Source organism: Arachis ipaensis, chromosome B10 (genome assembly GCF_059453495.1).
Source record: "Arachis ipaensis isolate K30076 ecotype BB chromosome B10, ASM5945349v1, whole genome shotgun sequence".
NCBI lineage: Eukaryota > Viridiplantae > Streptophyta > Magnoliopsida > Fabales > Fabaceae > Arachis > Arachis ipaensis.
Window position 1 is genome coordinate 81,964,908 of NC_142435.1, and position 72,089 is coordinate 82,036,996.

At 39.3% G+C, this 72,089-nt stretch overlaps 1 protein-coding gene and 3 non-coding genes across 4 annotated transcripts; 2 read left to right on the top strand and 2 right to left on the bottom strand.

The window, feature by feature from the left end:
* Positions 1 to 14,085: 14,085 nt before the first annotated feature.
* Positions 14,086 to 14,955, bottom strand: LOC148580612 (uncharacterized). The gene has a single exon (XM_088492267.1). The coding sequence runs from the start codon at positions 14,953 to 14,955 to the stop codon at positions 14,086 to 14,088; it is 870 nt and encodes a 289-aa protein (XP_088348393.1).
* An 890-nt stretch (positions 14,956 to 15,845) lies between these two features.
* Positions 15,846 to 15,953, top strand: LOC148580613 (small nucleolar RNA R71). The gene has a single exon (XR_015899533.1). It is a non-coding gene; the product is annotated as a small nucleolar RNA R71 (small nucleolar RNA).
* Positions 15,954 to 36,797: 20,844 nt separating this feature from the next.
* LOC148580614 (small nucleolar RNA R71) lies at positions 36,798 to 36,904 on the top strand. The gene has a single exon (XR_015899672.1). It is a non-coding gene; the product is annotated as a small nucleolar RNA R71 (small nucleolar RNA).
* An 11,640-nt stretch (positions 36,905 to 48,544) lies between these two features.
* Positions 48,545 to 48,652, bottom strand: LOC148580615 (small nucleolar RNA R71). The gene has a single exon (XR_015895828.1). It is a non-coding gene; the product is annotated as a small nucleolar RNA R71 (small nucleolar RNA).
* Between the last annotated feature and the right edge of the window lie 23,437 nt (positions 48,653 to 72,089).

Below are 72,089 nucleotides of genomic sequence, written 5' to 3' on the forward strand. Positions count from 1 at the left end.
GAAATAAAGGCCTTGGCTAAGGGTAAGTATTGGAAGTTCCATCATTATAGTTTCCTTCAATTATGATAAGAATTGATTGTTGCTTCACTTAGTTATCCCCCTAACAATGGAGGAAAGTCAAATGAGAGTAACTAACTTGAGTCACAAGTCCTAGTCTCACCTTAGGGAAGTCTAGCTTTAGTGCACTCCAAGTCAATTAGCAATCCTCAATTCATAATCTATAATTGACATCCACTACTCAAGTGTCTCCAATAACTTAACCCCTAAGCCAAGTAAGGGAAATCTACTCCATAGCTAGGGTTGTCTTTATCACAAACAATTGGTAGGCAATCATAGAAGACATGATGTAATTGAGAGAAGAAGATTGAATTAAAGTTATCTAATCCACACAATCATCAACAATTAAGCAATTGAATGAAATTCCACAATTCATTAATCCAAATTCAAAGCAACAAAGTCAAACAAATCTAGATCTAAGAAATTGAGTCAAAAGAGTATCAATTAAGAGTAGAAGAAGAGTGGATCTACAACTTGTATTAGAACAAAAGTGAATTAGCAATGGATCTCACCAAAGAATCACAAGAGAATTGCAATGGAGGAAGTGAAATCCTAGAGAGAAGTTGGAGTTTCTCTCTCTAAAAATAAAATGTAACTAACTCCCTAAAATATCTAGAATTATGACTAATTGTTCTAACACTCCTAATCCTTGGTCTTCTTAAGCCTTTCCCTCCAAAATTCTGCTCCAAAACAGGGCCTGGGACTCTCTGAAATCGCTGGGCATGTTTCCCTTTAAAAAATCACGTGCGCACATCGGCGCATACGCGCACCTGGGGTCCTCTGTGATCTGCACACAGGCGCATAGTGCGCGCGCGTCCAATGACTTGTAGCCCAGCCACATAAGCGCGCCAGCTTCTCGTCTCGGCTCCACTCAGCCGGCTCTGGGGGTACACATCCGTGCGTAGGCGCACGGTGTGCGTGTGTGCACATGCCCAAGTTCCAAAATTTGCTTTATTCCATGCTCCTTCAATTCATGCATGCTTCCTTCACTCCTCTTAGCCATTTTTGCCTTGTAACTTCTGAAACCACTTAACAAACGGATCAAGGCATCGAATGGTAATAGAGGAGGATTACAATATATCAATTTTCATCCATGAGGCAAAGTTGGTAAAGGAACACAAAATCATGCAGTTTTATATGAATAAGTGTAGAAGATCATTCATAAAACCCTTAAATTCTATACATGATAAACCCTAAAAACGGGGTTTATCGCACGCGTGGGCCTAACTTCTGAGAATCCACGCGCACGCGTACAGCACGCGCACGCGACGATTGGCCAACGTTGGAGGGAACGTTGCCAGTCCAACGCTGAGGCCAACGCTCTTCTACATGTTTTTAAAACTGGAAATGGGATTTTTGCATCCTCGTGCACGCGTGCAGCACGCGCATGCGTGGATGTGCATTTTGACCCCAAGGGCGCAAACGCGCCAGGCACGCGTACGCGTGGGTAGAAGAACGTTGGCACACCAACTTTGAGTCAAATGCCAATGACATCAAATTTATCTGGTTTTTAAGAAAGCCTTTGAGTCAACGTTGGCCATCAAATGTTGACTCCAATTTGAAGCACCTGAACTTGCAATTCAAGCAGATCTCTTCTCAATTGCAAGGGAAAACAATTGGAGCCATTTCAAACCAATTCGATCAAGGCCAAAAGCCCAATTAAGAGATTGAAGATTAATGGAAGAAAGTGTATAAATAGCTTAGGATTTAAGTTAGAGAGAAACTTTGACATCACTTTTTACTTTTTGGATAGTTTTAATTTTCTGCAATTCTACAATGTATCTTTCAATTCCAATTTCCATTTTGAGAGCTATAAACAACTAAACCCCTTTCATTGGGTTAGGGAGCTCTGTGTAATTCAATGGATCAATATTAATTTTCATTCATCTTCCTTTTTCTTTTCTCTTTATTTTGCTAGAAAGCTTTCGTTCTTCATCTAATGGGATAGTTGTCTTGGGAAAGAAGCTATTCATAATTGGGTCTCCTCTGAACCTTAGAAGAAGAATGAGGAGATCATACTAGAAATGCTTTCTCACATTCGATTAGGTTGGGGTTTGGATGGATATAGTGACATGTAATCCTACCAACACTTTGATCTATGAATTTTTGTGGTATAATCAGTGACCGAACTTCATCTCTTCCCATGAGCACTTAAATCAAGGAATCGGGCAATTGTTCATGCTTAGAGATATTAGATTGCCAAGGAATTGGGATCTAATCACCTAAGATTGCCAAGGAGATCAATGAATGCATTAATTGAGGAAGAGATGAAAATGAACTTGATCCGGAGAATTATCACATCTCCTAACCCCAATGAGCTTCCCCATCTCTGATCTACCCATTCTTTTATATTCTGCTTCTTTAATTTCATGCTAAATCCCCATTCCCTTTTAGTTTCTTGTAATTTAAGCTTCTGCACTTTAATTCCTTACAATTTAATTTCTGTCATTTAATTCCTTGCAATTTAAGTTTCCCACCAATTTTACTTTCAGCCCCAGCACACACCAAGTGGGCCTAAGACTTGAGCTTTACATGTGCCTAGGCTGTTTTTAGAGTTAAACGCCAGGTTGTAACCTGTTTCTGGCATTTAACTCCAACTTGTAACCTGTTTCTGGCGTTTAACGCCAGAATGCAACATGGAACTGGCGTTGAACGCTAGTTTACGTCGTCTATCCTTGAGCAAAGTATGAACTATTATATATTGCTGGAAAGCCCTGGATGTCTACTTTCCAACGCAATTGAGAGCGCGCCAATTGGAATTCTGTAGCTCCGAAAAATCCATTCCGAGTGCAGGGAGGTCAGAATCCAACAGCATCAGCAGTCCTTTTTCAGCCTGAATCAGATTTTTGCTCAGCTCCCTCAATTTCAGCCAGAAATTACCTGAAATCACAGAAAAACACACAAACTCATAGTAAAGTCCAGAAATGTATTTTTTATTTAAAAACTAATAAAAATATAATAAAAAGTGACTAAAACATATTAAAAACTACCTAAAAACAATGCCAAAAAGCGTATAAATTATCCTCTCATCACACGTCTTGATCTAAGTCTTTGATATCTTCCTCATCACTCAAGTCATAAGTCGGAGGTTGCGAAAAATCTTCCTCTGCATCATCTTCGTATTCACTTGGGAAAGATTCTTCCATCTCAAAGAGTTCACTTGCGGATGCAAGTTCATTACTAGGAGAACTTGACTCGTGATCTTCATTATCAAGGAAACTTACTTGTTGAGTTATTTTGTCCAGTTCTTCATAAGATTCCTACTTTGGAGGTTGTGCACTATCCTCTTTAGCATCAATTGCAAAATTCTTGATGGAATTCTCCTCAATTCTGTCTTCCCATGGAGGTTCAGCATCCCCTAAATCTTCAACCAATTCTTCTTCTTCTATAATTTTAGCGTCCTCCACTTGTTCTAGTACAAAGTCATACTCCGTACTATCCAGTGGGGTTTCTAGTATCTCCTTCATGCTGCGTTCTTCATTAGTTTATCCACATGTAGCCATGGGGGTTCCTTGAGTGTCCGAACATCGGAAAGGTAGTCTATTGATCGCTTCATTCAATTGGTGAAGTGTGCATGAAATTTTTCAAATGTTTCCTTGAGTTGCTCCCTTGATTCTTGGAATGATGGATATGGACATGATGCATAGAAAAGTGGTGGTTCTTGGGAGTAATTGGGTTGGAATTAGGGTGGATACGGGTTAGGGTTATATGGAGGTGAATGGTGGTAGTTGGCTTGTGAGTGTGGTGGTTCAAAGCTGCGTTGAAGAGGTGGTTCATAGGCGTATGATGGGGCTTGTCGGTAATTACAAGGGGGTCCACTATATCTATTGTTCTGACATGCATTATTGAATGGTCGTCGTCCATGATAGTTTAGAAGGTGTTGTTGCCTAAAGGGTTGATCAGATCCTCGTGGCTCCGTCCATCTCTGATTGTTTTGACCTTGATGCATGTTCCGGTTATAGCTTCCATTCCTTTCAACATTATTAGAACCAAACTCAAAGCAATAGGGGTGAGAGTTCATAGTAAATAATAAAAATTAAAATGAAAATGAAAAGAAATAAACAAGCAAGAGAAAATATTTACAATAACTAATAATAAGGCACACAGTTGCAACTCCCCGGCAACGGCGCCATTTTGATGAATTGAAGATTGATGGTTTAGAATTTACAATAAACTCTCGTTGCAAGTATAGTTTCTAAACCAAGCAATCATCCTTTCATACAAAAGTTTGGTTGTCACAAGTAACAAAACCCAATAAAATTGATAACCGAAGTATTGAAACCTCGGGTCGTCTCTCAAGGAATTGCAAGGCGGTGTGATTTACTATTGGTTATGGAAAATTGTATTTTTGGGTTTTTGAAATAAGGAACAGGTAATTTAAATAACGAGAAAAATAAATTAATAATTATAAATATCTCTTGGCAAGGTATAAGAAATTAAGGTCCTATCCTGACTATCCTTATTAGGTGTGATGAGAATTGGATTTTGCTCCCACTTTTATTAACCTTTACTAACAAAGGAAAGTCAAGTGGACTAATTAATTTGCTCCTCAGGTCCCAGTCAACTCATATGGAAAGACTAGAGTTATTGGAGTACAAATTAATCAGCAAAGAATTCCAATTTCAATCAACAGCTGAGTTTGATAATTCAAGTGTTACTAATTACTCAACCAAAATAAGAGGGAAAATAAATCTAAATTGAAAGCAATTATAAAATGGAATAAAACAATTATTAATATGAAATACCTCAAAATATATTAATTAAGAAAATCATAACATGAATGGTTCATAAGTCAAATTGGAACATTAACAAGTAAAAGTATTAGAATAAATAAAAATAAAGGAGAAACATTAATTAAAGGAAAATATTAAACCTGATATTGAAGTGATAAAAATAAAAAGGAATCCTAATCTTAAAACCTAAGAGAGAGGAGAGAACCTCTCTCACTAAAAACTACATCTAATCCTAAAATTATGAATTATGAATGTTGTATTGCATCTCTCTTTTGATTCCTCCATTCTCTGGCTTATATTCTGTGTTTCTGGCTTGGATTCGGGCCGAAAAAGGGTCCAGAAATTGCTGGGGGAGTTTTCTGCAGATTCTTGTACGTGGCTTCTGTCACGCATCCGCGTGGGTCACGCGTTCGCGTCATCTGGGAGTTTTCCTTGTCACGCATATGCGTTAGTCACGCGTCCGCGTCATTTGCGTTCTGCTCAAGGCACGCGTCCGCGTCATCCATGCGTTCGCGTCGCTGCTATTTCGCGCTAGGCACGCGTTCTTGTCGTCCATGCGTTCACGTTGCTACCTTTTCTTCAAAACTCCATTTTTGTGTTTTCCTTCCATTTTGTGTGTTTTCTTTTTGTCCTTTAAGCTATTCCTGCCCTATGAGATTTGAAAATACTTAACCCACACATCACGGCATTGAATGATAATAAAGGATAATTACATTTAGTAATTTTAAAGCATAGGAAACATGTTTTTCACTTATATCATAAATTAGGGAAGGGAAAGTAAAACCATGCAATATACATGAATAAGTGGGTGATGAATTGATAAAACACTCAATTTGGGTATAAAATATATCATAAAATATGGGTTTATCATGATTCCTTTCCTTCTTGAGCCTCCACATATGCTTTGTCTTCAAAGGTTCTGTGCCATCCCTAGCGAGGTCCACCAATTCTTCAAGGACTTCTCCTTGTTGATCTTTATGATTCCATATGAATGGCTCAACTCTTGGATTCCCACTAAAGTACCCCAAGACATTATGGACTCCTCTCAACTTTTTCTTGCACCACGCTTAGATTTCAAGTCCCGGTTTAGTTTCCTTGATGAACTTGAAATCTCTATTCCAACTGATGTCTAAGGTTTCATCATCCAATACTCCTAAAAGGACATGAATTTGATATCCGTTTCCAAGATAACATATTGATGTGGGCCGATGAAGCTCATAGGTGCAATTGTCACCTACTTAATTTGCACTTGGGGTGAATTTGTTCTCCTAGACTCTTACAAGAAAACCTTTATTGCTTGGTTGTCTATCGCCTCCTTACCAACCATTTTTAGCTCTTCCTACCCAACCTCCTCTAGGTCTTTCTCATCTCCTATGTAAAAAATTAGAGGTTGTAAAAAGTCCACCTCAACATTTTGTAGCTTTTCTTCATCAACCTCCTCTAGGTCTTCCTCGTCACTTAGGTCAAAATAAGAGGTTGTGAAAAGTCTACCTTAGTATCCGCTTCAAATCTAATGGAGAAAAATTCAACTTCCGGCTTAATTACTTTATCTTCTTCCAAGAAAGCATTCTTTAATTGAAGGGAGAAAGGTTGCAACTCCTCATTAGAGTCTTCTTGCAATAGTGGAGGTAGTGGGAAGTCCACATTATAGTCACAATCCTTCCCCCACACTTAGGCCTTTATTCATACTCATCTCATGAGGGGTCTCATGGTGAATCTCAACTACAACTTCATCAATCAAATCACACCGTAAGATAGAGCGATCCTCCAGCGGATGAGTCATAGTCTCATCCAAATTCAAGCTTACCGTTCTACCATCAATCTCAAAAGAGTATGTGCCCAAAAATGCATCAAGCTTAAACCTAGAAGTCTTCAAGAAAAGCCTCCCTAATAGAATGGATGATGGCTTCCCGAAGTCATTAGGAGGCATCTCAAGGATGTAAAAATCAATCGGGAAGGCTAATCCTTTGATGCTAACTAAGACATCCTCAGTAATACCGGCCACAAAAATAATGCTCTTGTCGGCTAAAACAAAACGAGCTGCCGACCTTTTCAATGGTGGAAGGTCCAATTCATTGTAAGCAGAAAAAGGCATAATGATCACACAGGCACCAAGATCACACATACAATCCACAAATTCAACATCATCTATAGTGCAAGAAACTAAGCAAGGACCGGGATCAACACATTACTCTGGTATAGTACCCATCAAAGTAGAAATTGAGCTACCCAAAGAAATACTTTCTAATTCATTAATCTTTTCCTTGTTCATGCACAAATCTTTTAGAAATTTATCATACTTAGGTACTTGGCGAATAGCATAAAAAAGGAGAATAATTACCTCAACGTTTTTGAAGATATCCACCATCTTGGGATCTAGCTGCACTTGCTTTTTGGTCCTCTTTGCCACAGCTGGGAAGGGAATTGGCATGGCTTCCTTTAAAGCATCTTCCTCCTTGGGACCACTTTCTCTTGCTTGAGCAACTTCCTCTTGAATAACTTCTTTAACTTCTTCCTTATTATCCACATCCTCCACCTCAACAATGTCTTCATCGAGAATAGCCTCATTTGCCTTTGATTCCTTGGAACTCCTCTCTTGTAGTATAGTGTCGGACCTTAAAGAGACAGCATTGATGCTACCTTTTGGGTTGGGCAATGATTGATAGGGAAGTTCACTTGAGCTTGAAGGTTGGAAGGTGCTTTGGTTACTGGTAGTTGGTAGAGCCATACGGGATATGACTTCGGTCAAAGTGGCCAAGTACAAATATTGTTTCCTTTGAAAATCCCTTTGCTCTTGGATAATAGAATGCAATTCCCTTTTCTCTTGAAGAATAATGCGGAGAGTATCATCCATTAGAGCTTGATTGGAGGAAGAAGAAGGGTAGGTGATTTGAGGAACTTATGGTTGGGTAATTTGTGGCACCTGGGCTTGTCTTTGATGTGGGGGTTGGTATCTTTAGCCTTGGTTTTGTGTTTGAAATTATTGGTTTTGTTAGTTGTGGTATGGTTAAAAGTTGTTGTTCCCTCTTTGATTTGCACCATCTCTCTATCCTTGGTTTGAGTTCTCTTGCCAACCCTGGTTTTGTCACCCTTAGTTATAATTACCCGCTTGTTGATAAGGGCCTTGATTGGAACAGTTGAAGTAAGCATTGGTGGCCGCCAAGGTATTATCCCCTTGGAGTTGTGGACATTCATCGGTATAATGGGAGTTGCAAGCACAAATTTCACATACTCTTTGTGAAGCTACCATTTGGTATTGTTGTTGTGGAGGCGGTTATTATTGATTAAGATGGATTTGCTTGAGAATGGTGGTCATCTTCCCTAAGGTCTTGGTGAAGGCAGACTCATTAGAGGAAACTTCATTGATGGCCCTTGGATGGTTGTTTCTTTGCCTTGTATGTTGGGATAGATTCGGCTAGATCGGTAATAAGTTGCCAAGCTTCCTTCGTCGTTTTGTACTTCGTTAAAGAGCCATTACTCGAAGCATCCAAAAGGATCTTATCTTGAGGCTTCATGCCTTGGCAAAAGTAACTAATCAACACTAAATTGTCAATCATGTGATGAGGTCATGAATCAAGGAGCTTTCTAAAACGCTCCTAATACTCATAAAGAGTTTTCAAATCACCTTGAATGATGCATGAGATCTCTTTTCTCAACCTATCGGTCACCTCCTGAGGGAAGAATTTGTCTAGGAATTCCCTTCGAAGCAAATCCCAATTGGTGACAACATCATCGGGTAGGGTATAGAACCACTCCTTTGCTCTTCCTTTAAGAGAGAATGGGAAGGCAAACACCCAAATAGCAACTTCATCGGAGCTGATGACCAGAATTCACTCCCCATATAAAAATGATGAATTCGTTCTTTTGGCAAGCGCACCAAATTTATTGTCAAGTAATAACCCACAGTAGAGTGGGATCATATCCACAGAGATTGGTAGATTTGAGCAATTTTAATCAATGGGTGAATTAGTCAAGCTAAGAAATATAAAGCGTGATTGCAGAATTGTAAATGAACAGGAATGTAAATAACTCAAAAGTAAAGAGAAGCAGTAAAGTGCAGAAAAGAAAATGACAATAATGTAAAGTGCAGAAACATAAATGACTTAATTGTAAATGGGAATGGGGATTGACAGAATGTAAAGAAAGCTATAAAGAATGTGGAAGATAAGAATAGGGAGAATTTATTGAGATCAGGAGATGTTGCTCTCTTTGGATTAAATCCAGTTCATCTCATCTTCAATCATGAAACTCATTGACCTCTTGGCAATCATGATTGATTGAGCCCCAATCCCTTGGTGACTCAATCTCTCAAATCTTGATAATCAGCCAATTCCTTGGTCTAATTGCTCATGAAGAGAGATATACTTGGTCCTTGATTATACCACACATCCTTGTAGATCCAGAATAGAGGGTGGATTATATGTCACCATATACAATCACCAAAACCCAGATCTACTCAAATGTGAAAAGGGATTTCAAGCATGGTTCCATGTTTCTTTTTCCAAGGTTCCCATGAAACCCATTTTTCATCCAAACTCTTTCCTAAGATGATTGAATACTAGCATTAAAATGAAATTCCTTCTAGCAAATCAAAGAGAAGATGAAGAGAAGAAGAAATTCACTATCATTAATCCATCAAGTACAACATAGCTCCCTTTCTCAATGAGAGGGAAATTAGATACTCATAGCTTAGTGAAAAGTACAAAAGATGGAAGAGATGATGTGGAAAGTAAATCTAACTATACTTCCAAAAAACTACTACCAAATGAGAATTATAAATGAAGGTGTTAACTTTAGGCAACTTTGGCAATTAACTTGAAAAGCTGTTGTCTCCACATCCTATTTTTACTACGGAGAAACAAATGAAAGGCTTTATTGAAGACATAGTTCAGATGCAACAGATGGTTTCTAATTTCAGCTCCGTCACAATGAAAACACTTGTTGGAAATTAGGAAGCAGAACAGTATTTGTTTGTGTCTCATGAGAATTCATTTAGAAACTACCAGGTACTTGAGGTTTTGGTATCTAGAAATCTAGAAGTCAGTCACAAATTTGTGTCTTATATATCAATCCTTCCCCAATAGTCACACCACTTGTTAAGGGTAAAACGAGAAACAATACTTCAGAGGTAATGACTATGACTGGGGCAACATCACCTTCCTTTAATTTCTCAAACCAGAGAAAAGAAAATCATGAAAGCTTCTTTCATTAGATAAAATAGCATTAAAGAGAGACATACACACCACGTGGAACACGGCAGAAATCAGGAAAGCAATTAATACAGCAGCATCTTGTATGAAATTGTGAAGATCAAACACAGAATAATAACTGAATGCTAGGGCACAACCAGTCTATAAGATACACAGAATACAATTTGAAAAAAGGATTCACAATGAAAAATTGACTTGCCTGAGCTATAGGATTGTTACATAGTAATAAGAGTTCAGAAATGGTGGTTCTAGTAGCTAGGGCACAACCAACTCACCATGAATGACGGCGGTGACAAGGAATTTCGGCAGCGGCGGCGGCAGAGGATCGGCTCCTCCTTTATTACGTCACTTTTTCACACACGTCCCTTCCTTCCTCTCTGCGGCAGTATCAACAGCGACTTCCTATCCTTATTTGGTTCCTTCCAGCGACAACGACAGCTTCCAACAAGGGCAGCGGCAGAAAGGCACGGCGACGGCAGCAACGAAGACAAGCTCATTCTCTTCCTCGCGTCACGCGTTCTGTGCGTCTCTCTCTCTCACCCTCGTTTTCCCCTCAAAGTCAGCGGCGATGGTGGCTGTGGTCACCACCGGCAGCGCCTCTCTCCCTTCCCCTCTCCTCTCCTTCCCATTCTTTGATCCCCCTCCCTCTTCAAGCTCCCCCTCTTCTCTCGTCCCCCCCCTCTGTTTCCCCTTCTGTATGTGACCGTGTATGTTTACATTATGTTAAATTAGGGTTTTATTTGGGAATTTAGTGTTAAATAAAATATATACCAGTAATATAATAATTTTGGGATAGAATAATAACTTAGAATTTAAATATAATACTGTAAAAATTATTTTTGGAATATAAAATTTTATTCATTAATATATCAATGAGTTCAAATAATTATTTTTAATTTTAAATTATAAAATGAACATATTAATCATATTTTGTGAAATACTGTTTAAACTAAAAAATATCAATTATTCAAATTAAATGATATAATTTTTTATTATCTTTTTATTATCAAACCTTTAATTTTAATTTATATAAAATAACTAATTATAATAAAAATTATACATAAATATTAATTAATTTAAACATGAAGTATTTATAAAAATCAATTTAATCATTCTTAATAAATTAATTTTCTAAGAACTCAAATTAATAAAATAAATAATAATTTATTCATAATAGAAATTACTTAAATTAAATTATATATAGTTCTTCCAATACTGAATTTTTAATTTCAAATTATGTGAAATAACCAATTATAAAATTACACAGGAAATATTAGTTAACTTAACTCTAAATATTAATAAAAATAATTTAATTACTCTTAATTGATTAATTTTTATAAATAAAGAGTTAGGACTCGATGGTACGGTGAGGGCTGCGTAAAGTTATGCGATGATGGCTAACGTACGATGATGAATGGCAGGTTATGGTGGTGGGTTAGGACTCACTAGTTGAGGGAGAGAAGATGATGAATAGTGGGTTATGGTCGTGGGTTAGGGGTCACTAAAGGGAGGGAAAAGGAATGAGCAGGAAGTTTGCGCTAGCGTTCTGATTGTTTTTTTGGTTTTTTTTTAAGTGTAAAAAAAATATTATATATTAAATTTTAGAGCGAAAATTGAATGGAACAAAAACTAATATTTATTTTAAATTTATTTTTCCATAAATAATATTTATTAAATTATTTAAACAACATTAGAAAATTATTTCTTAATAAAACAATTGATGTAATGGTTATAAAATTGTTCTTCAAAATAGTCAAAGAGAACGGTTTTATTTTGTTGCTATAACATAGTGAAAAATTGAACTTCAACAACAACATTGTAAAAACTGTTGTCTAAGAACATCTAATAGAACAGTTTTAAAGTGTTACAATATTGGCAACGGTTTTTATGCGTATCCTTTGTACAAATATTTAAACAACAATAAACAACCGTTGCCTAAAAACTTTCATTGTAACAGTTACAAAATCATTCTTTAAAATAGTCAAAGAGAACGATTTTATTTTGTTGCTATAACGTAGTAAAAAATTGAACTTTATTAGCAACAGTTTAGAAAACCGTTCTCTAAAACCATCTAAGAAAACGGTTTTAAGGCGTTACAAATTTTGGCGTTGCTAAAGCCCATATTTGTGGTAGTGGCCACAACACTTCTTGCCCTTCCTCTTGTGAGATACACCTTCTCAAGATTCCATCAACACCCTTTCTAAACAAATAGGGCTCATCCCAGATGTAGTGTTTAGCATCATTTAGTAGCTTCCTCCTCATGTACTTGTTGATGTTGGTGGGTAACTCCCCAATAGCCTTGAAGTTGGCTATATCAGCAAACCAAGGGCTTTCTTGAATCATCATCAACTACTCATCAGGAAAGCTTTCATTCACTTCAAATTGCTGTGCCTCATCCTCTCCATGTGGGATTCTCGATAGGTGGTTAGCCACCTTGTTCTCTGCTCCACTTCTATCTTTTATCTCTATGTTGAACTCTTGAAGTAGCAAAACCCATCTTATCAACCTAGGCTTGGATTCTTGCTTGGTCAACAAATATTTGAGGACTGCATGATCAGCGAAAACAGTAACTTTAGAGCCAATACGATATGATATAAATTTATCAAATGCAAAGACTATGGCAAGAAGTTCCTTCTCTGTAGTGGTGTAATTCCTTTGATTCTCATTGAGGATTTTTCTAGCATAGTAAATAACATACACTAACTTATCTCTCCTCTGTCCTAAAACAGCACTAACAGCAAAGTCTGATGCATCACACATCAACTCAAAAGGTAAATCCCAGCATGGTGGTACTATGATAGGTGCAGAGGAAAGTCTGTTTTTAAGCTCATCAAAGGCTAGCATGCATTCTCTATCAAAGACAAAAAGTACATTAGAGTCAAGCAAGTTACTTAAAGGTTTGGCAATCTTTGAAAAATCTCTAATGGACTATCTATAAAAGCCAGCATGTCCTAGAAAACTTCTAATTGCTTTGACATTGCAAGGTGGGGGTAACTTTTGAATCACCTCCACCTTAGCCTTGTCCACCTCTATGCCTCTTTTTGAGATCTTATGGCCAAGAGCCACCCCTCTGTGACCATAAAGTGGCACTTCTTCCAATTCAAAACGAGGTTAGTTTCTTGGCATCTCTTTAGCACCAAGACCAAGTGGTGTAAGCATTTAGAATATGAATCAACAAATATAGAAAAGTCATCCATAAACACATCAATGAATCTTTTAATCATGTCTCAAAATATGGAGAGCATGCACCTTTGGAATGTTGCAGGTGTATTGCACAATCCAAAGGGCATTCTCCTATAAGCAAAGACACCATAGGGACAAGTAAATGAGGTTTTCTACTGGTCTTTGGGGTCTACAACTATTTGGTTGTAACCGGAATAACCGTCCAAGAAGCAATAATATTCGTGTCCTGTAAGTCTTTCAAGCATCTGGTCCATGAAAGGTAAGGGGAAGTGGTCCTTCCTGGTAGCTTCATTAAGCTTCCTATAATTAATGAATATGCGCCAGCCAGTCACTGTTCTTGTTGGTATCAGCTCATTTTTCTCATTTGGTACAATAGTGATCCCTCCTTTCTTAGGGACTATTTGAACAGGGCTTACCCAGGGGCTGTCTGAGATGGGGTAAATCACCCCTGCTTGCCATAACTTTAGCACCTCTTTTTGCACTACTTCATTCATTGTTGGGTTTAGCCTTCTCTGTTGCTATCTTGAGGGCTTTGCACCTTCTTCAAGTAAGATTTTGTGCATGCACATTGAAGGAGTGATCCCCTTTAAGTCTGCAACTGTCCACCCTATAGCATCCTTGTGTTGTTTCAGCACTTGGATTAGCTCCTCTTCTTGTTGTTCTTCAAGCTTGAATTGATGATCACTGGGTATGTGTTGTTATCACCCAAGTAAATATATTTCAAGCTTGGAGGCAGGGCTTTTAGTTCCAATTTTGGTGCCTCCACTTCCATGTTACTTGTCTTGTTCAGCATGATTGGTTCTTCCATAGTCTCTGGTGGTAGTTCACCACATGGAACTTGTTGGTCTCGCCCTGTGATTACTTCACATTGTTCTTCCTCTAGGACTCCTTGAACAAGATCTTTAATTGTGTCCACCATCATGCATTCTCCAATGGATTCCTTGGGGGTAACTCATGGCCTTGAAGACATTGAAGACCATCTTCTCCTCATGCAATCTCAAGACTAGCTCCCCTTTTTGAACATCAATAATAGCTCTAGCAATGGCTAGGAATGACCTTCCTAGGATGATTGATGTGTTGGCTTCTTCCTCCATGTCAAGCACAACAAATTCAGCTGGGAAGATAAACTCTCCCACTTTCACCAGCAAATCTTCCACTACCCAATTAGAAAACTTAAATATTCTGTCAGCCAACTGGAGTGCCATTCTTGTTGGTTTGGCTTCCTCAATCCTCATCCTTTTCATCATTGCCAAGGACATGAGGTTGATGCTAGCCCCCAGATCGCACAATGCTTTGTCAATGTTGATATCACCTATGATGCAGGGAATTTGGAAGCTCCCAGGGTCTTTCATCTTTTGAGGAAGCCTCTTTTGTATGATGACACTACACTCCTCAGTTAGCACTATGGTTTCCTTTTCACCCCAGTTATTATTTTTTGTCATGAGCTCCTTTAAAAATTTGGCATAGAGTTTCATTTGCTCTAATGCCTCAACAAAAGGTATGTTGATCTGGAGCTTCTTGAAGATTTCTAGGAATCTAGACAACTGGCTGTCTTTCCCATCCTTCCTCAGCGTTTGTGGATAAGGTGCTTGTGGCACATAGGGGTTTAGGACTTGCTTTGGTGAGCATGGTGTAGGGGTCTCTTCTTCTTTCTTAGTTTCAGGTTCCTTTGCAGCTTCTTCCTCTTGGTTGCTTTGGCTTGGGGGTTTTTCTTCTATAACCCTTCCACTTCTTAGTGTGATGGCCTTATATTCCCCTCTTGGGTTGGCCATGGTATCACTGGAAAATATAAGTGTAGACATTGGTATTTGTTTAGACAAGTTCCCCACTTGTGCTTCCAATTTCGAAATTGTTGCCCCTTGATTTCTTATGTTGGATCTAAACTCCTCTTGGTTTGCATCTATCTTTTTTTAGCTTGTATTTATCTCTCTAGGACAGTGGAAATGGTCCCTGTCAGTTGGGCTGACAATTGTGCTATGGCAGCCTTCAATTTTGAAAAATTGCTACTAGTTTTACATGGTTGCATGGTTGAGGATGATGTATCTTGGTGGTGGCTATTGTGTGGTTGTTGGTTGTGTGAGTTGTGTGAGTTGTGGTATGGTGCATTGTGTGAGTTGTGGTAGGGTCTGTTGTTACTTGATTGGTGGTTGGGGTTGTGGTTGTTGTATTGGTTAGAATGGTATAGTTTATGGTCTTGGTTGTGGTTTTGTTGGTTTCCCCACCCAAAATTTGGGTGGTTCTTCCAACCTGGGTTGTATGTCTTAGAGTTTGGATCATATGGTGGTCTAGATGGATTGTTCACATAGTTAGCTTTCTCTCATTCACATTCAACTTCTGGTGCATCTCCTTCTTATGGAGGGGCTTGGGCTTGAATAGCTGAGACTTGATTCTTCTCCACCTTCTTAGTTAAGGCTGCTACTTGTGCAGTGATCACTTTATTTTGGGCTAACAAAGCATCCATAGAGTTGAGCTCCATTACTCCTCTCTTTTGAGTTCTATCTGAAGCATAGAAGTACTCATTCTCAGCCACAGTCTCTATGACATCTATGGTTTCTTCAATGGTCTTCTTCTTGTTGAATGAGCCCCCTGAAGAATGATCTACTACCTGCTTTGACTCATATAGCAGTCCCTCATAAAAGATGTATAATTACACCCACTCATTAAACATATCTAATGGGCATTTCCTTGTCAAGTCTTTGAACCTCTCCCAAGCCTCATACAGGGTTTCACCATCTTGCTGTCTAAAGGTTTGCACCTAAACTCTTAGTCTATTGACTCTTTGTGGAAGGTAGAATCTTGCTAGAAACTTGTTCACAACACCATCCCAAGTGGTCAAGCTTTCCTTGAGGAATACTTCCAACCACTTTACTGCCTTATCTCTGAGCGAAAAAGGGAACAAGAGTAGCTTGTAGGTGTCATGGTGTACACCATTTGACTTTACAGTGTCACAAATCCTCAAGAATGTAGTGAGATGTTTGTTTGGGTCCTCTTGGGCACCCCCTCCATATGAACAATTATTCTGGACAAGTGTGATGAGTTGAGGTTTCAACTCAAAGTTGGTAGCATAAATTGTTGGCTTCAGGATGCTACTACCATAGTTTCCTGGATTTGGGTTGATGTAGGAGCCTAAGACTCTCCTCTCTTGCCCAACATGATTGCCAACATCCTCTCCAACATGGTTATGCACCTCTTCCTCCATAGTAGTTCTCAGAACTTCCTCCACCACTTCCTCTCCAACTATGCCTTTGCTTCTTGCTTCCCTCCTTAATCTAAGGAAGGTCCTCTTAGGTTCACTATCGAAGGTGGATGAAGTTTCTCCCCTTCTACCTGTCATACATTCAACAAACAGCAAGCAGAGGACAAGTGAAGGAGTCACTCTTATTAAGATTAGTGGTTAGCTTGGTTGATGCAATTGATCAAACAGTTAATAGAGCAGTAAGAAGAATGGAAATATGAACAATGACTAACAAAAATGACCAAAATAAAACTAAAATAAAATAGAAAATAGGAAAATTATTGAACTGAAAAAGAAATAACAAGGTAATTTAATGCACGGAAACTTGTCTCTCAACAAATTTCCTTCGGCAAGTATACCGAATTGTCGTCAAGTAAAAACTCACAGTAGAGTGAGGTCGAATCCCACAGGGATTGATTGGTCAAGCAACTTTAATTGGAAGAATGTTCTAGTTGAGCTAAGCAGAAAGTGAGTTGAGAATTGCAGGAAATTAAATGGCGGGAAAGTAAATAGCAGAAAATAAATGATGGAAGGTAAATTGCAGAATCTTAAATGGGGAAGGGGAGTTTAGCATGAAAGTAAATAGCAGAAAGTAAAGAGAATGGGTAAGATCAGAAATGGGAAGTTCATTGGGCTTAGGAGATGTTGCATTCTCCGGATCAAGCTAATTTTCATCTCTTCCTCAATCAATGCATTCATTGATCTCCTTGGCAATCTTAAGTGATTGAATTCCAATTCCTTGGTAATTCAATCTCTCAAATCAGATCAATAGCCAATTCCTTGGTCTAATTACTCATGAGAAGAGATGAAGTGTGGTCACTGATTATACCACATGTATTTCCAAATCAAAGTATTGGGAGAATTATATGTCACCATATCCGCCCAAATCCCAATTTGGTCCAACATGAGAAAGCAATTCTAGCATGATCTCTTCATTCCTCTTCCAAGGTTTAGAAGAGATCCAAGTATGAATAGCTTCTTTTCCAAGATAACTACTCAATTGGATGAAGATTGAAAGCTTTCTAGTAAAATCAAGAGAAAAGAGAGAAGAAGGATAATAAAAACTATTATTGATCCATCAAATTATAATAGAGCTCCCTAACCCAATGAAAGGGGTTTAGTTGTTCATAGCTCTGGGAATGAAAAGCATAGATGGAGAGTACATTCTGAGAATTAAACTAAAAGTTGCAGAGAAAGTAAAATACAGAGAGTAATTCTAATATTGCCAAAAGCTCCTTCTAGTTCGAAGCTCTCCCTATTTATACTATTCTTCTGATCTTCTAGTTGGCTATTCAAGTCTTGGATATGGGCCTTTGGATCTTGAGTTGAAGCAGTTATCTTCTTCAGTGGGCTTAACTTTACTTGCAGAAAGAAAGTGTGAAGTAGGCAGGGATTCTAGCTTAGGACGTTAGTGGCATTAACGTTAAGTGAAAGTGTGGGTTTGAGAACGTTAGTGACAATCACCTTTTTCACTAACGCTCCTAACCCAAGCATGCTCCACGTTAACTTCAACGTTAGTGGCATCAGCGTGACCACTAACGTTGCCTCTTGGTCCTTCGCACAGGTTATTGGGACTTACTTTTTCCAATAACGTTGAGAATCCTCCTTTCTCCCTACGTTAGAGTTCACGTTAGTGTGGCTAACGTGACCTTTAACGTAGGCTTGCCACATCTTCGAGAACGTTAGTGACACTTACCTTTGTCACTAACGTTCCAAAATGCCCCTACATCCCACGTTAGAGTTCACGTTAACTAGGTTAACATGGCTTCTAACGTGGTATTGCTAGCCATCTCAAACGTTAGTGACAAAGGTGAGTGTCACTAACGTTGGCTCATCATCCCTTTTACTCACGTTAGCTTCCACGTTAATGTAGTTAACGTGGGAGTTAATGTGGCTCATAGTGGCTCATCCCAACGTTAGTGACACTCAACGTTAGTGACAAAGGTGAGTATCACTAACGTTGGCGATTCTTTGCTCCCTCCCCGTTAGAGTCCACGTTAACTGAGTTAACGTGGGAACTAACGTGGCTCAAAGTGGCTTAGCTCAACGTTAGTGGCAAAGGTGAGTGTCACTAACATTGGCTTCATTTTCTTCTTCTATGTTAACTACCACGTTAATGTAGTTAACGTGGCAATTAACGTGGGCTATGATGGCTTCGAGGACCTTATTGGTGAATACTTTTCTCATTAACGTTGCAAGCTAGCTCCCCTTCCACGTTAGAGGTCACGTTAGTTAGACTAACGTGGCTGCTAACGTGGTTCTTCCTTGCTTCCTTTGTCCTGAAATCAAGCAATAAAGTGCATCAAAGTTCTAGTCCAAGTTATGAGACATGCATCATCCAATTTGTCATTCAATTCATGCATAATTCTCAAGAATTCATATAAAAATCACAATGTTAGCTTGAATCAAGATGTAAGTGAAATTCTACCCAAAACTTACTTATTTCCTAAGAAAGTGCATGAAACTACCCTAAAACCATAAAGAAAAGGTCAGTGAAACTGGCCAAAATGCCCTGGCATCACAACACCAAACTTAAAGCTTGCTTGTCCCTAAGCAAGTACTGGAACATGAGAATGATGAATGAAATGACAAGAGGAATGAATCATTATTGTGGAAGTCATGTTCTTGGTTTTATGGGGTTTCATGCATAGCAACTTAGGTTCATTCCTTTACTGGCTTTCAGACCTTTATCATGCCTTGGAATACTCACTTGATTGCACCCTTTGAGACTTTTATTTATTGATCCCTTTGTCTTTCCAAGGTTTATTTCTTCCTTAGGCTAAGTGTTCTGTGAGGGGGCAACTCTTTAAGATAAGCTTTCAGCCAACACTCTCGAACCAGTTGGTTCAAGGTGCTAGGTGTTGAAACACCCCTAAGGACTTACTCCCTCAAGTCTCTCTCCCCCATACATGCACACCACAGGTACATGGTTTGTTATTTTCTTTCCTTGGGGTCTTGGTGTCCAGCACCTCTTTGAGTTACTAAATGTTCTGTAGCAAGGTTGCTCTTGATAGTGGATTTTCAATTGATAATCCCAGGTTAGTTAACGCAAGTTACCAAGTGATGAAGCACTCCTAAGAACTTATTCAACCAAGCAGATCCTTGGTACAAGAGCACCACAGACACATCCCTCAAGATTCAAGCCCTTGGTGCCTAGCCTTATTCTTTATTAACTTTTCTTTCTTTTTCAACCCTTATTGTTTTTTCCTTTTTCTTATTAGGATATTATTATTTAGCTAGTCTCATGGGGTGTGTTTCAAGCATATGATTCAAGACAGATAGTTGCCTTCCCACCTTGTTGGTGAACCAACTTAGCTAAGTAATTACTACACCACAAATTTAAGAACCTACTCCACAACTTGAACATTACTCTGGTCTTTCATAACATCTTTTTTTCTTTTTATTTAGCTTAAAAGGACAAGCATACAATAAGCAAGATGAAAATGAAAACAGGCAACTTGACTAGCAAGCATAGACCTAAGAAAAAACAAACATCAAATTCTAGTGCATTAAGCTTAAAGAGTGGCTATTAATCAAGGGCACATTCAGACTTCCAAATTGATTATTTCCAAGCATATGGAATCAAGTAACAATACAACCTTTTGGTGATGCCTTCCAGCTACCCATTTGTTGTCATCCTCCATAGCTTCTGCATCTTTCCTCACTTCCTTGGATGATGGTGCACTATTTTTCCAAAAGATTGATTGAATCCCTGCAAAGTTATTGGAAGTTGCTTGTCCCCAAAGCACTTGAGAGATAGTTAGTATGCATGTATTCTTGTGCATTTCGGAACTTAACTTGGTGTGTGAACACCAAACTTAGTTCCTTGCTTAATACAGCAGGTTGAATGCATGCAGAAAATCTCATGTGTGGTTATTAGCAAGACAACTAGAAACTAACTACTGTTAAGTGGTTCTCCTTATTGGTTGGATCTAGCAATTTGCCCTTGAAGGAGTGTAGTGTGATTCTAACTGAAATCTTTGGTGGAACACCAAACTTAGAATTACACACTCGCTCTTGTATTGTTTTGGTGTGTAACACCAAACTTAGCTCCTCACAATACGGGAAAAACTACTTGTGATTTTTATTAAAATGCAAATGAAAAGAGAACTACCTTAGGTTGGGTTGCCTCCCAACGAAGCGCTCTTTTAGCGTCGCTAGCTCGACGATTCCTCCATCACTTGAGGTGATACTTCACTTTGGGGTTTTCCCCCATGTTGCCCATGTAGTGTTTGAGCTTTTGTCTGTTCACAGTGAACGTCCTCTTTGAACTTTCCTCCATGATTTCTATATGTCCATACGGCGAGACCTTTGTGACAAGAAAGGGTCCTGACCACCTTGATTTGAGTTTCCCCAGGAAAAGTCTTAATTTGGAATTGTAGAGGAGCACTTGCTGTCCTTCTTCGAAGCTTCTGGGTGTTAAATAGAGGTCATGCCTTCTCTTTTCCTTTTCTTTATAAATCTTGGCATTTTCATAGGCTTGAGATATGAACTCCTCCATTTCTTGCAGCTGCAAGACCCTCTTTTCACCAGCAGCAGTGCTATAAAAATTTAGCAGCTTGAGAGCCCAGAGAGCTTTGTGTTCCAGCTCCAATGGTAGATGACAAGCCTTTCCATACACCAGTTGGTATGGGGACATCCTGATTAGTGTTTTGAATGCCGTTCTGTATGCCCAAAGAGCATCATCCAGCTTCTTCAACCAATCCTTCCTTGATGCTCCCAAAGTCTTTTCCAGAATCCTTTTTAGCTCTCTGTTAGATATCTCAGTTTTCCCACTTCTTTGGGGGTAGTAAGGCGTGGAAATCTTGTGTTTCACCCCGTATCGTAGGAGGAGAGCTTCTAGTGGTCTGTTACAAAAATGGCTCCCTCCATCACTGATGAGTGCTCGTGGGACTCCGAACCGGCTAAAGATATTCTTTCTGAGGAAGTTTATGACCACCTTGTTATCATTCGTTGGGGCTGCAATAGCCTCTACCCACTTGGAAACGTAATCCACTACTACCATGATGTACTTGTTTGAATATGAAGTTGGAAAAGGTCCCATGAAATCGATTCCCCACACATCAAACAGTTCTAGTTCTAAGATGAAATTTTGTGGCATCTCATTTCTTTTGGGTAAGTTTCCAGCTGGTGTACGAATTGTGAATCACACTTTTCACAACTCGTACCACTAACCAGCAAGTGCACTGGGTCATCCAAGTAATACCTTACGTGAGTAAGGGTCGATCCCACGGAGATTGTTGGTTTGAAGCAATCTATGGTTATCTTGTAAATCTTAGTCAGGAAATCAATTATAATTATCAGTATGAATTGCGAAGAATAAAAAAGCATGGATTAAATACTTGTTCTGTAGTAATGGAGAATATGTTGGAGTTTTGGAGATGCTTTGTCTTCTGAATCTCTGCTTTCTCCCTGTCTTCTTCTTTACGCACGCAAGGTTCCTCCTATGGCAAGCTGTGTGTTGGTGGATCACCGTTGTCAATGGCTACCATCCGTCCTCTCAGTGAAAAAGGTCCAGGTGCACTGTCACCACACGACTAATCATCTGTCGGTTCGCACTCATGCTGGAATAGGATCCATTGATCCTTTTGCATCTGTCACTACGCCCAGCCCTTGTGAGTTTGAAGCTCGTCAAAGTCATTCAATCCCTGAATCCTACTCAGAATGCCACAGACAAGGTTTAGACTTTCCGGATTCTCAAGAATGCTGCCAATGGATTCTAGCTTATACCACGAAGATTCTGATTAAAGAATCCAAGAGATATTCATTCAATCGAAGGTAGAACGGAGATGGTTGTCAGGCACGCGTTCATAAGTTGAGGATGATGATGGGTGTCACGGATCATCACATCCATCATATTGAAGTGCGAATAAACATCTTAGATAGAAACAAGCGTGTTTGAATAGAAGACAGAAATAGTTGCATTAATTCATCGAAACACAGCAGAGCTCCTCACCCCCAACAATGGAGTTCAGAGACTCATACCGTCAAAGAGTACAAAGTTCAGATCTAAAATTTCATGAGTTGCAAAATAAATCTCTAAAAGTTGTTTAAATACTAAACTAGTAACCTATGTTTATAGAAAATGAATAAACTAAGATAATTGGTGTAAAAATCCACTTATGGGGCCCACTTGGTGTGTGCTGGGGCTGAGACTTAAGTTTCTCACATGCCTAGGCTGTTTCTGGAGTTGAACGCCAGGTTGTAACCTGTTTCTGGCGTTCAACTCCAATTTGTAACCTGTTTCTGGTGTTTGACGCCAGACTGCAACATGGAACTGGCATAGAACGCCAGTTTATGTCATCTATCCTTGAGAAAAGTATGGACTATTATTTATTGCTGGAAAGCCCAGGATGTCTACTTTCCAACGCAATTGAGAGTGCGCCATTTGGACTCGTGTAGCTCCAGAAAATCCATTTCGAGTGTAGGGAGGTCAGAATCCAACAGCATCTGCAGTCCTTTTTCAGCCTGAATAAGATTTTTGCTCAGCTCCCTCAATTTTAGCCCGAAAATACCTGAAATTATAGAAAAACACACAAACTCATAGTAAAGTCCAGAAATGTGATTTTTATTTAAAAACTAATAAAAATATAATAGAAACTAACTAAATCATACTAAAAACAATGCCAAAAAGCGTATAAATTATCCGCTCATCACAACACCAAACTTAAATTGTTGCTTGTCCCCAAGCAACTAAAAACAAATTAGGATAAAAAGAAGAGAATATACAATGAATTCCAAAAACATCTATGAAGATCAGTTTTAATTAGATGAGCGGGGCTATTAGCTTTTTGCTTCTGAACAGTTTTGGCATCTCAATTTATCCTTTGAAGTTCAGAATGATTGGCATCTATAGGAACTCAGAATTCAGATAGTGTTATTGATTTTCCTAGTTCAGTATGCTAATTCTTGAACACAGCTACTTTTTGAGTCTTGGCCGTGGCCCTAAGCACTCTGTTTTCCAGTATTACCACCGGATACATACATGCCACAGACACATAACTGGGTGAACCTTTTCAGATTGTGACTCAGCTTTGCTAAAGTCCCCAATTAGAGGTGTCTAGGGTTCTTAAGCACACTCTGTTTTTGCTTTGGACCTCAACTTTAACCGCTCAGTCTCAAGTTTTCACTTGACACCTTCACGCCACAAGCACATGGTTAGGGACAGCTTGGTTTAGCCGCTTAGGCCAGGATTTTATTCCTTTAGGCCCTCCTATCCACTGATGCTCAAAGCCTTGGATCCTTTTTATTACCCTTGCCTTTTGGTTTTAAGGGCTATTGGCTTTTTGATCTTGCCTTTTAGTTTAAAGAGCTTTTGGCTTTTTCTGCTTGCTTTTTCTTTTTCTTGCTCTCTTTTTTTTTTCTCATTTTTTTTCTTTTTTTTTCTGCAAGCTTTGTTTTTCACTGCTTTTTCTTGCTTCAAGAATCATTTTTATGATTTTTCAGATTATCAAATAACATTTCTCCTTTTTCATCATTCTTTCAAGAGCCAATAATTTTAACATTCATAAACAACAAATTCAAAAGACATATGCACTGTTCAAGCATTCATTCAGAAAACAGAAAGTATTGCCACCACATCAAAATAATTAAACTATTTAAAATTCAAATTCATGTACTTCTTTTTCTTTTTCAGAAAACATTTTTCATTTAAGAAAGGTGATGGATTCATAGGACATTCATATCTTTAAGACATAGACACTTAGATACTAGAGATCATATAGTAAAGACACAATTATAAATAAAACATAAAGCATAATAAACGAAAAATAGGAAAATAAGAACAAGAAGATTAAGGAACGGGTCCACCTTAGTGAGGGTGGCGTCTTCCTCTTCTTGAAGAACCAATGGTGCTCTTGAGCTCCTCTATGTCTCTTCCTTGTCTTTGTTGCTCCTAATAGTTTTGTGAAGGGAAGTGCATCCCTTGAGGCATTAGTGGTTATGGAAAAACAAAAAAAGCAATGCTTTTTCCACACCAAACTTAGAAGGTTTGCTCGTCCCCGAGCAAAAGAAGGGAGAAAGTAGTAGAAGAAGAAGAAAATGGAGGAGATGGGGGAAGAAGATGTATTCGGCCGAGTGGAAGAAGAGAGGGTTGTGTTGTGTGAACATGAAGAAGGAAAGGTAGGGATCCTGTGGGGTTCACAGATCCTGAGGGGATCCTGTGGGGTCAACAGATCAAGTGGGGTCAAGGACTTAACATCCCTACTCCAATTTGGCGTGGAAAACGCCCTTGCTGTGCAATCCTGGCGTTTAACGCCAGACTGCTGCCTATTTCTGGTGTTAAACGCCCAAATGTAGCTTATTTCTGGCGTTTAACGCCAGGTAGATGCTTGTTTCTGGCGTTAAACGCCAGCTTGGTGCCTGTTTCTGGCGTTAAACGCCAGACAGATGCTTGTCTCTGGCGTTTAAATGCCAGAATACTCCTCCTCCAGGGTGTGCTATTTTTGTTGTTGTTTTTTATTCTGTTTTTGATTTTTCAGTAGTTTTTTGTGACTTCACATGATCATCAACCTTAAAAAGACATAAAATAGCAATAGAAAATAAATAGATATAATTAAATAACATTGGGTTGCCTCCCAACAAGCGCTTCTTTATTGTCTTTAGCTGGACCTTGCTGAGCTTTTAATCTAGCCTCAGCCTTGAGCACTCTTGCTCAATATTGCCTTTAAGATAGTGCTTGGTTCTCTATCCATTAACAATGAACTTCTTATTAGAATCAATGTCTTGAAGCTCCACATAGCCATATGGTGACACACTTGTAATCACATATAGTCCCCTCCACCGGGATTTCAGTTTCCCGGGGAATAGCCCGAGCCTAGAGTTAAACAGCAGAACCTTCTGTCCTGGTTCAAAGACTCTAGATGACAGCTTTCTATCATGCCACCTTTTTGCTTTCTCTTTGTAAAGCTTAGCATTTTCGAAAGCAGTGAGTCTGAATTCCTCTAGCTCATTTAGCTGGAGCAATCTTTTTTCTCCAGCTAATTTGGCATCAAAGTTTAGGAATCTGGTTGCCCAGTAGGCCTTATGCTCCAGTTCCACGGGCAGATGACAGGCCTTACCATACACAAGCTGGTATGGAGAGGTCCCTATAGGAGTCTTGAATGCTGTTCTGTAAGCCCACAGAGCATCATCCAAGCTTTTTGCCCAATCCTTTCTACGGGTACTTACAGTCCGTTCCAGGATTCTTTTTAGTTCTTTATTAGAGACTTCAGCTTGCCCATTTGTTTGTGGATGATATGGAGTTGCCACCTTGTGGCTAATTTCATACCGGACCATAGCAGAGTAAAGCTGTTTGTTGCAGAAGTGAGTGCCCCCATCACTAATTAGTGCTCTAGGGACACCAAAACTGCTGAAGATATGTTTCTAGAGGAACTTCAGCACTGTTTTAGTATCATTAGTGGGTGTGGCAATGGCCTCTACCCATTTGGATACATAGTCGACTGCTACCAGAATATAAGTGTTTGAGTATGATGGTGGGAAAGGCCCATGAAATCAATACCCCATACATCAAACAACTCAATCTCCAAGATCCCTTGCTGAGGCATGGCGTAACTGTGAGGCAGATTACCAGCTCTCTAGCAGCTGTCACAGTTACACAGAAACTCTCGAGAGTCTTTATAGAGAGTGGGCCAGTAGAAGCCACATTGGAGGACTTTTGTAGCTGTTCGCTCACCTCCGAAATGTCCTCCATATTGTGATCCATGACAATGCCATAGGATATTCTGTGCTTCTTCTCTAGGCACACACCTATGGATTATTCCGTCTGCACATCTCTTAAAGAGATATGGTTCATCCCACAAGTAGTACTTTACATCAGTGATTAATTTTTTCTTTTGTTGCCTGCTGCACTCTTTGGGTATGAACTTTGCTGCTTTATAGTTTGCAATGTCTGCAAACCATGGTGTTTCCTGAATGGCAAACAAATGCTCATCTGGAAAGGTTTCATAGATCTCAATAGAGGGAAAGGACGCCCCTTCTACTGGTTCTATCCGGGACAGATGATCAGCCACTTGGTTCTCTGTCCCTTTTCTGTCTCTTATTTCTATATCAAACTCTTGCAGAAGCAACACCCATCTTATGAGCCTGGGCTTTGAATCCTGCTTTGTGAGTAGATATTTAAGAGCAGCATGGTCAGTGTACACAATCACTTTTGATCCTACTAAGTATGATCTAAACTTGTCAATGGCATAAACCACTGTAAGCAATTCTTTTTCTGTGGTTGTGTAATTTTTCTGGGCATCATTTAAAACACGGCTAGTATAATAAATGACATGCAGAAGCTTGTTATGCCTCTGTCCCAGTACTGCACCAATGGCATGGTCACTGGCATCACACATTAGTTCAAATGGTAATGTCCAGTCTGGTGCAGAAATAACTAGTGCTGTGACCAGCTTAGCTTTCAGGATTTCAAATGCCTGCAGACACTCTGTGTCAAACACAAAGGGCGTGTCAGTAACTAGCAGATTGCTCAGAGGTTTTGCGATTTTTGAAAAATCCTTTATAAACCTCCTATAGAATCCTACATGCCTCAGAAAGCTTCTGATTGCCTTAACATTGGCAGGTGGTGGTAATTTTTCAATTACTTCCACTTTAGCTTGATCCACCTCTATTCCCTTGTTTGAAATTTTATGCCCAAGGATAATTCCTTCAGTCACCATAAAGTGACATTTTTCCCAGTTTAAAACCAGGTTGGTCTCTTGGCATCTTTTCGGAACAAGTGCTAAATGGTCAAGGCAGGAGCTGAATGAGTCTCCAAATACTGAAAAGTCATCCATGAAGACTTCCAAAAATTTCTCTACCATATCAGAGAAGATAGAGAGCATGCACCTCTGAAAGGTTGCAGGTGCATTGCACAGACCAAAAGGCATCCTTCTGTAGGCAAACACTCCAGAAGGACATGCCAATGCTGTTTTCTCTTGGTCCTGTGGGTCTACTGCAATCTGGTTGTAACCTGAATAGCCATCTAAAAAGCAGTAGTATTCATGACCTGCTAGTCTTTCTAGCATCTGGTCTATGAATGGTAAAGGAAAATGATCCTTTCTGGTGGCTGTATTGAGCCTTCTGTAGTCAATACACATGCGCCACCCTATAACTATTCTTGTAGGAACCAGTTCATTTTTTTCATTATGAACCACTGTCATGCCTCCCTTTTTGGGCACAACTTGGACAGGGCTCACCCAGGGGCTGTCAGAAATGGGATAAATAATCCTAGCCTCTAGTAACTTGGTGACCTCTTTTTGCACCACCTCCTTCATGGCTGGATTTAGCCGCCTCTATGGTTGAACCACTAGCTTAGCATCATCCTCCAATAGGATCTTGTGCATGCATCTAGCTGGGCTTATGCCCTTAAGGTCACTTATGGACCACCCAAGAGCTGTCTTGTGTGCCCTTAGCACTTGAAGTAGTACTTCCTCTTCCAGTGGATTTAAAGCATAGCTTATGATCACCGGAAAAGTGTCACCTTCTCCCAGAAATGCATATTTCAGGGATGGTGGTAATGGCTTGAGCTCGGGTTTAGGAGGTTTCTCCTCTTCCTGAGGAAGTTTCAGAGGTTCTTTCGATTCCTCTGAATCCTCCAAATCAGGCTGAACATCTTTAAAGATGTCTTCCAGCTCTGATTCGAGACTCGCAGCCATGATGATCTCCTCTACTAAAGAGTCAATGAGATCAACTTTCATGCAGTCTTTTGGTGTGTCAGGATGCTGCATAGCCTTGACAGCATTCAACTTAAACTCATCCTCATTGACTCTCAGGGTTACTTCCCCCTTTTGGACATCAATGAGAGGTCGTCCAATTGCTAGGAAATGTCTTCCTAGAATGAGAGTAGCACTCTTGTGCTCTTCCATTTCCAGCACCACAAAGTCAGTGGGAAAGGCAAATGGCCCAACCCTGACGATCATGTCTTCAATCACGCCTGATGGGTATTTAATGGATCCATCAGCAAGTTGGAGACATATTCGGGTTGGTTTGACTTCTTCAGTTAAACCAAGCTTTCTCATAGTGGATGCAGGTATTAGATTGATGCTTGCCCCAAGATCATATAAAGCTGTCTTGGTGCAATTACCCTCTAATGTGCACGGTATCAGAAAGCTTCCGGGATCCTTAAGCTTTTCTGGGAAGCTTTTCAAAATGACTGCACTACATTCTTCAGTGAGGAGAACTCTTTCAGTTTCTCTCCAATCCTTCTTATGACTCAAGATCTCTTTCATGAACTTGGCATAAGAGGGTATTTGCTCAAGTGCCTCTGCAAATGGAATCTTTATTTCAAGAGTCCTGAGATAGTTTGCAAAGCGAGCAAATTGCTTATCCTGCTCCTCTTGGCGGAGTTTTTGAGGATAAGGCATCTTGGCTTTGTATTCCTCAACCTTAGTTCCTGCAGGTTTATTTCCTATAGAGGTGGTTGGAGAAGCCTTTTTAGAGGGGATGTTATCAGCATTTGTGTGTGTTTGATCCCTCACTGGCATTTGAATGCCAGAGTTAGAAGTTGGAGTGGCGTTGGATGCCAACTACTTACTTGTTCCTGGCGTTTGAACGCCAGAACTGAGCTTCCATTGGGCGTTTGACGCCAAATCCCTGCCTGTTTCTGGCGTTTGAACGCCAGAGTTATTCCTCTCTGGGCTCTTACTGTCCTTAGAGGGATTTTGAATAGTAGTTTGTTCATTTCTTGGCTTCCTGCTGCCTTGAAGTGAGGTATTTAATGTTTTCCCACTTCTTAATTGAACTGCTTGGCACTCTTCTGTTATTTGTTTTGATAACTGCTGTTTTGTTTGCTTCAACTATACTTCCATATTCAGATTAGCCATTCTTGTGTCTTGTAGTATCTCCTTGATTTCGGGCAGCTATTTTGTTAGAAAGTCCAATTGCTGATTGAATTCAGTAATTTGTTCTGCAGAACTGAGTTCAGCAGTTACTGTTTTAGCCTCTTCTTTCCTGGAAGATTCACTGCTTAGGTACAGATGCTGATTTCTGGCAACTGTATCAATAAGCTCTTGAGCCTCTTCAATTGTCTTTCTCATGTGTATAGATCCACCAGCTGAGTGGTCTAGAGAAATCTGAGCTTTCTCTGTAAGCCCATAATAGAAGATGTCTAACTGCACCCATTCTGAAAACATTTCAGAGGGGCATTTTCTTAGCATCTCTCTGTATCTCTCCCAGGCATCATAAAGAGATTCATTATCTCCTTGTTTAAAGCCTTGGATGTCCAGCCTTAGCTGTGTCATCCGTTTTAGAGGGAAGTATTGATTCAGGAATTTTTCTGACAGTTGTTTCCATGTCCTTATGCTAGCCTTGGTTGGTTATTTAACCACCTCTTAGCTTGGTCTTTTACAGCAAATGGAAACAGTAATAATCTGTAGACATCCTGATCTACTTCCTTATCATGTAATGTATTAGCAATTTATAAAAATTGTGCCAGAAACTCTGTAGGTTCTTCCTGTGGAAGACCGGAATACTGGAAACTTTGTTGCACTATGATAATGAGCTGAGGATTCAACTCAAAGCTACTGACTCCAATGGAGGGTATACAGATACTACTCCCATATGAAGCAGTAGTGGGGCTAGCATATGACCCCAGAGTCCTTCTGGACTGTTCATTTCCACTTAGATCCATGATGGAGAAAGGGAGATGATGCGGATTGCAAATAATTTTTTTTTTAAAATCGAAATTAAAATAAAATAAAATAAAATAACTAAAAAATTTACTATATTTTCGAAAATTAGAAGAAAAAGAAATTAAAGAAAATTGAAAACTAAATTAATTAAAAAGATTTGAAAGAAATGTGGGTAAGGATTTTCGAAAAAAATGAAGAGAGAGAAATTGGTTAGGAAGTTTTGAAAAAGATATGTCTTAAAATTAAAGATACTTGTAAGAAAATAAAATAAAATAAAAAAAAAAAGAAAAGATATGAAAAAGATTTGATTTTAAGATTTGAGATTAGAAAAGATAAGATAAGCTAGGTAAGAGAAGATAAGGAATTTAAATTAAAAAGTGTTGAAATTTAAATTTTAAATTTGAAAATTAATTTTGAAATTTGAAAATTGAAATTTGAAAATTGAATTTTGAATTTTTGAAAAAGTCAACAATATTAAGATAAGGATTTGAAAAAGAAAATTTTGAAAAGATTTGAAAATTGAAATTTGAAAACTAAGATAAGATAAAATAAAAAAGTTTTAAAATAAAATCTGAATTTTTTAAAAGGAAATTTCGAAAAATCAATTAAAATAAAGGGAAAAGATATTTTTGAATTCCATGAGGAAAGAGAAAAACAATAAAAAGACACAAAACTTAAAATTTTTAGATCTAGTGCTCTTTATTTTCGAAAATTTTGGAGGGAAACACCAAGGAACACCAAACTTAAAAATTTTAAGATCAAAACACAAGGAAGACTCAAGAACACTTTGAAGACTCACAAGAACAGCAAGAACATGAAGATAGAACACCAAACTTAAAATTTTTAGAAAACCAAGATAAAATTTTCGAAAACTAAAGAAAAATCAACAAGAAAATACCAAACTTAAAGTTTGGCACAAGATTTATCCAAAGAAAAATTATTTTTTTGAAAAAGTTTTTTAAGAAGATAGCCAATTACCAAGAACATAAGCACCACGCTCTAGCCAATTGAGCTATAAATTTAAAGTGTTTTAACAAGGTGTCTAATGCATAAAAATATTTTATTATTTTTTTTCAGATACTAATAATTCTAGAATGCACAAGAAAAACAAGAAAAATCACAAAACAAGAAAAACTAAAGATCAAACAAGGAAAATAAACAAGAACAACTTGAAGATTAAGAAAGAACAATGAACACAAATTCGAAAATTTAAAAGAAAATAAAAACATGCAATTGACACCAAACTTAAAATATAAAACTAAACTCAAACAGAAAAACTCAATTATTAGTAAAAAAAAGAGAATTTCGAAAAAAAATTTTGAAAAAGAAAATAAGAATTCTAAAATTTTAACAAGAACAATAATAAAAGACTCCAAGACAAAACACAGATTAATAAAGAAAAATAAAAATTTTGAAAGATTTTTGCAAAGAAAGTAAAAGACTCTGACCCAAAAGACAAAATCTTCCTAATCTAAGCAATAGGATGAACCGTTAGTTGTTCAAACTCGAACAATCCCCGGTAACGGCGCCAAAAACTTGGTGTACGAATTGTTAATCACACTTTTCAAAACTCGTATCACTAACCAGCAAGTGCACTGGGTCGTTCAGGTAATACCTTACGTGAGTAAGGGTCGATCCCACGGAGATTGTTGGTTTGAAGCAATCTATGGTTATCTTGTAAATCTTAGTCAGGAAATCAATTATAATTATCAGTATGAATTGTGAAGAATAAAAGAGCATGGATTAAATACTTGTTCTGCAGTAATGGAGAATATGTTGGAGTTTTGGAGATGCTTTGTCTTCTGAATCTCTGCTTTCTCCCTGTCTTCTTCTTTACGCACGCAAGGTTCCTCCTATGGCAAGCTGTGTGTTGGTGGATCACCGTTGTCAATGGCTACCATCCGTCCTCTCAGTGAAAAAGGTCCAGGTGCGCTGTCACCACACGGCTAATCATCTGTCGGTTCCCACTCATGCTGGAATAGGATCCATTCATCCTTTTGCGTCTGTCACTACGCCCAGCCCTTGTGAGTTTGAAGCTCGTCACAGTCATTCAATCCCTGAATCCTACTCGGAATACCACAGACAAGGTTTAGACTTTCCGGATTCTCAAGAATGCTGCCAATGGATTCTAGCTTATACCACGAAGATTCTGATTAAGGAATCCAAGAGATATTCATTCAATCGAAGGTAGAACGGAGGTGGTTGTCAGGCACGCGTTCATAGGTTGAGGATGATGATGAGTGTCACGGATCATCACATCCATCATATTGAAGTGCGAATAAACATCTTAGATAGAAACAAGCGTGTTTGAATAGAAAATAGAAATAATTGCATTAATTCATCGAAACACAGTAGAGCTCCTCACCCCCAACAATGGAGTTCAGAGACTCATGCCATCAAAGAGTACAAAGTTCAAATCTAAAATGTCATGAGTTGCAAAATAAATCTCTAAAAGTTGTTTAAATACTAAACTAGTAACCTAGGTTTACAGAAAATGAATAAACTAAGATAATTGGTGCAGAAATCCACTTCTGGGGCCCAGTTGGTGTGTGCTGGGGCTGAGACTTAAGCTTCTCACGTGCCTAGGCTGTTTCTGGAGTTGAACGCCAGGTTGTAACCTGTTTCTGGCATTTGACGCCAGATTGCAACATGGAACTGGCGTTGAACACCAGTTTACGTCGTCTATCCTAGAGCAAAGTATGGACTATTATATATTGCTGGAAAGCCCAGGATGTCTACTTTCCAACGCAATTGAGAGCGCACCATTTGGACTCCTGTAGCTCCAGAAAATCTATTTTGAGTGTAGAGAGGTCAGAATCCAACAGCATCTGCAGTCCTTTTTCAGCCTGAATAAGACTTTTGCTCAGCTCCCTCAATTTCAGCCAGAAAATACCTGAAATTACAGAAAAACACACAAACTCATAGTAAAATCCAGAAAATGTGATTTTTATTTAAAAACTAATAAAAATATAATAAAAACTAACTAAATCATACTAAAAATATACTAAAAACAATGCCAAAGAGCGTATAAATTATCCGCTCATCACCATCTCTTTACCAGTTCTTTGGCATCCTTGAAAAGGGTGGGCTAAAAGAATTCGCTTTGTAATACCTTGGCTGCAGTTCTGTCCCCTCCAAAATGGCATCCATAGCATGAGATGTGGTAGTTCCACAAGACCTCTCGTCCCTCTTCTTCCGAGACACATCTTCTCAGAATTCCATCTAAACACTTCTTGAAGAGATATGGTTCATCCCAGACAAAATACTTTGCGTCATTGATGAGCTTTCTTTTCTGGTGTTTGTTGATGTCTGGATGTAAAGCCCCAGTTGCCTTAAAATTGGCAATATCTGCAAACCATGGTGCTTTGTGAATCATCATCAACTGCTCATCTAGGAAGAACTCATTTACATTTGTATCATGTGTTCCTCATTTATCATGAGGGATTCTGGATAGGTGATCTGCTACTTTGTTCTCCACTCCTTTTTTGTCTCTGATTTCAATATTGAATTCCTGCAATAATAAGATCCATCTTATTAGTCTTGGTTTTGATTCTTGCTTGGCAAACAAATATTTAAGTGCTGTGTGATATGTGAAGACAATCACTTTGGCACCAATGAGGTATGATCTAAACTTGTCAAATGCAAAAACTATTGCCAGCAACTCCTTTTCAGTAGTGGTATAGTTTCTTTGAGTATCATTGAGGACTTTGCTGGCATAGTATATACATGGACCAAGTTATCTTTCCTCTGTCCCAACACTGCCCCAATTGCAAAATCAGATGCATCACACATCAGTTCAAATGGTAGGTTCCAGTCAGGTGGGGAAATGATAGGAGCAGAGGACAACCTCTTTTTCAAGTTCTCGAATGCTAGCATGCACTTTTCATCAATGATAAATGGTGTATCAGATGCAAGGAGATTGCTTAAGGGCTTGGCTATCTTTGAAAAATCTTTAATAAACCTTCTGTAAAAGCCAGCATGCCCTAGAAAATTCCTAATTGCCTTGACATCACTTGGTGGAGGTAATTTTTCAATGAGTTCCACCTTGGCTCTGTCCACCTCAATGCCTTGGTTAGAAACCTTATGACCAAGAACTATTCCTCCTGTCACCATAACATGACATTTCTCCCAGTTCAAGACCAAATTAGTTTCTTGACATCTTTTTAATACCAGGGCCAGGTGATCTAGGCAACTAGGAAAGGAATCTCCGAATACTGAGAAGTCGTCCATAAAGACTTCGATAAATTTTTCTATCATATCTGAGAAAATAGAGAGCATGCAGCGTTGGAAGGTTGCGGGTGCATTGCATAGCCCAAATGACATGCGCCTGTAGGCAAACACTCCATATGGGCAGTGAAAGAGGTTTTCTCTTGGTCTCTTGGATCAACCACTATTTGGTTATATCCTGAATAACCGTCGAGAAAACAGTAATATGCATGCCCTGCAAGTCTTTCCAGCATCTGATCCATGAAGGGAAGGGGGAAATGATCTTTTCATGTAGCTTCATTGAGTTTTTTGTAGTTTATGCACATTCGCCATCCTGTGACAGTCCTTGTAGGGATTAGTTCGTTCTTCTCATTGGGGACTACAGTGATTCCTTCCTTTTTTGGGATAACTTGCACAGGGCTGACCCATGGGCTGTCTGAGATCGGATAGATCACTCCTCCTTGCCACAACTTCATGACTTCTTTCTGTACCACTTCCTTCATTACTGGATTCAGCCTCCTTTGGGGTTGAATGGATGGTTTGGCATCATCTTCCAACAGTATCTTATGCATACATATGGCCGAACTGATTCCCTTCAAGTCAGCAAGGGTCCATCTTATGGCATCCTTGTGCTTTTGTAAAACTTGAGGTAACTCTTCCTCTTGTTCTTGGCTGAGGGATGAATTTATGATCACTGGATGACTTTCATTTTCCCCTAGATATGCATACTTGAGAGTGGGTGGCAGTGCCATTAGTTCAAGTTTGGGTGCTTCTTTCTTTTCATTCTTCTCCTCTATTGTGCCCTTAACCTGAACCTCAGCTGTTGCAGCTTCTTCGCTTGATGCTGATTCCTCCTCTTCTGTTAACTCCTCAAGTTCTTCTTCTTCAAAAGTCTCTTGTACCACATCTTCCAGTGAGTCCAACCTCATACATTCTCCCAATGGTTCCTGTGGGTAGTTCATGGCCTTGAACACATTGATCATCATTGTTTCATTGTGTAGTCTAAGGGTAAGTTCACCGTTTTGGACATCGATGACAGCTCCGGTAGTAGCTAAGAACGGTCTGCCCAAGATGATAGAAGCCTTAGCTCCTTCCTTCATGTCCAACACTACAAAATCTGCTGGAAAGATAAAGTCTCCTACTTTCACTAGCAAGTCTTCCACTATGCCGTGAGGAAACTTGAATGATCGGTCTGCCAGTTGTAAGGCCATTTTTGTTGGTTTGGCCTCCTCAATCCTCATTTTCCTCTTCATAGCTACAGACATCAGATTTATGCTGGCTCCTAAATCACATAGAGCCTAAAATACAAGGAATTTGGAAGCTCCCAGGATCCTTCAATTTCTAGGGGAACTTATGCTGGATGATGGCACTACATTCTTCAGTCAGTATCACAGTATCGTTGTTCTTCCAGCTTCTCTTCTTGGTCATCAACTCCTTTAAGAACTTGGCATAGGGCGGCATTTGCTCTATTGCTTCAGCAAAGGGTATGTTAATCTGTAATTTCTTGAAGATTTCTAAAAATTTGGAGAACTGGCTATCATCCCCCTTCTTCATCAGTTGTTGAGGATATGGGACTTTCAAAACATATGGCTTCAGCTCTCCTTCCTTTTGATGTGAGTTAGAGGTGGGGACTTGGACTTCATCTTGTTCCTCCTTCTTTCCAACTGAATCTTTCTCTTGTGGTTGCTTGGAAGTCTCCTTCAATTCCTTTCCACTTTTGAGGGTGATAGCTTAACACTCCTCCCTTGGCCTTGACTCAATGTTGCTGCAAAGGTCATGGCCAGGAGCTTGCTAGAATAGGTAGCCAATTTATATCTCAAGTTTCTTGATGGCAGCATCTTGATTTTGCAGGTTAGATCGTACTTCCTCTCGGAACATTTTACTATCTTGGATTTCCTTGCATATGCCTTCAAGTAGGGTTTTAATCCTGGAGAGTCTATCTTCAGATGATGGTGAGTTGAGATTGGAGGGGTGAGAAGGGTCATTTTGACTTTGGTATGGATGTTGAGGTGTGCTGTTAGGTGAGTGCTGATATGATCTCTGTGTGGAATGTTGGTGAGTTGCATTATTATTGGGGTTATGGCGTCTCTGATCTTGGCCTTGGTCTTGTTGATTTTTCCACCCAAATTTTGGGTTGTTCCTCCAACCAGGATTATATGTTTTGGAGTATGGGTCATGGTGCTACCTAGGTGAATTCCCAATGTAGTTGGCTTGTTCCTGATCACCCTCTGCTTCTTCATTCACTCCTTCTTAGGTTGCTGCTGAAGTGATGATTGCTGCTACTTGATTCCTCTCCATCTTCTTGGTGAGGTCAGCTAATTGCTTGGTAATCATCTTGTTTTGAGCTAGCAGTACATCCACATTGTTCAGCTCCATCACTCGTCTAGTGTTGCCTCTTTCAGAAGCATAGAAGTAGTTATTCTCTGCTACAGTCTCAATGACATCTATGGCTTCTTCAATGGTCTTCTTCTTGTTCAGAGATCCCCCGGATGAGTGGTCTACTGCCTTCTTTGATTCATACGAAAGGCCTTCATAGAAAATGTGCAACTGCACCCATTCATTGAACATATCTGGCGGGCATCTTCTTGTCAAGTCTTTAAACCTCTCCCATGCTTCATATAGAGTCTCACCATCCTGCTGTCTGAATGTTTGTACCTCAGCTCTCAACCTGTTGATCCGTTGAGGAGGATAGAATCTTGCCAAGAACTTATTCACCACATCTTCCCAGGTTGCTAAACTCTCCTTTGGAAAGGATTCCAGCCATTTAGATGCTTTGTCCTTGAGCGAGAAGGGAAACAGAAGTAGTCTATAGGTGTTAGGATGAACACCATTAAACTTCACAGTATCGCATATCCTCAGGTAGGTGGTTAGATGTTGATTGGGGTCTTCTTGGATACTTCCTCCGAATGAACAATTGTTCTGAACAAGGGTGATGAGCTGTGGCTTTAGTTCAAAGTTGTTGGCATGTATGGTTGTCCTTTAGATGCTACTCCCACAGTTTCCTGGGTTTGGGTTGATGTAAGAACCCAGAACTCTTCTCTCTTGCCCAGCCTGATGCGCTGGACCTTCTCTGCCATGGTTGTGAGCCTCTTCTTCATGATGGTTTTTCATATTCTCATCCATGTCTGGTTCAAAGTACTCTTCCTCTTCCTCAGCACTAACTACTCTCTTTCCTCTTGCTTCCCTTCTTAATCTAAGGAAGGTCCTCTCAGGTTCAGAATCAAAAGAAGTTGAAGCCCCGCTTCTTCTACCTGTCATACAACCAACAAGGCACAAGCAAGAGAGATAGATGCAGACAGTAATTTCTACAGAAATGCTATTAGTGTGAGTGATGCAATATATCAAACAGTTAGTGGGTTAGTGACTGAATTGTAAACAACTATGAAAATGGGTAGGGGAAAGGGAAGAAAATAGCCAAACAAAAAGTAAATTACTCAAATGAACTTAAATCAAACAAAATAAAAACAAATGCTCAATCTAGTTATCCACCAATTTAATCATTGTTGATACAAAATCAATCCCCGGCAATGGCACCATAAACTTGATGCACAGAAACTTGTCTCTCAACAAATTTCCTTCGGCAAGTATACCGAATTGTCGTCAAGTAAAAACTCACAGTAGAGTGAGGTCGAATCCCACAGGGATTGATTGGTCAAGCAACTTTAATTGGAAGAATGTTCTAGTTGAGCTAAGCAGAAAGTGAGTTGAGAATTGCAGGAAATTAAATGGCGGGAAAGTAAATAGCAGAAAATAAATGACGGAAGGTAAATTGCAGAATCTTAAATGGGGAAGGGGAGTTTAGCATGAAAGTAAATAGCAGAAAGTAAAGAGAATGGGTAAGATCAGAAATGGGGAGTTCATTGGGCTTAGGAGATGTTGCATTCTCCGGATCAAGTTTATTTTCATCTCTTCCTCAATCAATGCATTCATTGATCTCCTTGGCAATCTTAAGTGATTAAATTCCAATTCCTTGGTAATTCAAACTCTCAAATCAGATCAATAGCCAATTTCTTGGTCTAATTGCTCATGAGAAGTGATGAAGTATGGTCACTGATTATACCACATGTATTTCCAAATCAAAGTATTGGGAGAATTATATGTCACCATATCCGCCCAAACCCCAATTTGGTCCAACATGAGAAAGCAATTCTAGCATGATCTTTTCATTCCTCTTCCATGGTTCAGAAGAGATCCAAGTATGAATAGCTTCTTTTCCAAGATAACTACTCAATTGGACGAAGATTGAAAGCTTTCTAGTAAAATCAAGAGAAAAGAGAGAAGAAGGATAACGAAAACTATTATTGATCCATCAAATTACAACAGAGCTCCCTAACCCAATAAAAGGGGTTTAGTTGTTCATAGCTCTGGGAATGAAAAGCATAGATGGAGAGTACATTCTGAGAATTAAACTAAAAGTTGCAGAGAAAGTAAAATACAGAGAGTAATTCTAATAATGCCAAAAGCTCCTTCTAGTTCAAAGCTCTCCCTATTTATACTATTCTTCTGATCTTCTAGTTGGCTCTTCAAGTCTTGGATATGGGCCTTTGGATCTTGAGTTGAAGCAGTTATCTTCTTCAGTGGGCTTAGCTTTACTTTAGAGAGAAAGTGTGAAGTAGGCAGGGATTCTAGCTTAGGACGTTAGTGGTGTTAACGTTAAGTGAAAGTGTGGGTTCGAGAACGTTAGTGACAATCACCTTTTTCACTAACGCTCCTAACCCAAGGATGCTCCATGTTAACTTCAACGTTAGTGGCAACAACGTGACCACTAACGTTGCCTCTTGGTCCTTCACACACGTTATTGGAACTTACTTTTTCCAATAACGTTGAGAATCCTCCTTTCTCCCTACGTTAGAGTTCACGTTAGTGTGGCTAACGTGACCTTTAACGTAGGCTAGCCACATCTTCGAGAACGTTAGTGACCCTTACCTTTGTCACTAACGTTCCAAAATGCCCCTACTTCCCACGTTAGAGTTCACGTTAACTAGGTTAACATGGCTTCTAACGTGGTATTGCTAGCCATCTCCAACATTAGTGACAAAGGTGAGTGTCACTAACGTTGGCTCATCATCCATTTTACTCACGTTAGCTTCCACGTTAATGTAGTTAACGTGGGAGTTAACGTGGCTCATAGTGGCTCATCCCAACGTTAGTGACAAAGGTTAGTGTCACTAACGTTGGCGATTCTTTGCTCCCTCCATGTTAGAGTCCACGTTAACTGAGTTAACGTGGCAACTAACGTGGCTCAAAGTGGCTTAGCTCAACGTTAGTGACAAAGGTGAGTGTCACTAACGTTGGCTTCATTTTCTTCTTCCACGTTAACTACCATGTTAATGTAGTTAACGTGGCAATTAACGTGGGCTATGATGGATTCGAGGACGTTATTGGCGATTACTTTTCTCATTAGCGTTGCAAGCTAGCTCCCCTTCCACGTTAGAGGTCACGTTAGTTAGACTAACGTGGCTGCTAACGTGGTTCTTTCTTGCTTCCTTTGTCCTGAAATCAAGCAATAAAGTGCATCAAAGTTCTATTCCAAGTTATGAGACATGCATCATCCAATTTGTCATTCAATTCATGCATAATTCTCATAAATTCATATAAAAATCACAATGTTAGCTTGAATCAAGATGTGAGTGAAATTCTACCCAAAACTTCCTTATTTCCTAAGAAAGTGCATGAAACTACCCTAAAACCATAAAGAAAAGGTCAGTGAAACTTGCCAAAATGCCCTAGCATCACAATTAAAATGCTTAATCTAGCTCCCCATCAATTTAGTCATTGTCAAATTCAAACCAATTCCCGGCAACGGCGCCATAAAACTTGATCACCGGAATTCCCTCCCGATATAAAAATGATGAATTCATTCTTTTGGCAAGCGCACCAAATTTATCGTCAAGTAATAACCCACCGTGGAGTGGGATCGTATCCACAGAGATTGGTAGATTTGAGCAATTTTAATCAATGGGTGAATTAGTCAAGCTGAGCAACATAGAGTGTGATTGCAGAATTGTAAATGAACAGGAATGTAAACGACTCAAAAGTAAAGAGAAGCAGTAAATTGCAGAAAAGGAAATGGCAATAATGTAAAGTGCAGAAACATAAATGACTTAATTGTAAATGGGAATGGGGATTGACAGAATGTAAAGAAAGATATAAAGAATGTGGAAGATAAGAATAGGGAGAATTCATTGAGATCAGGAGATGTTGCTCTCTTTGGATTAAATTCAGCTCATCTTATCTTCAATCATGCAATTCATTGACCTCTTAGCAATCATGATTGATTGAGCCCCAATCCCTTGGTGACTCAATCTCTCAAATCTTGATAATCAGCCAATTCGTTGGTCTAATTGCTCATGAAGAGAGATATGATTGGTCCCTGATTATACCACACATCCTTGTAGATCCAAAATAGAGGGTGGATTATATGTCACCATATCCAATCACCAAAATCCAGATCTACTCAAATGTGAAAAGGGATTTCAAGCATGGTTCCATGTTTCATTTTCCAAGGTTCCCATGAAACACATTTAGCATTCAACCTCTTTCCCAAGATGATTGAATACTAGCATTAAAACGAAATTCCTTCTAGAAAATCAAAGAGAAGATGAAGAGAAGAAGAAATTCACTATCATTAATCTATCAAGTACAATAGAGCTCCCTCTCTCAATGAGAGGAAAATTAGGTACTCATAGCTTAGAGAAAAGTACAAAAGATGGAAGAGATGATGTGAAAATTAAATCTAAATATACTTCCACAAAACTAATACCAAACAACCCCTTCTTAGTACTATCAGGGGTTATTTATACTACTCCTAGCACTAGAATAAAGAAAATACAAAAGAGAAAAGAAAATTAAAATTTGGAGGGAAAGGAAAACTCAATGAACGTGACCTTTGATGCATGAAAACTTGTCTCTCAACAAATTTCCCTCGGCAAGTATACCGAATTGTCGTCAAGTAAAAACACACAATAGAGTGAGGTCGAATCCCACAGGGATTGATTGGTCAAGCAACTTTAATCAGAGGAATGTTCTAGTTGAGCTAAGCAGAAATTGAGTTGATATTTGCAGAAACGTAAATGGCGGGAAAGTAAATAACAGAAAGTGTAAATGCTCGAAATAAAGAGCAAAATGTAAATGGCAGAAAGTAAATTGTAGAATCTTAAATGGGGATTTGGGGAAATGAACATAAAAGTAAATGGCAGAAAATAAAGAGAATGGGTAAGATCAGAAATGAGGGATTCATTGGGCTCAGGAGATGTTGTATTCTCCGGATCAAGCATTCTCATCTCTTCCTCAATCAATGCATTCATTGATCTCCTTGGCAATCTTAAGTGATTGGATTCCGATTCCTTGGCAACCCAATCTCTCAAATCTTGATCAATAGCCAATTCCTTGGTCTAATTGCTCATGAGAAGAGATGAAGTATGGTCACTGATTATACCACATGTATTCCTAAATCAAAGTGTTGGTAGGATTATATGTCACTATATCCATCCAAACCCCAATTTGGTCCAACACGAGAAAGCATTTCTAGCATGATCTCTTCATTCCTCTTCCAAAGTTCCGAAGAGATCCAAGTATGAATAGCTTCTTTTCTAAGATAACTACCCAATAGGATGAAGATTGAAATCTTTCTAGTAAAATCAAGAGAAAAGAAAGAAGAAAAATAATGAAAACTATTATTGATCCATCAAATTACAATAGAGCTCCCTAACCCAATGAAAGGGGTTTAGTTGTTCATAGCTCTGGAAATGGAAAGCACAAATGAAAAGTACATTTTCAAAATAAAACTAGAAGTTGCAGAGAAAGTAAAATATACAGAGTGTAGTTCTCCAAAATGCCAAAAGCTCCCTACTAGTTCAAAACTACTCCTATATATACTACTCTTCTGATCTTCTAGTTGGCTCTTCAAGCTTGGATATGGGCCTTTGGATCTTTAGTTGAAGCAGTTACAGTCTTCAGTGGGCTTAGCTTTGCTTACAGAAAAAGTATGAGTTAGGCATGGACGTTAGTTAGGACGTTAGTGGTGTTAACGTTAAGTGAAAATGTGGGTTCGAGAACATTAGTGACGATCACTTTTTTCACTAATGTTCTAAGCCAAAAATGATCCACGTTAACTTCAATGTTAGTGGCACTAACATGACCACTAACTTTGCCTCTTGGTCCTTTGCAAACGTTATTGGCATTCACCTTTTCCAATAACGTTGCTTATTGCCCCTTTTCCCCACGTTAGAGTTCACGTTAGTATAACTAACGTGACCCTTAACGTGGGCGTGCCTAAGCTTTGAAAGCGTTAGTGACACTTACCTTTGTCACTAACGCTTCAAACGCCCCTTCTTCCCACGTTAGTGCCTCACGTTAATTGCATTAACGTGGTGGTGATTGCCATCTCCAACGTTAGTGACAAAGGTGAGTGTCACTAACGTTGGCCCATCATTTCTTTCCTCCACGTTAGCTTTCACGTTAATGTAATTAACGTGGAAACTAACGTGGGCAATATTGGCTTAGTGCAACGTTAGTGACAAAGGTGAGTGTCACTAACGTTGGTGATTCCTTGCTCCTTCCACGTTAGAGTTCATATTAATGTAATTAACGTGACTCTTAACGTGGCCAATTGTGCCCTTTTGGAACGTTAGTGGTATTCACTTTTACTACTAACGTTGGAGCTTCCCTTTTCCTCCACGTTAGCTTCCCCGTTAATGTAATTAACGTGGCCACTAACGTGGGCTATGATGGCTTTTGAAGGCGTTATTGGTGATCACTTTTTCCATTAACGTTGCAAGCTAGCTCCCATTCCACATTAGTGGTCACGTTAGTTAGACTAACGTGGCTACTAACGTGGCTCTTCCTTGCTTCCTTTGTCCTGAAATCAAGCAAATAAAGTACATCAAAGCTTGGTTCTAAATCATGAGATCATGCATCATCCATTTTATCATTCAATTCATGCATAATTCTCATAAAATCATGTAAAGTTCACAATGTTTGCTTGAATCAAGATGTAAGTGAATATCTACCCAAAACTTGCTTATTTACTAAGAAAATGCATGAAACTACCCTAAAACAGTAAAGAAAAGGTCAGTGAAACTAGCCAAAATGCCCTGGCATCACAACACCAAACTTAAAGCTTGCTTGTCCCTAAGCAAGTACTGAAATATAAGAATGATGAATGAAAGAACAAGGGAAATAAGTTCTTATTATAGAAGTAAAGCTCTTGGTTTATGGGGTTTCATGCATAGCAACTTAGGTTCATTCCTTTACTGGTTTCCAGGTCCTTATCATGCTCTTGAATACTTGCTTGATTGCATCCTATGAGATCCTTATTTTTTTGATCCTCTCTTTTTTTCTCAGGGTTTATTGCATCCTTAGGCTAAGTGCTCTGTGAGGAGGCAACTCTTTAAAATAAGCTTTCAGCCAACACTCCCGAACCAGTTAGTTCAAGGTTCTAGGTGTTAAAACACCCCTAAGGACTTACTCCCTCAAGTCTCTCTCCCCCGTACATGCACACCATAGGCACATGGTTTGTTATTTTCTTTCCTTGAGGCCTTGGTGTCCAGCACCTCTTTGGGTTACTAAATGTTCTGTAGCAAGGTTGCTCTTGATAGTGGATTTTCAGTTTGTAATCCCGGGTTAGTTAACCCAAGTTACCAAGTGATGAAGCACTGCTAAGAACTTATTCATCCAAGCAGATCCTTGGTACAAGATCACCACAGACACATCCCTCAAGATTCAAACCCTTGGTACCTAGCCTTATTTATTCTTTTTCTTTCTTTTTCAAACTCTTATTGTTCTTTCTCTTTTTCTTATTAGGATCTTGTTGTTTGGTTAATCTCATAGAATGTGCTTCAAGCATGTTCTTCAGTACACATAAGTGCCCTCATACCTTATAGGTGATCCAACTTAGCTAATCTATTATCCTACCACCAACCTTGAGGACTTATTTCACCATATGAACCCTACTCTAGTTTCTTTCATAACATTCTCTTACATTAAATTCAAAGGGCAAGTATACAAGTAAGTAGGATGAAAATGAAAACAGGTAACTTGGACCAGCACACATAGACTTAAAAACTGAAAATGCTAAAGACAGAATTGAAAATTTCTAAGCTACTATGGAAGCATGTTCTATTTCATACATGATTTTCCTTATTTAGACTTGAAGAAGATAAAAGGAAGAGGGAACTCCACCACCTTTTACTCATGGGGCTGCCTGATGAGCGGATAATTTATACGCTTTTTGACATTGTTTTTAGTATGTTTTTAGTAGGATCTAGTTACTTTTAGGGATGTTTTCCTTAGTTTTTATGTTAAATTCACATTTCTGGACTTTACTATGAGTTTGTGTGTTTTTCTGTGATTTCAGGTATTTTCTGGCTGAAATTGAGGGACTTGAGCAGAAATCAGATTCAGAGGTTGAAGAAGGACTGCTGATGCTGTTGGATTCTGACCTCCCTGCACTCAAAGTGGATTTTCTGGAGCTACAGAACTCGAAATGGCGCGCTTCCAATTGCGTTGGAAAGTAGACATCCAGGGCTTTCCAGCAATATATAATAGTCCATACTTTGGCCAAGAATTGACGACGTAAACTGGCGTTCAACGCCAGCCTTCTGCCCAAATTTGGCGTCCAGCGCCAGAAAAGGATCCAAAACCAGAGTTGAACGCCCAAACTGGCACAAAAACTGGCGTTCAACTCCACAAATGGCCTCTGCACTGCTACACTTAAGCTCAGCCCAAACACACACCAAGTGGGCCCCGAAAGTGGATTTATGCATCAATTACTTACTCATGTAAACCCTAGTGACTAGTTTATTATAAATAGGACCCCTTACTATTGTATTAGGCATCCTGGATTGTATTTTGATCCTGTGATCATGTTTAGGGGGCTGGCCATCTCGGCCATGCCTGGACCTTTACTTATGTATTTTTAACGGTAGAGTTTCTACACTCCATAGATTAAGGTGTGGAACTCTGCTGTTCCTCAAAGATTAATGCAAAGTACTACTGTTTTCTATTCAATTCTTCTTATTTCGCTTCTAAGATATCCATTCGCACCCAAGAACGTGATGAAGGTGATGATTATGTGTGACGCTCATCATCCTTCTCCCTTATGAACGCGTGCCTGACAAACACTTCTGTTCTACATGAATTAAGCTAGAATGAATATCTCTTAGATCTCCTAACCAGAATCTTCGTGGCGTACGCTAGAATGATGGCGGCATTCAAGAGAATCCGGAAGGTCTAAACCTTGTCTGTGGTATTCTGAGTAGGATTCAATGATTGAATGACTGTGACGAGCTTCAAACTCGCGATTGTTGGGCGTTAGTGACAGACGCAAAAGGAGGGTGAATCCTATTCCAGCATGATCGAGAACCGACAGATGAATAGCCGTGCCGTGACAGGGTGCGTGAGCATATGATTCACTGAGAGGAGGGGATGTAGCCACTGACAACGGTGATGCCCTTGCATACAGCCAGCCATGGAAAGGAGTAAGACTGATTGGATGAAGATAGCAGGAAAGCAGAGGTTCAGAGGAACGAAAAGCATCTCCATTCGCTTATCTGAAATTCCTGCCAATGAATCTACATAAGTATCTCTATCCCTTTTATTGTTTATTTTAATCTAATAAAGTATCATGTTTAAATCCGCCTGACTGAGATTTGCAAGGTGACCATAGCTTGCTTCATACCAACAATCTCCGTGGGATTCGACCCTTACTCACGTAAGGTATTACTTGGACGACCCAGTGCACTTGCTGGTTAGTTGAAGGGAGTTGTGTCCACACATAGAGCCACAATGAGGATTCAATACAATTATATATTGTTAATCTCACACAAGTACAAAGAACATGGAACACAATTTCGTGCACCAAGTTTTTGGCGCCGTTGCCGGGGATTGTTTGAGTTTGGACAACTGACGGCTCATCTTGTTGCTCAGATTAGGTAATTTTCTTTTTATTTTATTTTCAAAAATTTTTCAAAAATATTTTCAAAAATCTCTCATATGTCTTCAAAAAAAATATATATATATATATATAAAAATGTTTTCAAAAATTTATTCAAGATTTTTAATAATGAATTCTAGTGTTTCATGATGATTTGTTGAAGCCTGGCTGGCTGTAAAGCCATGTCTAAATTTATTTGGACTGAGGCTTGCAATTTGTTATAAAGAGCAATATACTCTCGTGTTAAAGACTAAAGCTTGGCTGGCCATTGGCCATGTCTAGTGTTTTGGACTGGAGCTTTCATTGAAAGCTTGGCTGGCTAGTGAGCCATGTCTAATTCCTGGACTGAAGCTTTAGACTACCATGGCAAGATTCCTGGAATTCATATTAAAAATTTTGGAATCCTTATTTTTCTTTCCTTCTAAATAATTTTTGAAAAATATAAAATAAAAATCCAAAAAAATTAGAAAATCATAAAAATCAAAAATATTTTCTGTTTCTTGTTTGAGTCTTGAGTCACATTATAAGTTTGGTGTCACTTGCATATGCATCTTGCATTTTTCGAAAATATCATGCATTCATAGTGTTCTTCATGATCTTCAAGTTGTTCTTGGTAAGTCTTCTTGTTTGATCTTGATGATTTTTTGTTTTGTGTCTTTTCATGTTTATCATATGCATTCTTGAATTCTTAGTGTCTAAGCATTAAAGAATTCTAAGTTTGGTGTCTTGCATATTTTCTTTGCATTAAAAAGTTTTCAAAAATATGTTCTTGATGTTCATCATGATCTTCATAGTGTTCTTGGTGTTCATCTTGACATTCATAGCATTCTTGCATGCATTCATTGTTTTGATCTAAAAATTTCATGCATTGCATAATTTTCATGTTTTTATAAAAAGTCAAAAATCAAAAAAAATATCTTTCCCTGTTTCTCTCATCAAATTCGAAAATTGAGTTGACTTTTTCAAAAAATTTTTAAAATCAAATTGTTTCTTATGAGTCAAATCAAATTTTCAATTTGAAAATCTTATCTTTTTCAGAATCTTTTTCAAAATTCAAATCTTTTTCAAAATTCTTAGTTATTTTCGAAAATTCCAAAAATATTTTTCAAAAATCTTTTTCTTATTTTTATATCAAATTTTCGAAAATAACATAATCAATTAATGTTTTGATTCAAAAATTTGAAGTTTGTTACTTGCTTGTTAAGAAAGATGCAAACTTTAAGTTCTAGAATCATATCTTGTGATTTCTTATGAATCAAGTCATTAATTGAAATTTTAAAAATCAAATCTTTTTCAAAAACTAATTTCTATCATATCTTTTCAAAAATATCTTCTTATCTTATCTTTTTCAAAAATATCTTTTCAAAATATCTTTTCTAACTTCCTAACTTCCTATCTTTTCAAAATTTGTTTCAACTAACTAACTAACTTTTTGTTTGTTTCTTAACTTTTTCAAAACCACCTAACTAACTCTCTCTCTCTCATTTTCAAAAATATCTCTCCCCTTTTTCAAAATTTCTTTTTAATTTATTAATTTTTAAAACTTAAATTTCGAAAAAAAAAAAAATTTTACTAACCTCTTTCAAAAACTATTTTCAAAAACCACTAACTCTTTTTCAAAATAATTTTCAAAAATTATCCCTCCCCCATCTCATTCTATTTATTCATTCATATCCTAACATCTCATATCACATCTCTTCCATTCGTACAGTTGTGCTTCTTCCTTTACATCACATTCTTTGTCTCCCCCTCTTTTCTTCCCCTCACAAAGGGATCCCTATACTGTGGTATAAAGGATCTCTATTATTATTATCATTTTTCTGTCCATTCTTCCTTGTCATATGAGCAGGAGCAAGGATAAGAACATTCTTGTGGAAGCAGATCCAGAACCTGAAAGGAATCTGAAGAGAAAATTAAGAGAAGCTAAAATACAACAATCCAGAGAAAACCTTTCAGAAATTTTTGAACAGGAAGAGGAGATGGCAGCCGAAAATAATAATAATATAAGGAAGATGCTTGGTGACTTTACTGCACCTAATTCCAATTTACATGGAAGAAGCATCTCCATTCCTGCCATTGGAGCAAACAACTTTGAGCTGAAACCTCAATTAGTTTCTCTAATGCAGCAGAACTGCAAGTTTCATGGACTTCCATCTGAAGATCCTTTTCAGTTCTTAACTGAATTCTTGCAGATATGTGATACTGTTAAGACTAATGGAATAGATCCTGAAGTCTACAGGCTCATGCTTTTCCCTTTTGCTGTAAGAGACAGAGCTAGATTATGGTTGGATTCTCAACCCAAAGACAGCCTGAACTCTTGGGATAAGCTGGTCACGGCTTTCTTAGCCAAGTACTTTCCTCCTCAAAAGCTGAGCAAGCTTAGAGCTGATGTTCAAACCTTCAGACAGAAAGAAGGTGAATCCCTCTATGAAGCTTGGGAAAGATACAAACAGTTGACCAAAAAGTGTCCTTCTGACATGCTTTCAGAATGGACCATCCTGGATATATTCTATGATGGTTTATCTGAGCTATCAAAGATGTCACTGGACACTTCTGCAGGTGGATCCATTCACCTAAAAAAAACGCCTGCAGAAGCTCAAGAACTCATTGACATGGTTGCTAATAACCAGTTCATGTACACTTCTGAAAGGAATCCTGTGAGTAATGGGACGCCTATGAAGAAGGGAGTTCTTGAAGTTGATACTCTGAATGCCATATTGGCTCAGAACAAAATATTGACTCAGCAAGTCAATATGATTTCTCAGAGTCTGCATGGAATGCAAGCTGCATCCAACAGTACTCAAGAGGCATCTTCTGAAGAAGAAGCCTATGATCCTGAGCACCCTGCAATAGCAGAGGTAAATTACTTAGGTGAACCTTATGGAAACACCTATAACTCAACATGGAGAAATCATCCAAATTTCTCATGGAAGGATCAAAAGCCCCAACAAGGCTTTAATAATGGTGGAAGAAACAGGTTTAGCAATAGCAAACCTTTTCCATCATCAACTCAGCAACAGACAGAGAACTCTGAACAAAATGCTTCTAATTTAGCAAATCTAGTCTCTGATCTATCTAAGGCCACTGTAAGTTTCATGAATGAAACAAGGTCTTCCATTAGAAATCTGGAAGCACAAGTGGGCCAGCTGAGTAAAAGGATCACTGAAATCCCTCCTAGTACTCTCCCAAGCAATACAGAAGAGACTCCAAAAGGAGAGTGCAAGGCCATTGACATAAGCGCCATGGCCGAACCTGTGAGGAGAGGAGAGGACGTGAATCCCAAGGAGGAAGACCTCCTGGGACGTCCAGTGATCAATAAGGAGCTTCCCTCTGAGGAACCAAAGGACTCTGAGGCTCATCTAGAGACCATAGAGATTCCATTGAACCTCCTTATGCCCTTCATGAGCTCTGATGAGTATTCCTCTTCTGAAGAGAATGAGGATGTTACTGAAGAGCAAACTGCCAAGTTTCTTGGTGCAATCATGAAGCTGAATGCCAAATTATTTGGCATTGATGCTTGGGAAGTTGAACCTCCCTTGTTCATCAATGAACTGAGTGATCTGGATCAACTGACATTACCTCAGAAGAGACAGGATCCTGGAAAGTTCATAATACCCTGTACCATAGGCACTAGGATCTTTAAAGCTCTGTGTGACCTTGGTTCAGGAATAAACCTCATGCCCCTCTCTGTAATAGAGAAACTAGGAATCTATGGGGTGCAAGCTGCTAAAATCTCACTAGAGATGGCAGACAGCTCAAGAAAACAGGCTTATGGACAAGTAGAAGATGTATTAGTAAAGGTTGAGGGCCTTTACATACCTACTGATTTCATAGTCCTGGATACTGGAAAGGAAGAGGGTGAATCCATCATCCTAGGAAGACCTTTCCTGGCCACAGCAAGAGCTGTGATTGATGTTGACAGAGGTGAAATAGTCCTCCAATGGAATGAGGACTCCCTTGTGTTTAAAACTCAAGGATCTCCCTCTGCAACCATGGAGAGGAAGCAGAAAAAGCTTCTCTCCAAGCAGAGTCAACCAGAGCCCCCACAGTCAAACTCTAAGTTTGGTGTTGGGAGGCCACAACCAAACTCTAAGTTTGGTGTTGAACTCCCATATCCAAACTCTAAGTTTGGTGTTGGAGAGTCTCAACAAAGCACATCTGTGAGGCTCCATGAGAGCCCACTGTCAAGCTATTGACATTAAAGAAGCGCTTGTTGGGAGGCAACCCAATGTTTATCTAATTCTTATTTTTATTGTTTTTCATGTTTTCTTAGGTTCATGATCATGTGGAGTCACAAAATAAATAAAAAATTCAAAAACAGAATCAAAAACAGCAGAAGAAAAATCACACCCTGGAGGAGCATCTGTCTGGCGTTCAAACGCCAGAACAGAGCATAGTTCTGGCGCTGAACGCCCAGAATGGGAGCATCCTGGCGCTGAACGCCCATAACAAGCATGGTTCTGGCGTTCAACGCCAGAAATGGCAGCATAGGGGCGTTGAACGCCCAAAATGGGCACCAACCTGGCGCTGAACGCCCAGAGTTGTGTGCAAGGGCATTTTGCATGCCTAAATTGGTGTAGGGATGTAAATGCCTTGACACCTCAGGATCTGTGGACCCCACAGGATCCCCACCTACCTCCACTCACTCTCTTCTCTCTTCTCAATCATCCTCTATTCCCAATAAACACTCTTCCCTATTAACTCTTTACCACTCACATCCAAACACCCACTTTCCTTCAAAATTCAACATCTCTTTCCCACCCAATCCCACCCATATGGCCGAATACACATCTCCCCCCATCTCCTCCATATCTTCTTCTTATTCTTCTATTCTTTCTTCTTTTGCTCGAGGGCGAGCAACATTCTAAGTTTGGTGTGGTAAAAAGCATAGCTTTTTTGTTTTTTTCCATAACCATTGATGGCACCTAAGGCCAGAGAAGCCTCTAGAAAGAGGAAAGGGAAGACAAAAGCTTCCATCAAGGGTCTATAGCTCAGTGGTAGAACATTTGACTGCAAATCAAGAGATCCCTGAGATACCTCAGGGGATACATTTTCTTCCACACAATTATTGGAAGCAACTAAGGGTGGAACATCAAGAGCACTCCATCATCCTTCATGAAATCAGAGAAGATCTAAAAGCAAAGAAGGAGGAGCAGCAAAGACAAGGAAGAGACATAGAAGAGCTCAAGAACATCACTAAGGTGGACTCATTCCTTGTTCTTACTTTCTCTGTTTTTCATTTTCTATGTTATGTGCTTATCTATGTTTGTGTCTTCATTACATGATCATTAGAAGTAGTGACTTTGTCTTAAAGTTATAAATGTCCTATGAATCCATCACCTCTCTTAAATGAAAAATGTTTTAATTCAAAAGAACAAGAAGTACATGAGTTTCGAATTTATCCTTGAACTTAGTTTAATTATATTGATGTGGTGACAATGCTTCTTGTTTTCTGAATGTATGCTTGAACAGTGCATATGTCTTTTGAAGTTGTTGTTTAAGAATGTTAAATATGTTGGCTCTTGAAAGAATGATGACTAGGAGACATGTTATTTGATAATCTGAAAAATCATAAAAATGATTCTTGAAGCAAGAAAAAGCAGCAAAAAAAAAAAAAAACAAAGCTTGCAGAAAAAAAAAAAGAGAAAAAAAATAGGCGAAAAAAAAAATAGAAAGAAAAAGAAAAAGCAAGCAGAAAAAGCCAATAACCCTTAAAACCAAAAGGCAAGGGCAAATAAAAAGGATCCCAAGGCTTTGAGCATCAGTGGATAGGAGGGCCTAAAGGAATAAAATCCTGGTCTAAGCGGCTAAACTAAGCTGTCCCTAACCATGTGCTTGTGGCGTGTAGGTGTCAAGTGAAAACTTGAGACTGAGCGGTTAAAGTCAAGGTCCAAAGCAAAAACAAAGAGTGTGCTTAAGAACCCTGGACACCTCTAATTGGGGACTTTAGCAAAGCTGAGTCACAATCTGAAAAGGTTCACCCAATTATGTGTCTGTGGCATTTATGTATCCGGTGGTAATACTGGAAAACAAAGTGCTTAGGGCCACGGCCAAGACTCATAAAGAAGCTGTGTTCAAGAATCATCATACTAAACTAGGAGAGTCAATAACATTATTCGAAATCTGAAGTTCCTATAGATGCCAATCATTCTAAACTTCAATGGATAAAGTGAGATGCCAAAACTATTCAAGAGGCAAAAAGCTATAAGTCCCGCTCATATGATTGAAACTATGTTTCATTGATAGTTTGAAATTTATAGTATATTCTCTTCTTTTTATCCTATTTGATTTTTAGTTGCTTGGGGACAAGCAACAATTTAAGTTTGGTGTTGTGATGAGCGGATAATTTATACGCTTTTTGACATTGTTTTTAGTATGTTTTTAGTAGGATCTAGTTACTTTTAGGGATGTTTTCCTTAGTTTTTATGTTAAATTCACATTTCTGGACTTTACTATGAGTTTGTGTGTTTTTCTGTGATTTTAGGTATTTTCTGGCTGAAATTGAGGGACTTGAGCAGAAATCAGATTCAGAGGTTGAAGAAGGACTGCTGATGCTGTTGGATTCTGACCTCCCTGCACTCAAAGTGGATTTTCTGGAGCTACAGAACTCGAAATGGCGCGCTTCCAATTGCGTTGGAAAGTAGACATCCAGGGCTTTCCAGCAATATATAATAGTCCATACTTTGGCCAAGAATTGACGACGTAAACTGGCGTTCAACGCCAGCCTTCTGCCCAAATTTGGCGTCCAGCGCCAGAAAAGGATCCAAAACCAGAGTTGAACGCCCAAACTGGCACAAAAACTGGCGTTCAACTCCACAAATGGCCTCTGCACGTGCTACACTTAAGCTCAGCCCAAACACACACCAAGTGGGCCCCGAAAGTGGATTTATGCATCAATTACTTACTCATGTAAACCCTAGTGACTAGTTTATTATAAATAGGACCCCTTACTATTGTATTAGGCATCCTGGATTGTATTTTGATCCTGTGATCACGTTTAGGGGGCTGGCCATCTCGGCCATGCCTGGACCTTCACTTATGTATTTTCAATGGTAGAGTTTCTACACTCCATAGATTAAGGTGTGGAGCTCTGCTGTTCCTCAAAGATTAATGCAAAGTACTACTGTTTTCTATTCAATTCTTCTTATTTCGCTTCTAAGATATCCATTCGCACCCAAGAACGTGATGAAGGTGATGATTATGTGTGACGCTCATCATCCTTCTCCCTTATGAACGCGTGCCTGACAAACACTTCTGTTCTACATGAATTAAGCTAGAATGAATATCTCTTAGATCTCCTAACCAGAATCTTCGTGGCGTACGCTAGAATGATGGCGGCATTCAAGAGAATCCGGAAGGTCTAAACCTTGTCTGTGGTATTCTGAGTAGGATTCAATGATTGAATGACTGTGACGAGCTTCAAACTCGCGATTGTTGGGCGTTAGTGACAGACGCAAAAGGAGGGTGAATCCTATTCCAGCATGATCGAGAACCGACAGATGAATAGCCGTGCCGTGACAGGGTGCGTGAGCATATGATTCACTGAGAGGAGGGGATGTAGCCACTGACAACGGTGATGCCCTTGCATACAGCCAGCCATGGAAAGGAGTAAGACTGATTGGATGAAGATAGCAGGAAAGCAGAGGTTCAGAGGAACGAAAAGCATCTCCATTCGCTTATCTGAAATTCCTGCCAATGAATCTACATAAGTATCTCTATCCCTTTTATTGTTTATTTTAATCTAATAAAGTATCATGTTTAAATCCGCCTGACTGAGATTTGCAAGGTGACCATAGCTTGCTTCATACCAACAATCTCCGTGGGATTCGACCCTTACTCACGTAAGGTATTACTTGGACGACCCAGTGCACTTGCTGGTTAGTTGAAGGGAGTTGTGTCCACACATAGAGCCACAATGAGGATTCAATACAATTATATATTGTTAATCTCACACAAGTACAAAGAACATGGAACACAATTTCGTGCACCACTGCCCATGCTCTCTCTCTTGTTTGTCCTCTTTGTGTCTACTTATGTTTCCTTGTATCCGTGTCATTCTAGCTCTTTTCCAATCCTCAAGTGCTTTCCTTACTGATTCATGACTCCTTTTGACTTTTTCTCTTGCTTCTCGCGCTAATTCATCCTTCACTTCTTCATATCTTGTGATTCCCGGAGGCAATATAGGCAGTTGTCCGACTAAGTATCCGAGCCTGGCTTGAGTGTTCACATGATGTCCAATCTCACTCATGTAAACTCCTTCTGAGAATGCCCTGTATTCGTCGAAGGTTCTGCCTGTTCTATTTGTTTCTGATGTATCTCATGTATGTGTGCACCTTGATGTGCTTGGATGTTGATTAGCTTTTGGATGGCTTCTTGTTGTTGATTTTGCTTTTGATTTATCCTTTGGAAAGATTCATCCCATTGTCTCCCTTGTTCCAGTTGCTGCTCCATCAATTGCTTTTGCCACTCCTCCTGTTGATTCATCCATCTGGAGAATGATTCTTCTTGGCGGTTCATCATTTGTAGTTGAAGCTCTTTCTGTGCCCCTTGATTCTCCATATATTGTCTAGATAAGCCATCAATGGCTTCCTGTAATTGGTGCATGTCCAAAGTGGCTGGGGCTTGCTCTTTTGGGTCTTATTCTTCTACAACTTGATGGGCTGTCCTTTTTCTTATCCTTCGTTGAGGTAGGGGAGATGCAACAGCATGCATCCTTCGAACAGTAATTGAGATGCCCATTTTTATCCACTCAGGGACCCCGTCTTCGAACAACACCCCATCCCTGTCACACAGACGGAAAATAGTGCTGGGGTATCCTAACTTTCCTCCGGAATCGCTTTTCTCAGCCATCTTCCTAATGCCTTGGGCTATGAGTTCGTGAACCTTGATCTATCCTCCTTTGAGTATACATTGCACCATTGTTGCTCTCTTAAGGTTCACCTCTGAATTGTTTCCGGCGGGTAGGATGGATCTCCTTACAATTTCAAACCACCCCTTTGCTTCAGGAGTGAGATCCCCTCTCTTAATAAATTTGAGTTTCCCATGGGGATCTCGTACCAAATTAGCTCCTTGTATGCAGATATCTTGCACAATCTAGTCATAATTGGGATTGCTATCTATTTTGGACTGATAGCTCTCTTCTGCAAATGGTATGGTTCATAGCTTTAACGCCCTCATGATACTCATGGGACTAAAATCCACGGTCACCCCTCTTACAAAGCTTATATAGGACTCCTCTGCCTTATCATACCTGACTGCATTTGCATAAAACTCTCTTATAAGAGTTGCATTTACTTTTGTTACCGGATCAATGAGGAGCTCCCATCTTCTCTTTTCCACCTTCTCTGCAATTTCGAGGCACTCAGTTTTCTTGACTTGAAAGCCTAGCTCATGTATGATCTCCTTATCAGCCATCCACCCAAATTATAATGCATGGTGAAAGGTTCTAAACTTCTTCTCATCAAAAGGGCGTTGCTCCATAGGCTCCTTCCCTTTTCTTCTTTTAGAGCTGGACGAGGCCATGAGTGACTTTTAAATTTGAATTTGTCGAAGTATGGATGATTAGTGAGAGTGCTTTCAATGGAGTAAGAGGTGTTGAAGGTGTGTTCCGAGAGTAAGAAGTACGAATTGAGAATTGGAATGTGAAGGGGTACGGACTAGGAACCACTTATATAGAAAAGTGGTGAGTAAATGAAAGGTGTGGATTGATGGTGTAGGCGTATGATGAACGGATGGGGTTTAGCATGGGATGGGCACAAGGATTATCACTTTTATGATGGGGTTGGTTCGGTCTCTGACGTGGCAAAAATTTTGGCGAGTCAAGAAATTATTATAAGAGATACGTTGCAAGTACAGTTCTTAACCAACCGAAAATCCATTTATCAATTTAGAAGGGTTGTCACAAAATTAAAATTAAAATTAAAATACTGGGAGTATGAATCCCAGGTCGTCTCCCAACGAGTTGCAGAAAGACGTGCTATTTTATTAATCAGATGTTTTCAAAAGTGGTTTGAGTTGATAAATAGGAATTTAAATTAGAGAATTTATGTAATTTTAAATAAAAGCCTTGACTAGGAGTAGATTAGTTAGAAGCCCTATTCTTGTTGGAGTACTCTCAAGATTAATTGATAATTGAAGGTTCTTCTGCTTAGTTACCCTTTACTAGGTAGAGGAAAGTCAAGCAAGTTGGAAAGCTATTTCTAATCACAAGTCCTAATCCTTTCCCTTGAGAAGGACTAGTGTCAATGATTAGAGAGCGATCCAACAATAAACCCAATTGCAATTTTTCTCTTGAGTAACCCAACTCATGGTTTCCTTTCAATCATCTCCCAATCAAGTTATGGAACTACTCGCTCATTATGAATGTAAATTTCACAAAATAGGGAAGAGAAATACTGAAAGACAAAATAAATAATAATCAAAAGGATCAATTGAAATGAAAATAATTCTTGTATAATTAATTTCTAGAAATAATCCAAGAGTAACTCTGAGCAAATAAGGAACATGAAAGAGTAAGTGACAAGTAAGGAAACAAACTAGAATGACGAAGTCTTGACGGAGGTAATAACTCTTCTCAATGTTCCAATCCAAAAAGCAATAAAATCAAATCCTAAGAACTATGAATGTGAAGAGAGAAAACCTAGAGGAGAGGTAAAATCAGATCTAAAACTAAAAATTATGTGGAACGAATGTTGTGTTCTGTCTCTGCATGTTCCCTGGCTCTAATCTGCTTTTCTGGGCCGAAAACTGGGTCAAAACAGGGCCCAAAATTGCCCCCAGCGAATTCTACAGATTCTGCAGATCGCGCATGTCACGCGATCGCGTCATCCAGGCGTTTGCGTCATCCAGCGTTTTGCCTAGCCACGTGTGCGCGTCGTCCACGCCTTCGCGTCACTGGTGAAGTTTCCAATCCGCGCGGTTGCGTGAGCCATGCGTCCGCGTCACTACAATTTCCTCTATATCGCGCGGTTGCGTGAGCCATGCGTCCGCGTCACTGCAATTTCCTCTATATCGCACGGTCGCGTGAGCCAAGCGCCCGCGTCACTTTTCACTGGTCATCTTCTTAATTTCTTGTGTTCCTTCCATTTTTGCAAGCTTCCTTTCCAATCTCCAAGTCATTCATGCCTTATAGAGCCTGAAATACTTAACACACAGATCACAGCATCGAATGGAATAAAGGAGAATTAAAATACAAAATTAAAAGTCTCTAGGAAGCATGTTTTCAACCATAAAGTATTTTTAGGAAGGAATTATAAATGCATGCTTATTTAATGAATAAGTGGGTAAAGATTTGATAAAACTACACAATTAAACACAATATAAACCATAAAATAATGGTTTATCAACCTCCCCACACTTAGATATTAGCATGTCCTCATGCTTAGTTGAAGGAGATAAAATAAATGGGTAGGAACATGTAAAATTCATGCAATGCAATGCAACCTATATACGTGAATGCAACTATATGATTTTTGTCCACTTAGTTAAAAGTGAATAAGCTCTTCAAGACAATCACAAATCAAATTCCACTAATTCAATTCTTATACAGTAAGAACAGATAAAAATGCAAGAAGGTAGCTCATGAAAGCAGGGAACATAGAATTTAAGCATTGAACCCTCACTGATGATGTATGTATGCTCTAATCTCTCTAGTGTATAGGGTGATCACTCTATCCTTCTCTAACCATGTTTTCTAATTTTGTTCTTCACCTAACCAATCAACAACATTTAATATACCAATGCAAACATCATGAGGTCTTTTCAAGGTTGTAATGGGGCCAAGGTAAGGGTAAGGATACACATATGGTTAAGTAAGCTTTATAAATTGAATCTTTAATTAACCTAAGCTTTAACCCACACATATGTACATTCTATATAACTTAAATTTCATACCTAGCTACCCAAAATTTCTCTTTCACATTCCTTACTCATGTATCAACTTTCATTTTAATTTTATCATACATGCATTGATCTTGGAATTCTTAACATCACATTGGGGTAATTTTGTCCCCTTATTTAATTATTGAATATTTTTGGGTTTTTTTTTATAAACATAAAAATAAACATAGCTTATCAATGCACATAGATGTTTAATTCTTATAGTTTCACATGAGCAGGTACCCAAATTCCCATTATATCATCATCACACATTCCCTTATTATCTTTTGTTCCCACAATTTTCCCATAGTTAATTAACACACAATTCTATCTTAAGCTAACTAAAGATTCAATTGGGATATAAAATTATTTTTTTGCTTAAGGCTAGTAATGTGGTAAAATAAAGAACAATTGGGATTTAAAAGCTTAAAGTGGCTAACATAGGTAATTGCAAGGGTAGGCTTAATTTGGATAAGTGAGCTAAATAAATAATGGCCTCAATCATATGCAAGCATATAAATGTATTGAACATTGGACATATAGGATGAAACAAAATATAAATTACAATCATAGAGAAGTAAACACACAAGAACAGAATAATTATGGTTAAATAATATAACCATGTATAAAGGCTCAAAGTCTCACAGGTTGTGTGTTCTTTAGATCAAAAACCATGTTCCAAATATAACTTCAAGCAAATTTAACACAAAAGTTTAGATTAAAATTAGTGAAATTTTGTCCTAAAAAAAATAGGGTCTTAGAAGAAACTTATTGTCCTTTCAATCAAGTAGAACATGCATGCAACTAATCTATTACTATGCAATTTATCCTATTCTACAAAAGAAAAATTAACTAAATATCCTATTTTATTGGTGTTAGGGAAGAGAAATTACCTCCGGAAGTCATGTACTGACCGACCTCCCCACACTTAAGGCTTTGCACCATCCTCGGTGCCATCTGTCAGGAACAAAGGTGGGCTGGTAGCAGTATCTCCATAGTCAGAAACGTCATGGCTCCCTGTGCTGGTAAAGGAAGTGGAGTCCGGGGTGTTTGAGTCTTTGTATTTTCCCTTAAATAGCTCCTTGAGGTATGTGAATCAGCACTTGTTATGGCGCTCTCTTATCTTTGCTTTGTATTCTTGCCGATCCAACCTTTCAAGTATCTGATGGAGCAGTTGACTGGTTGTAGGTGCTTGTGGTGTTGAAGGAGGAATCTCTTCAGCCGGTTCAGTAGGCTGGCTGGTAGTGGCTGCTGGAGGTCTGATGTATTTCCCGTTAGGGACATACTAATCAACCCGTGGAAGCATGGCTTTGGTGTCCCCAGCTCTGTAGGAGACTCCAGCGGCTGAGACGAGATCTGAAACCAAGGCAGAAAAAGGTAAGTTACCCGCAATTTGTACGTGTCCCATAGCACTCCGGATGTGTCTTGGTATGTTTAGAGGCTGGTCTGTAAGGATGCACCACAGTAGAATGACCATGTCTGCAGTGAAGGAGGACTCGTGAGTGCTTGGAAAGATGTAATGGGACATAATTTGTGCCCATACTCGAGCCTCCGAGGTAAGTACGGAAGCCGATATTCCCTTAGGACGGGAACAATGGTACCCGTAGATCCATCTGCTGCCAGGTAGTGCGATAACTTTGAGAACAGCGTCCCAGTCAAATTGGTACATCTGGCGCTTGAGTGCGGCTTCTTGAAATGCGTCCGGTCCTTCTGGAATAGGGGGAAGATCTAGAGCTCGTTGAATGGCCTCTTCTGTAATGGGGACTTGCTTCTGTCGGACATAGACAGACTGCAAGGTCGGCAGGTGGAAGTTGGAGTAGAACTCGACTACCCAGGAATGATTAACCTGCCGTGGCTATCTCTGTAGGAAACCCCAATGTCTCCGTACAATTTGTGGTTCAACAAATTCAGCAATATGGTTTGGGAGGATAAGAAGGTATTCGTTGTTGTAACTCCTTTCTGCCAGGATGGAGAACATTTGCTCACAGTAGCGATTGGAAAATCGTGCAGTGTCCTTTGCTGGGAAGGCTTTCTCTTTATCATCAACCTGTATAATCCTCTTAATTCTTTTTGTTGAGAGTTTAACTGCAGTTGAAGAAGGCTCTGCCACTAGTGCTCGTTTTGTTCCTCTCCTTGCTGTTGATTTGGGAGCAGCTTTCTCCTTGCCTTTCTTGGTGGCCATCCTGAAAGGGAGAAAAGAGAAAGTATGTCAAAATGTCAAAGGGTAGAGCAAGGAAGAGGATGGTATGGGTGGTAATCAATGCACATTAAATTTGAATGAAGTTAACACATGGTCATGACTGCATGTGAAAAATTATCATGAGGAATATAGTAAGTACATAGGGTGACAATTGAATGCAAGGTGTTTATTGGCATACAGGTAAAGGCATGAGTAGCGTAGATCAAGCATTCAATGTCCATGTTAAATTACCACAGAGTTCAAACTAACAACCTGTTTGGAATAGCAATTATATTAAATTAATAAAATATTAAAAAAGGTTTTGTGAAAAGCAGGCATTTAGAGTAAAAAGAAATCCAAAAATAGTGCACAATGCCATACGGGCGTTTTCACAAACACATAGCATGCATGGTAGGTAAGCTATTGAAAATAATAAGTGGAACATGCAAGCAACCCTTTTAAAAATTAACATAAAATTGCCAAACAAGTTATTTAACAATCCACAAGCAAACCATAAGGAATAATAATGACCCTACTAAATATCTAACACCAATTAAAAGAAAAAGAAAGAAAAAGAAAAATATAGATAATACAAGTAAAAAGAAAAAGAAAAGAAGAAGAGAACATAAATTAAGAAGAAGAATAGAGAAGTAAAGAGGGAAGAAGAAAAGAAAAACTTCTTAATGGTGATGAGAGAGAGAATAGAAAGTGAGAAAGAAGGAAGGAGGAAGAGAGGGAAAGAAAATAATGAGGGGGAAAAGAAAAAGTAGGATTTGGGGAAGGGAAAGATAAGATATTTGGCAAATTAGGATAAGCTGTGCTGCGCAGGCGACGCAGACGCGTAGGGGACGCGTTCGCGCGACTTGCGCTTAAATGAATTTACGCGGTCGCGTCAGTCACGCGGACGCGTGACTCGTTTTGTGCTACTGGTGCGAGGACAGCCTCGCACTCACACAACTCTCTGTTCAAAACTTACTTTTGCCAAAATCCAGGGTGACACGGTCGCGTGATCGACGCGATCGCGTGAGTGGCCACTATAGGGATATGACGCGGACGCATGAGCCATGCGTCCGCATGGTAAGGTTTGTGCGTTCATCACCAGTCCAGCACCACTCTAGCACAACTTTCGGTCGTGCACCCTTTCTTACGTAGATTTCCAGGTCACGCGGCCGCGTGAGTGACGCGGACGCGTGGGAGGCATGTTTCCCATGTGACGTGAACGCGTCAGCGATGCGGTTGCGTAGGATGATTTGTACTAAAGGCACGCCTCCAGCCACGCTCCCACGTGACTCTCTGTTCGATTAATTATTCTCTCTGAGCCACCTACGACGCGGACGCGTCGGCGACGCTGTCGCGTCGCGGCTCTCCCTCTTATATATTTATATATATATATATATATATATATATATATATATATATATATATATATATATATATGCAAACGTAGATGCAAACTAAATGTACTAATAAAGAGAAGAGTTATTGAATAAGAAAACTAAGAATAAAGAAAAGAACGATCATACCATGGTGGGTTGTCTCCCTCCTAGCACTTTGCTTTAACGTCCATAAGTTGGACGCTCCACTAGCTCAATCTTCTACTGTGAGTGGATCCTCCAAGAGGAAGATATCTAACTCCTTGTTTTTTGTCACCTTCTCACCATGATATAGCTTCAAACGATGTCCATTAACTTTGATGAGTTCAGAGCTTGAAGGGTGACTTAGGTGAAAAACTCCATACGGCTCAGCCTTCTCTACTCTATATGGACCTTCCCATCTTGATCTCAACTTGCCTGGCGTGAGCCTCAGTCTAGATTTGTAAAGGAGGACTAAGTCCCCAGGTTGGAACTCTTTCCTCTTGATATGTTGATCATGTACAACCTTCATCTTTTCCTTATACAGCCTTGAATTCTCAAAAGCTTCTAGGCGAAGGCTTTCCAATTCTTGCAATTGCAACTTCCTTTTAGCTCCGGCTTTCTCAAATCCCATGTTGCACTCTTTTACCGCCCAAAAGGCTTTGTGCTCTACTTCAACTGGGAGATGACAGGCTTTTCCATAAACTAAGCGAAAGGGACTCATCCCAATGGGTGTCTTGTATACTGTTCTGTATGTCCAAAGTGCATCTTGTAGCCTGGTGCTCCAGTCTCTTCGATGAGGTTTGACTATCTTCTGCAATATGCGCTTTATCTCTCTGTTTGACACCTCGGCTTGCCCATTAGTCTGAGGATGGTAGGCTGCTGCTACTTTATGAATTATCCCATACTTCTTCAGTAATCCTGTTAGTCTCCTGTTACAAAAATGGGTGCCTTGATCGCTCACGATTGCTCGTGGTGATCCAAAGCGACAAATAATGTGGTTTCTCACAAAGGAAACAACATTGTTAACATCATCAGTGCGGGTAGGAATTGCTTCCACCCATTTGGAAACATAATCTACAGCTAATAATATATAAAATAACCATTAGAATTTAGAAATGGACCCATGAAGTCAATGCCCAAGACATAAAAAATTTCACAGAAAAGCATAATTTGTTGAGACATCTCATCCTTCTTGGATATATTACCAAATTTTTGGCATGGGAAACAAGATTTACAAAATTCAGCAGCGTCTCTAAAAAAGGGTAGGCCACCAGAATCCACAGTCTAAGATTTTTCTAGCTGTTCTTTGAGGGCCAAAATGTCCTCCACTCTCAGATGAGTGACAGGCCTCTAAGATGGACTGGAATTCTGATTGAGCTACACACTTTCTAATTACCTGGTCAGCGCCACATCTCCATAAATATGGGTCATCCCATATATAATATTTAGATTCGCTTTTCAGCTTGTCTCTTTGATGCTTAGTAAAGTTTGGAGGAAAAGTGCGGCTAACTAGATAATTAGCTACAGGTGCATACCAAGGGACTACCTCAGATACTGCTTGCAGGTTATCAAAAGGGAAATTATCAGCTATAGGAGTGGAGTCATCCTTAATGTGCTCAAGGCGACTCAAGTGGTCTGCCACTAAATTCTGGTTTCCATTCCTATCCTTTATTTCTAAATCAAATTCTTGTAGTAGCAGTATCCAACGTATAAGCCTTGGTTTAGATTCCTTTTTAGCTAATAAATACTTTAGAGCTGCGTGGTCTGAATACACTACTACTTTAGTACCAATTAAATAGGCTCGGAATTTATCCAGAGCAAAAACAATAGCAAGAAACTCTTTCTCAGTAGTAGTGTAATTAGACTGAGCAGTGTCTAAAGTTTTAGACGCATAAGCAATTACAAAGGGGTCCTTACCTTCACACTGAGCCAGCGCTGCTCCTACTGCATGGTTGGAGGCGTCGCACATGATTTCGAATGGCTGGCTCCAGTCAGGTCCTCTCACAATTGGAGCTTGAGTCAGGGCAATTTTCAGTTTATAAAACGCTTGTTTGCAATCCTCACTGAACTCGAACTCAATATCTTTCTGCATTAATCTGGATAAGGGAAGTGCTACCTTACTAAAGTCCTTAATGAACCTCTGGTAAAAACCTGCATGGCCAAGGAACGAACGTACTTCCCTCACAGAGGAGGGGTAAGGCAAACTAGAAATAACATCCACCTTTACTGGATCTACAGAAATGCCAGTATTAGATACAACATGTCATAGTACAATCCCTTGTTTAACCATAAAGTGATATTTTTCAAAATTTAATACAAGGTTTGTACTGACACATCTATCTAATACTTTAGATAAACTATCTAAGCAAAGGCTAAAAGAATCACCATAAACACTAAAATCATCCATAAAAACCTCCATATGGTCCTCAATAAGATCAGAGAAAAGACTCATCATGCACCTTTGGAAAGTAGCTGGTGCATTGCACAAGCCAAAGGGCATTCTCTTATAAGCATAAGTCCCAAAAGGACATGTAAAAGTAGTCTTTTCCTGATCTTCAGGAGCTATATGAATTTGGAAATAACTTGTGTAACCGTCTAAAAAACAATAATGCAATTTACCTGACAGGCGATCTAGCATTTGATCAATGAATGGAAGAGGATAGTGATCCTTACGAGTGGCCTGGTTTAGGCACCTGTAATCAATGCAGACCCTCCATGCGTTCTGTACTCTGGTTATTATGAGCTCTCCATGCTCATTCTTCACTGTAGTGACTCCAGACTTCTTGGGTACCACTTGTACTGGGCTTACCCATTCACTGTCTGAGATGGGGTAGATGATATCTGCCTCTAGTAGTCTAGTCACTGTCTGAGATGGGCTAGATGATATCTGCCTTTTTGACAACCTCTAAAATAGTGGGATTCAGTCTTCTCTGGGGTTGACGAACAGGCCTAGCTCCCTCTTCTAAAAATATTCTATGATCACAAACTTGAGGGTTGATACCTACTATGTCTGCCAAACTCCACCCAATTGCCTTCTTGTGCCTCCTCAGCACACTAAGTAACTGCTCTTCTTGTTGAGAAGTGAGTTCCCGTGCAATGATAACTGGAAACTTCTTCTTGTCCTCAAGGTAAGCATATTTGAGGTTTGGAAGGAGGGGTTTTAATTCTAACTTCAGCTCATGGCTAGGCTCTGGATTGTCTGAAGTTGGTGACAATGGTAAAGTACTTTCGTTGTCCTCAGAAAGTGTCCCCACACTCGGACCTTGTCCTATGTACTTCACTTCTAACTCCTCCTGGTGAATTTCAGCTACGGTTTCATCTATGATGTCACACTGGAGGATAGAATGATCTTCTGGAGGGTGCTTCATAACTCCATTCAGATTGAAGCTTACCACTCGGCCGTCTATTTCAAAAGAGTATGTTCCTGAAAAAGCATCCAATTTGAACTTTGAGGTCTTCAGGAATGGTCTTCCGAGTAGGATTGATGATGGCTTCTCTGAGTGATGCCAGGGCATTTTGGCCAGTTTTACTAACCTTTTCTTTACTGTTTTTAGGGTAGTTTCATGCATTTCCTTAGGAAATAAGTTAGTTTTGGGTAGATATTCACTTATATCTTGATTCGAGCATATATTGTGCACCTTACATGATTTCATGAGGATTTTACATGAATTTAATGACAAATTGGATGTTGCATTTCCCATGACTTGGATTAGAACTTTGATGCACTTTATTGCTTGATTTCAGGACAAATGAAGCAAAGAAGAACCACATTTGTGGCTACGTTAGTTACACTAACGTGGAATGGGAGTAACTTGCAAAGTTAATGAGAAAAGTAATTGCCAATAACGCTCTCGAAGCCATCATTGCCCACGTTAAGAGTCACGTTAACTAAGTTAACGTGAACTCTAACGTGGAAGAAAGGAAATGGAGCCAACGTTAGTGACACTTAACATTATCACTAACGTTGGACCAAGCTCATAAGTGGCCACGTTAGTTTCCACGTTAACTTGGTTAACGTGGCCTATAACGTTAAGAAGTAAAGGGGAAGCCAACGTTAGTCACATTCAACTTTATCACTAACGTTGGCCAAGTCACAATAAGCCACGTTAACTCCCACGTTAACCTAGTTAACGTGGAAGCTAACGTTAAGAAACAAGGTGGTCGACAACGTTAGTGACACCAAACATTGTTACTAACGTTGGAAGGAACCCACAGAAGTCCCAATAAGCCACGTTAACTCCCACGTTAACTTAGTTAACGTGGAAATTAACGTGAAGAAGGGAGGAGATCGCCAACGTTAGTGACACCCAACATTGTCACGAACGTTAGAATGAGCCCACACAAGCCACTATGAGCCACGTTAACTCCCACGTTAACTTAGTTAACGTGGAAGCTAACGTGGATAAGGGAATGATGAGCCAACGTTAGTGACACTCAACTTTGTCACTAACATTGGAGATGGCTAGCATGGCCACGTTAGAAGCCACGTTAACCTAGTTAACGTGGACTCTAGAAATAGGGGAACATTGGAATGTTAGTGACAATGGTAAGTGTCACTAACGTTCTCGAAGGTTGGCAAGCCTACGTTAAAAGAGCCACGTTAACTAAGTTAACGTGGACTCTAACATAAGGAAGGGGGAGACTTCTCAACGTTACTGGGAAAGGTAAATCCCAGTAACGTGTGAGAAGGGCATAGAGGCAACGTTAGTGGCAACGTTTGTGCCACTAACGTTGAAGTTAACGTGGCTCTTACTTTGGTGAGGAACGTTAGTGAAAAAGGTGATTGTCACTAACGTTCTCAAACCCATATTTTCACTAAACGTTAACACCACTAACGTCCTGAGCTAAAGTCTCTGCCTACTTCACACTTTCTCTCTGCAAGTAAAGCCAAGTCCAATGAAGAAGAGAAGTGCTTCAAACTCAAGATCCAAAGGCCCATACCCAAGACTTGAAGAGCCAACTAGAAGAACAGAAGAGTAGTATATATAGGAGTAGCTTTGAATTAAAAGGGGAGTGGAAAAATTATAGGGAGCCTCTTGGCATAGAACTACTCTCTGTATTTACTTTCTCTGCACTTCTAGTTTCATCATGTATTCTCCATCTTTGTTTTCATTTTCCAGAGCTATGAACAACTAAACCCCTTTCATTGGGTTAGGGAGTTCTATTGTAATTTGATGGATCAATACTAGTTTTCATTATTCTTCTTCTATCTTTTCTCTTGATTTTACTTGAAAGCTTTCGATCTTCATCCAATTGGGTGGTTATCTTGGAAAAGAAGCTATTCATACTTGGATCTCTTCTGAACCTTGAAAGAGGAATGAAGAGATCATGCTAGAAATGCTTTCTCATACTGGACCAAATTGGGTTTGGATGGATATGTGACTATAATCCTCTCAACACTTGATTTGGGAAATGCATGTGGTATAATCAGTGACCATACTTCATCTCTTCTCATGAGCAATTGACCAAGGAATTGGCTATTGATCAAGATTTGAGAGATTGAATTACAAGAAATTGTAATTCGATCACTTAAGATTGCCAAGGAGATCAATGAGTGCATTGATTGAGGAAGAGATGAAAATGAAATTGATCCGAAGAATGCAACATCTCCTGAGCCCAATGAACCCCCCATTTCTGATCTTACCCATTCTCTTTAATTTCTGTCATTTACTTTTATGAGCAATTTCCCCATTCTCATTTAAGATTCTACAATTTACTTTCCGTCATCTACATTCAGCTCTTATTTCTAGCATTTACTTTTCTGTTATTTACTTTCCCGACATTTAATTTTCTGCAATTCTCAACTCAAATTCTGATTCGCTCAACTAGAACATTCCTCTAATTAAAGTTGCTTGATCAATCAATCCCTGTGGGATTCGACCTCACTCTATTGTGAGTTTTTACTTGACGAGAAATTCGGTACACTTGCCGAAGGAAATTTGTTATGAGACAAGTTTTCCGTGCATCAAGTTTATGGCGCCGTTGCCGGGGATTGATTGTGCATCAACAATGATTAAATTGGAAGATAACTAGATTGAGCATTTTTTTTGTTTGATTTAATTTTCTGTTTGAGTAATTTACTTTCTGTTTTAGTTAATTTCTTCCCTTCCCCCTACTTTTTCTTTGTTATTTACAATTCATTTCACTAACCCACTAACTGTTTGATATATTTCATCACTCACACTAACAGTAATTCTTACAGAAATACTTTCTACATCTATTTTCCTTGCTTGTACTTGTTGGTTGTATGACAGGGAGAAGAAGCGGGGCTTCAACTTCCTTTGATTCTGAACCTGAGAGGACCTTCTTGAGATTAAGAAGGGAAGCAAGAGGAAAAAGAGTAGTTGGTGCTAAGGAAGAGGAGGAATACTTTGAACCAAACATGGAAGAAAACATGGAAAACCATCATGAAGAAGAGACTCACAACCATGGCGGAGGAGGTCGAGCAAATCATGATGGGGAGGATAGAAGAGTTTTAGGCTCTTACATCAATCCGAACCCAGGAAATTGTGGAAGTAGCATTCAAAAGCCAACCATCCATGCCAACAATTTTGAACTAAAACCACAGCTCATCACCCTTGTTCAGAACAACTGTTCGTTCGAAGGAAGTGTCTAAGAAGACCCCAATCAACATCTAACCACCTTCCTGAGAATATGTGACACAGTGAAGTCTAATGGTGTTCATCCTGATGCCTATAAACTGCTCTTATTTCCATTCTCACTCAAGGATAAGGCAGCCAAGTGGCTGGAGTCTTTTCCAAAGGAGAGCTTGACAACCTGGGAGGATGTGATGAACAAATTCTTAGCAAGATTTTACCCTCCTCAAAGAATCAATAGGCTGAGAGCTGAGGTCCAAACTTTCAGGCAACAAGATGGTGAGACTCTTTATGAAGCATGGGAGAGATTTAAGTACCTAACAAGGAGGTACCCACCAGATATGTTCAACGAATGGGTGCAGCTGCACATTTTCTATGAAGGCCTGTCATATGAATCAAAGAAGGCAGTAGACCATTCATCCGGAGGATCTTTGAACAAGAAGAAGACTATTGAGGAAGCCATATATGTCATTGAAACTGTAGCAGAGAATGACTAATTCTATGCTTTCGAAAGAGGGAACACAAGAGGAGTGATGGAGCTAAACAATGTAGATGCTCTGCTGGCCTAAAACAAGCTCATTACCCAGCAGCTGGCTGACCTCACCAAGAAGATGGAGAGGAACCAAGTAGCAGCAATCTCCACTTAATCAACAACCCAAGAAGGAGTGAATGAAGAAGCAGAAGGTAGTCAGGAGCAAGCCAACTACATTGGGAATTCACCTAAGCAAAACCATGATCCATACTCCAAGACCTACAACCCTGGATGGAGGAATCACCTAAACTTTGGGTGGGAAAATCAACAAGACCAAAGCCTTGATCAAAGACGCCCAAATCCCAACAATGCAAGCCACCAACATTTCACATCTAGACCATATCAACACCCCAATAACAACACCTCTCCACATCCACATCAAAACCAAAATAACTTACCTCATCCTTCCACCTCTAATCACGATCTACAATCATTTGATGACAGACTCTCAAGGATTGAGAATCTACTTGAAGGCATAGGCAAGGAGATTCAAGACAACAAGGTGTTCAAGGAGGAAGTACGAGCCAGTTTCAAGAACCAGGGAGACCAATCAAGAGGTTGGAATCTCAAGTGGGGTATCTCTCTGAGTAAATTCCCAAACCCACAGATGGATTCCCAAGTGACACAGAGAAGAATCCGAGAGGTTAAACAAAGAAAGTAAGATAGAAAGATTGCAAGATGGTCACTATAAGTGATAAGGAGACTGAGGACAAGCCAAGCAAGCTGTCAGAACAACCTGAAGATACCTCAGTAGAGAAGAAGGAAAAGATCATCAAGAACCAGAAATCTCATAACAGGAGCTGCTGAGACTCTATGCACCTTTTCTCCAACTGCTCAATGGTGCTGTGGAGAAGAGAATATACTCAAGATTTCTAGATTTGTTTGCATCTCTGCATGTCAACATACCATTCATCAAGACTATTCAACAAATGCCTGCATACATCAAGTATATGAAGGAGCTACTTCCTAGGAAAAGCTCACTCAAGGGAGGCCAAACTATAGTGATGAACAAGGAGTGTAGTGCCCTCATTCAACCACAGTTGCCTACGAAAAGAAAAGATCCAGGGAGTTTTCATGTCCCCTGTGCCATAGGAGAAACAATGTTTGATAAAGCACTCTGCGATTTGGGAGCAAGCATCAACTTAATGCCCTTATCCCTGGTGAAGAGGCTGAAGATCAATGAGATAATACCCACAGATGTAGTCATAAGGCTGGCAGACAAAACTCAAAAACAAGCAATAGGAGTGGTGGAAAATGTATTGGTAAAGGTTGGGAAGTACTTTCTTCCCACAGACTTTGTCATCTTGGACATGGAAGAGAGTCACACTCACCTAATCATATTGGGCAGACCATTCCTAGCTACAGGCAGAGCACTCATAGATGTGGAGCGAGGGAAGCTAATATTGAGGATCCATGATGAATGACTCAGCTTTAATGTCTTCAAACTCTCACAAGAAGCAGACCAAGAAAACAAAGAACCAAGCAAAGATCATAATGAGATGCTGACAGAGGAAGCAAGCACTGAAGCACAACCAGCCCATCTGGGAAAGCCCTTGGTTGATGAACAAGGAAATAAGTAGTTGTCACAACTCAAGGAAAAGCTGGAGGAACCTAAACCACCAGAGACATGTGAAAACAACAACAAAATTCCCTTAGAAGAAGAAGTCACCAAGAGCAAGGCAACATCAAAAGGGACAAAGAAGAAGGTACCAAGGGGGTGGAGGAACAAGAAGATCCCTACGGAAGACTTCTTTCCAGGGGATAAAGTGATCTCAGCTTACTTCCCAGATATCCCCCCTAATCTCCCCACTGTACCATCTCAGTTACCTAAGGTCTTCACTATCAATAGAGTTCTCTCCTTGGAACATGTAGAGATCATTGATACAACCAATGGATATAAGTCCAAGGCAAGAGGGGAGGACTTGAAGCATTATCAACCTCCCTGATGAAGGAGAAACGTCAAGCTAGTGACGCTAAAGAAGCGCTTCATGGGAGGCAACCCATGTTTTATGAGATTTTACTAGTGAATAAGTCAATATTCATGAATTCCAACCCAAACTTGACAAACACTTGGTGAAATCCTTATATTGTAGTATATAGTGAAGAACAAGTTTGGTGTTCAAAGCATGCCAAGAAAGCATGAATGCAACTGAGAGTATGCTAGTCTTGGAGCTTTGAACAGAACTTTTCATCACAGTGCTACAAACTAAGTTTGGTGTCACCCCATGGTGCCACCAATGTGCATATAAGGATACACAATTAGTTAGTTAGTTGGAGTTCATGAATAAACAAAATCTTTTCTTCTCTTTATTATTCTAGCCGTAAAGTTTAAAATTTTTTTATGATATTAATTCTTACTTTTCTTATTTTATCTTTATAGGGAAAAGGAGAGGAGAATTGAAGGAGATTGATTGGACAATTAAATGAGAAAGGTTCGGCCACTTCATGAAGAAAAACTACGCACTTGTCTCAAGAAGGAATGCATTGGAAAATGTTGCCATGCAACATTGAAGAGAGGAAACTCTTGAAGACCGAACCAATAATCCTCATAAAGTGATGATCCTTGTCCTTTCTCCATGCACAACCCCAACCGTCCATCAAGCAACCATTCCATCAATCCACACCCTCCATTCACTCACAATCTCCATATATAAGTGAGTCCTAGTGCATACGTACCCCTTGATAAACCCCATTTGTAGGGTTTATCTTGTGCTTGATTTAGGGGATTTTATACCCTTTTACCCACATTTATCCATTGAAATAGCATGGTTTTATAACTTCTCCTTTAATTGTGCTTAAGAGTGAAAACATGCTTTTTAGGACTTAAAATAGCTAAATCTAATTCTCCTTGATTCCATTAGATGCCTTGATATGTTTGCTAAGTGATTTAGATTTAGGAGGCAAGGATTGGACCAAGGGAATGTAGGAAAAGCATGAAGAAATGGAGAACTCATGGAGAAATAAAGGAAACGCAAAAGCTGTCAACCCGACCTCTTCGCACTTAATCGGCCATAACTTGAGCTACAGAGATCTAAATGATGCGGTTCCAGTTGGGTTAGAAAGCTAACATCCGGGGCTTCGAAACGATATAAGATTTGCTATGGTTGAACCGCGCATGGTGACGCGTAGGCGCATAGTACGTGCACGCGCCGTTGTTGCCACCTGGTTCACTTAAAGCAAAACGTGGCCAGCGAATTCTAAAGCCTTGTGGGCCCAATCCAACTCATTTCTGATGCTATTTAAGCCAAGGATTGAAGGGGGAATAAAGATACTTTTCATACTTTAGAAGTTAGTTACCATTAGTTTAGCTTAGTTTAGTAGTGAGAGTTAGTTTCTAGAGAGAGAAGCTCTCACTTCTCTCTAGAATTAGGATTAGGTTTA

Coding starts and splice junctions, on each gene's coding strand:
- LOC148580612 (XM_088492267.1), bottom strand. CDS start 14,955: ATGGCCAACCCAAGAGGGGAATATAAGGCCATCACACTAAGAAGTGGA.